The sequence below is a fragment of the Peromyscus eremicus genome, chromosome 15 (assembly GCF_949786415.1).
Source record: "Peromyscus eremicus chromosome 15, PerEre_H2_v1, whole genome shotgun sequence".
NCBI lineage: Eukaryota > Metazoa > Chordata > Mammalia > Rodentia > Cricetidae > Peromyscus > Peromyscus eremicus.
The window spans coordinates 3,414,686-3,471,633 of record NC_081431.1 but is presented as its reverse complement, the minus strand read 5'-3'; the positions used below and the strand labels follow the sequence as shown (position 1 = coordinate 3,471,633).

Here is a 56,948-nt window from a genome sequence, read left to right as displayed (position 1 = left end):
CTGACTCCTGCAGTCGCCCCCACCAACGCTTGCCCGTTCTGTGCTCCCTCTTTGCAGTTCCCCTGGAAGGAGGGCTTTGCCCTTATTCTCCCTCTTTGGTTTCATGGTCTTCTCGCTGGCTGCCTTCCTTTCAGACTGCCATCTCCCGTTTTCCCGATTCTACATGATGGGAGCCCCTCAAAGTATTTACTTCAGAAGAGACTGTGGGGCTGAGGTGGAGAGCCACAGAGGGAATGTGTTCTGGCTGGCCAAACCCACAGTGAAGGGACTCTCACGCTGCTTCCTGGCCTTCCTGTTTGCCCCTGCCAAGTGTTGGCTCTCTGTAGGGAGGAGGAAGGCAAGGATCAGATGGATGATTCTTGAGCCCCAGGGAGAAATCTTCCGAAGACACACAAGGACCGAGGAGACACAAATGTTCTTCCTGGGCTTCCTGGGAAGGAGAAGGCCAATGTGAAAGCACAGTGTGTCCATCACCCTGAAGAAAGGGACACGGAGCAGGGGGAGATGTGACTCTGTGATTACACACAGTGACATAACCAGACATGCATTTCAGAGCAATCACCAGGGCAGGTGGGGCATGGAAAGCCTCACACAGCCATGCTGTGGTCTCAGTGCGTTTCTCTGAGTTCTCTGCCTCTGTAAGCCTTAGGCTGGCTCCTTGCATATTAGCATGAACCTTGAGAAAAAGCAGGCGTTGCCTTTCACAGATGGGGAAATTGAGGCTCAGAGGTGAACAGAGCTGGGACTGAGCTCATGATTGACTGGGACAAGAGTAAGGCAGGGAGTTGCCGGCAGGTGGGATGCTCAGCCAGTCGCGTCATGTTCCCGCAGGTTCCGACAGCTGCTAGCTGAGCGGGAGCCCGAGGTGCAGGAGGTGGCGCGGCTCTTCCGCTCGGTGCTGCAGGAGGCCCTGGAGAAGACGAAGCAGGAGGAGGAAGCCCATAAGCTGACGCGTCAGTGGAGCTTGAGGCCCCGAGGCAGCCTGTCCGCCTTCAAGAGCCGAGCACGCATTGCTCCTTTCGCCAGTGACATCCGGACCATCTCGGAGGACGTGGAGCGTGATGCGCCACCCCCACCACGCACCTGGAGCATGCCGGAGTTCAGGGCGCCCCAGGCCGACTGACCTCCCTGGGCGGTCACCTGCAGGAGGGAATGACAGGCCGGTGACCGGGTTGCCGGTGCTGGAACCTCCCCACCTACCCGGAACAGGAGACCCACCAAACAGCACAGCTGAACCACCTGAGCCACCTACCCAAGTGTGCACACCTGCTTGGCTACAGGGAGGAGTCAGGACTGGAGCCCTGTTCCTCCCCAACGAGTCTCCGCTTCCCAGCCTGACGCATACACAAGGCCTGGTGTTGGAGCAGGCGCGCCTTCCCATCTCTTACCACTGTCTGGAACAAGGAACAAGTGTCTGCCTCTTTGGCAAGGCCTGCATTCTCATCCCAATTTCCAGGATGCCCCATTCACCCTACCCATTTGGGGCACCTTTTCTGGTGACCAGATGGCACTCACTGCAGGGGAGCCACAGCCTCGGGGCCCAGGACAGCTGGTGGGGACCACAGAGATGAAAAATGGAGTCTCCCAAGGATCTCACTGCTTTTGCCTTAACTCTGATCCCTCCAATGTGGAACTGTTACTGCCTTTGAGTCCTTGGGCTATGATGGGACAGGATCAATGGCCGCTTGTCCACCCATTGTAGTCTTATCTATCCCTTATACCACATGGGTCGGGGTGGGGCCAAGGCTGCTCCCCCAAAAAAGTAGCTAGGGATAGTTAGGATGACCATAACCCACAGGATGTCATCCGTGGAGTGTGGCCAGTCCCAAGTCAGGGCTTGGAAGCCTTCCGACCCGCTGCTGGAGCCAAGGCATCTAAGTCCAGGCCTTCTGTTCACACCAGATCTCCAGCTTTCCTAGGAAGTAAGGTCACTTCTGGTGCCTGAGAAAACCAGTCCCAAGTAGCGTCCTATAGTTTCATGCTCTAACTGATGGTGCATGTGTGGGTCACCTGTGAAAAATCTGGAAGGCCAGGTGCCACCACACTCTGGGGCAGAAGTGGGGTTCAGGGTAGTGGGTGAGCAAAGTGTCTGTCTCTAGCTCCCAGTGCATGCCCAGAAAACACAAGTGAACTTTATAATAGTCCAAATAAAATGCCAGGGGAGGGAAATCACCCAGTAATGCATGGGAAGGAAATCACCGGGTAATGCATGTAGTCCCTGGCTCAGTGGGAAGTCTGTGTGGTGTGTGTGTGTGTGTGTGTGTGTCTCCTCCCCTTCCCTTCCCTCTCTTCTCCCTTCCCCTCCCCTCCTCTCTCTCCTCTTCCCTCTCCTCTCCTCTGTCTTCCCTCTCCTTTCTCTTCTCTCCTCTCTCCTTCCCCCTTCCCTCCTCCTCCCTCTCTTCTTCCTTGTCCTTCAAGACAGGGTCTGACTATTCTGGCCAGCTGGTCATGTGATTCTCCTGCTTCAGCCTCTTGAGTGCTGAAGCTACAGAATAGATACTCTTTCTAAGTGATCTGGTTTGGGGTTACTTCACTGGAATCTGGATAGAGAATGACAGGATGGCACACACTTCTTGTCCACCATTGTCAAGAAGAAGGAGCTGATTGGCTCTTTAATATAATCACTTCTAAATAAAAACACCTTAAGCATGTCTTTTACTGGAAGATATTGAAAAGTTCACGGAGTTGCCAAACTTTGAATGGAGGGCCAAAGTGACCTGTGTTGTGTGATGGGGGTTCCATCGATTCGCCGGGTTTGTGGATGCTTCAGCTGTGACACTAAGAACTGAGAAGACTTTGAACCAAACAAGTCTACAGTTGGGAGGAATGTTGAGGGAGCTGGAGTGTGCCAGGCACCCTGGCCGAGGCCCTCACTGGCCGCAGTGTGAGCAGAGGGAGGTTCAGAAGAGTCCTCAGAGGACGACTGATTTCTCCTTCCGGGTCTCATCAAAGGAAAGGAAAACCGGAGGTGGCGAACTTGCTCTTGGATGACACCAGCTGAGGCCGAGGTCCTGCCAGCCTCCTGAGTACTGTCCGGCTTTGTCCCATCTCATCTGTGACACTAAAGCCTGCAAGGGCCCCAGAGCTGGGCCTCTGCACCCAGGCTGTTAGAGGGACCAATGGCACTTGCTGTCATTCCTACTTAAAAAACACCCAAGAACAGCAAACAAAAGTGTCTGATGAGTGGCTGGTGGTGGCAGGAGTGGGAGGGCTGGATGCCCAGGACAAAGATGGATTCCCTCTGCATGTAGCTCAGAGCCTCTGCCTGCTAAGCTGGGGCTGGAGCTGCGTTACTAATGACTGCATTTTATTTGTGGCACTATTTATTTGTTATGAAAACTTCCAAGTACTAGGAAGTAAAGGGAGCTTTACTAGTTATTAATATTTATTTAATAATATTAACAACTAATATTTCACGTTTTAATATCTCAATCTGAAATTTGGGCAGATACTTTAATAAGAATCTCAGATATGATTCTTCACTCCTGAACACTTCAGTGTGCTCTGCAAAAGAAAACAACTCAGAAGCTGGGGTAAAAAAAGATGGCTGGGCACGGTGGCACACGCCTTTAGTCCCAGCACTCAGGAGGCAGAGGCAGGCAGATGTCTGAGTTCCAGGCCAGCCTGGTCTACAAAGCAAGTTTCAGGACTGTCAGGACTACACAGGGAAACCCTCTCTTGAAAAACATATCTAAATATAAAGCATTGCTGTTCTATTATCTAATAACTAGTCCACACTGAAATTACCTCAACTTTCTCCAACATATGACTCGCGCAGTTCGTTTCTGAGGATGAGGGTCTCGTCAAATCCTTCATATTGACAAGAAAATTATGATTTGCCTATACTCAGTCACACAGTGTTCTGAAGCCCTACAACGGAATACTGTTCATGGAGTTCCATGTTGATAGGCAGTTAATAAAGGATAGTGACCCTGAGAGTCAGCCAAAGATGGTTTCTGCCCAGATTCTCATTGTAACCATTTGGTAAAAATTCCTCAACACAACCAAGTCTCTCTAATTCTCTGAAAGTTATGTCCACAATGGTACTGAAACACACAGCGGTTTGGATGTGGGAGCTTTTGTAAGGGTCTGATTGAGGGCACGGTTGGCAGCTAGTGGTGTGACCAGGAATGACAATCCTAAGGCACCTCCCTCCATCAGTAGCCTCGTCTGTTGATGGAGCCATCACTAATGGCATGATGGGGAGGTGAGAAGGCCTGGCTGGGGCAAGTGGGTCACTGGGCTATGCCGTTAAGGGCATATCTTGTCCCTGGCCTCTTCAGCTGGCCCTCCCTCCACTTTTCCAGATCCACTATGCCCTTCCACTATCATGCTCTGCCTCACCACAGGCCCAAGTCAGTGAAGCAGAGTCAGCGTGAAGCTTCTGAAGCTGTGGGCTGACCAGTCCTTCCTCCTCTAATGTTTCTGGGGTAATACGTCCTGGAAGAGCAAGCACCGCACCTAATTCAGTTTTCATCCAATGCAGCTTCTTGCCACACCCATTTGTTGTGTGTTTCTGAGATGTGCTTGCATATAACAACCTAAAAAACATTTCTTCTTCCTTCTCATTTAGACAGGACACTAAAATCCACCAGAGTAATTCAGGGAAAATATCCATAACCATAAAGGCAGGTAATGAAAAAAAGTATTTTAATGTGGGGTCAGGGAGAAAAAACAAGGCCTCCCCCACGGTAGGCAAGCATTTCACTGCTGATCTTCACTCTGGCCGGGGTCTATGTCAGATGCCCTCATTCTAAATTCCACCACATTAGCTAGTGTTCATCCAGTACCCAGCAAAGCATGCTACTTCAAAGTTTATTCAACAAACTAACTTTTAGACAATCATCTGTGTGTATCTGGTGTATGTGTACATGTTTCTAGGTACAAGTGCACATGTGTCTGGAAATCAGCTCCTGGAGTTTCTGGATAGTAATGTGTATTTTATTAAATCAATGTTGTGAGATCTAAAAGTGCTTACCTAGAAATAGAAGCACTTGCTGAAAGTTTTCTTTGCCACAGTTAAAAGAAAACAAACAAACTTTTTATATGTTTCTGAATATTCCTGAGTTTTCCTATTCCTGCGAAAAGTGTTCACAAGCCCACAGAGGCTGCATTTTCTAGCATGTTCTTCATCATGGTGTCCAGCTCAAGCCCAGTCATGGTTCTGCTGCTGAAACACCTGAACTCCCTAAGCCTGCTTTCCTGTCCTGGGTGGAATTTGGCTGGGGAGGTAAGGGTCTGGACTCGGTGGACTGGAAGGAGAAAGACTTTTCAGGAGCCAGCTCTTTCTCTAGTTCTGAGCTGAGACCTATGCCTGCTGGGGCCAGGCACATCTGCTGGACTGTCACCAAATGTCCAGGCTTCAGATAAGGACCAAAGCCATTACAAGCAGAAGGAAACAGACCTGGCCAATAAAGCTGCAAAAGGAGTTGGGGAAATTCATTTCTCCAAGGAAGCCAGCTGTGACCCTGCCAAGGACAGAGAGTTGTCTGTCATAGAGAAGTTCCCGTAAGAAGTTCTGACTGGTCCTTACAGTTCACACAGCACCTCAGTGTCATCACGGGAACTGACAGGTGCTGTGCTTCATCTCAGGTTACAGGTCAGCAGGCCTGAGTTTGGGGATCAGCACCCAGGCCAGAGCTCCTCCATCTGCTGCACCCCGGTCTGCAGTCTACTCCCTCAGAATAGCCCAAGCATCCTTGTGTAAATGCACTTACCCCGCCTGCTCTCACCACCCTTCTGCCTCCAGTGTGTGTGACAGTCTTAGGTGCAGGAATTTTCATGCCCATGTTTCTTTCAGACACACAGTAAACACTTTGCCAATACAGGATGAGCATATGGATCTCAACATGGAGTTTTCACAGAGGCAGAGGGAGGAGCATGAGGCATTTTTGATGTATCTGTACTGCTCGTTAGATTGTTAGTTCTCTGAGGCAAGGGTCCATGTCTGATTTCAGTTTACATCTCCCAAGTTATGGCTGGCACACAGTAGGTGGTCAACACACCTTTATTTCACTTACTGTGCTGGCTAGTTTTGTGTCAACTTGACACAAGCTAGAGTTATCTGAAAGGAGGAAGCCTCAATTGAAAAATGCCTCCGTAAGATCAGGCTGCAGCATATTTTCTTAGTAATAGATGGGGGAGGTCCCAGTCCACTGTGGGTGGGGTCATCCCTGGGATGGTTGCCCTGAGTTCTATAAGAAAGCAGGCTGAACAAGCCAGGGGGAGCAAGCCAGTAAGCAGCACTCCTCCACGGCCTCTGCATCAGCTTCTGCCTCCAGGTTCCTGCCTTGTTCGAGTTCCTGTTCTGACTTCCTTTGATGAGGAACAGTGATATGAAAGTGTAAATTGAAAGAAATCCTTTTCCTCACCAAGTTGATTTTGTCATGATGTTTTGTCATAGCAACAGTAACCCAAACTGAGACGCTCATCAAACATTTATTGAGCACTTCTGTCTACAGTATCCACCTGGGAGCGGGGTCAGTGATGGGACTCCCTGAGTCATTCTGCCAGATGAGGTAAGTGTTTGATTGTCTGAATTGCTCTGGGAGGAGACGGGATTTCCGAGAACAAAATGACAGGGAGGGAGATGGGCGTGTGTGTGTGTGTGTGTGTGTGTGTGTGTGTGTGTCTGTGAGTCTGGGTTGCTCCACCCCTCATTTTGGCAGGCCTTTCCTTGCCCACTGTAGCACTTGATTGACATGTGGCCCTTTGGAGAAAGGCAGAGGCACCTGCACTACAGTTCTGCATCGTAGCGATCAGTCAACGATTGACTGTGTACACCGCAGGGGAAACATTCCTAGGGCTGTATTTCATCACACTCCAAAACGTCTAGGCACAATGCATTGCTCATATGTGAAGCGGCATTGGGGCTGAAAAAACCTCCCCTGTGAAGTGCAGAGATGCGGCAGTGCTATTGGCAAAGTGACCGACAGACGGACTGCGTGTGTGCTGTGCTGTGCTTCTGTTGTGACGTCAGAAAACACTATTATTATAAAAAGCTAACAGCTGCAGGCAGGCCCCCAGCAAGAACCCCAGAGGAGAGCCTGGTTAGCTTAGCAGCCCTGTGTGTACTCTCACCCCTGAAGCTCTTTCAGTGGGGCAGGATGTGGAGGTGGCCATAGTGGTTACAATTCTGACTCAGACTGGTAGGTGACACTCTCTAAAGGACAGAGTCAGGCCAATGTGTATGTTTATGTCTTAGTTTTCAATGAAAGTTAAAAAAAATTAAATGCAAAAAAGCTTGTTGAAGAGGTTATAAAGAAATACTTTGGGAGCTCCAAGATGGCTCAGTGGTTAAGAGTCCAGGCTACTCTTCTAGAGGACTTGAGTTAAATTTCCCCGAACCTACATGGTGGCTCACAACCACCTGGAACTCCAGTTCCAGGAGATCTAATGCCCCGTGGCCTCTGTGGGCACTACGAGTGCATACGGTGCATATACACTACATTACACAGGCAAACCCCCCATACACAGAAAATAAAAATAAACCTTTTGAAAAAAATCCCCACATATCTGGGAGGTGAACGTCTGGGAACGTCTCAGAATGCAGTTCTGTTCTCACAGTAATCCGCGTTTTCGGATTGGTTTCCACAGGCATTCATTTCAAACTCTTCTCCTGTCTTCAGTAGTTCTGCTCTACACCAGGCGCACGCGGTCGGCAGACACTTCTGTGGCCCGCAGCCCCGCCGGTGACCGCCACTTCCTGGACACTCACGGCAGACAGCAGAGGCGGAGGAAGCAGGAGGCCCGCGGCCGGAGTCCCACGGCCGACCGAGCGGGGCTGGGCGGGACTTCCGGGAGCGCCTGCGCCCGCCCCGCGGCAGGAGCCCGCCCCGCTGCCACGCTCTGGGCGACTTCCGGTTACAGGTTTCGGGTTCGCTTTCAGGTGCTTCGCCCCCTTGGAGAGCCTTTCCACGCGTGGCGAACAGCGTCAGGCCTTAGGACTAACATTTGTAGTCGATCGTGACCAAGATTTGAGACTCTGTGTTTTTGCAGGTTAATTTCCCCAGGTTTGATGACCACTTCCGGCTAGCATGGTAGCTCTCTTGTCTTCCTTTACTTTCTTGGGGGAAAACGATTTTTCTTCTCTATTTGGAGTATTTCTTAGGTTTGGCTCTGGCAGCTTTTGTTGTCATACTTTACCACAGTGTGGTGTTTGGTGGTTGATCTTCCTGGTTTCTTTGTATTTTTTTCTTTGTAATTTGATGTATAGGTAAGGATCTATTTATAGGTAACAAATTGACTTTTCCCAGGAGCCTAGTATCTCACAGGATAGTACCCCTAATGGCATCTATTTCAAGGTGGCATCTTCTGTTTCTCCAGATTTCTGGTAGGCGGCTTTTTAAAAATTACAATATTCATTTCCTCATCTGTGAGTCATTTTTAATATATTTTTTTTTTTTAATTAGAAATGACTAAGGGCTCCCAAATATTTTCGGTACCAGTCTTGGAGGTGATCATTATCTGTTTTCTCCATTGTTTAAAATAGTAGGTTTTCCAGCAGTGAGTCCCCAAGTACAGTAAATGAATATGAATCACAGCGCCATGCCCATGGAGTTCCCAGAAATGTGACAGAAGCAGGTGATGCAGAAGTGGCCACAGATGCGGCAAGGGCGGGACACACGGGCCAGCTCTGCTAGGCCTGGAGTAGAGGCAGGAGCCTGTGGCCTATCACCAGCGACTTTTTAATAACAGATGGGGCTCTCCTCAGACCTCCCCAGCCTAACCCTATGAGCCCCCAACAGCATGTGCTCCCAAATCAGGCCCAGCCCCAACACCCACAAGGGGAGCACACCCCTAATTCTTTCTCCAATCAATGTGTTTTCCACAGCCTGCCCTTCCAGTCCTCACTCCACCCTTCCCTGAAGATGCAGACTCAAATATTCACACTATGTTCCCCTACAGACCAGTTCTTAACATCCTGGACTGCTCATTGCCCAGACAACAACCCCATGGAAGAAGGCATTTTGGCAGCCCAGCCCAGAATCCGGTGTTCCTCAGTTTGCTGGCAGTGCAGGCATGGCAGACCTCCACAGTGCAGTGCATGGAACTGTACCAGTAAAGATGAGCTCAGACCTCCACAGTGCAGTGCATGGAACTGTACCAGTAAAGATGAGCTCAGACCTCCCAGAGTGTGCTAGACATACACTCCAGAAACCTTATAGTATTTTGGGAGCAAAAAATTTTGTTTTCTCTTAAGACTTTGTAAACAAGCTGGGTGGTGGTAGCACACACCTTAATCCTAGCACTCAGGAGGCAGAGCCAGGCGGATTTCTGTAAGTGTGAGGCTAACCTGGTCTACAGAGTGAGTTCCAGGACAGCCAGGGCTACACAGAAAGACCCTGCCTCGAAAAACAAGATTTGTAAACAACTTTTGAACATCTCTTAGCCTAAAAGACAACTTTCTATGGAACATGTAAGAACTGTGCAGTAGCTGTGGCTTAAGGTAAGCTTGCAGCTGAGCCTGAGAGAACGGACTATAAAGAATGTGATTATTTTTTTTTAATGGTTGGTTACTGCAACCTTTTTTTCTCCTTGTGTGTGATTCAAGTGTTCACCAGGAGGCCCCTGAGGTACGAAGTCAAGCATGTGCTCCTGCCCTGCACTGCCAATAGTTTTTATTATTTCAAATTAATGAAACTATATAATATTAATAGCTACTATTTACTGGTACAAATGGTTGAGACTTTTCTCTATTTTCCTCATGTATGGAACAATTAAAAAAAAAATCTAAAGCCATGCTGGGCTGTGGTGGCACCTTTAATCCCAACACTTGGGAGGCAGAGGCAGGCAAATCTGAGTTTGAAGCCAGTCTGGTCTACAAAGTGAGTTCCAGGACAGCCAGGGCTACATAGAGAAACCCTGCCTCAAAAAAAATGAAACAATAACAACAACAAAAACTAAAGTCATAGAACAAGAGATTAATGCTGTGGGATGTCTTTCTGTATGCTGTGAATATGTGTTGCTCTGATTGGTTGATAAATAAAGCTGCTTTGGTCTATGGCAAGGCAGCTTAGAGGCAGGTGGGAAATCCAAGAGAGATAGTGAAAGGAGAAAAGAGGTGGGAGACACTATCCAGCTGTCCAGGGAGCAGCACGTAATGGCAGCAGGTAAAGCCATGAAACACGTGATGATACATGGATTAATAGAATGGGTTAATTTAAGATGAAAGAGCTAGCTAGCAAGAGGTCTGCCATAGGCCATTGCAGGGCAGCTACCCACCAAACCCGCAGTTCCCCAGAATTTTCTTGAGTGAGAGTAGCAGGAAATATTAGATAGAAGGATTTAGATTGTGGAGATAAACAAACAGAAAATACAGGATAGCCTTGAGAGGGCCTGGAACCTATTCCAATGAGCCCTGACTGTCTCTGACCTAAGGTATTTATAGAAACGTCAAGGGCTGGTGCAAAAGACCTCCCCTCAGCACAGCCAAGTGCAGACCATTTCAGACACCTGCATTCAGGCCTGTGGTCCTAATCATCCTCTCTATGCAGACCTGCTGGGTAAAGCCACGAGGAACCTGAAAACCTCCCACAGGCCATACAGCTGGTAATTAATATGAGCCTCTGAGTGATTATTTTGTAATCGACTGTGGGACCGTGGGGCCGGGTGGGACCAGATAAACTTTTGGCTACAGATTAATGTTTAAAATTATGTGGGGCTGGAGAGATGGCTCAGAGATTAAAAGCACTGACTGCTCTTCCAGAGGTCCTGAGTTCAATTCTCAGCAACCACATGGTGGCTCACAACCATCTGTAATGAGATCTGGTGCCGCCTTCTGGCCTGCAGGCATACATGCAAGCAGAACACTGTATCCATGATAAATAAATTTTAAAAATTTAAATTATGTATATAGCCATTCCTCCCCACCCCCCCCCCGCCAAGTAGAAAGATGTTCATCCTTTTAAAAATAACTCATCCCTCTTTTCTCCGCCCAAGACTTTTGTGCTCCTGAAAATTTCTATTCCATAAATCTGATCATAAAATTTCAAGTATTAAGACTATCTTAATTAGAGTTTCCTCTTGGCTTGCTCAGCCTGCTTTCTTCTAGAACCCGGGACCAGGCATGATGCCCAGGCATGGCACCATCCACAGTGAGCTGGGCTCTCCCTTATAGTCATTAATAAAGAACATGCCCTACCAGCTAGCCTACAGGCAGATCATATGGGGGCATTTCCTCACTAAGATTCCTTCCTCCCAGATGACACTTGCTTGTATCAAGTTGACATAAAAAGTAGCCAGGACAAAGATAATTTGTACATGTGGAGAAAAAAAAAAAAAAAAAAAAACACCTTTTCAAAATATACAAGGCAACTGCCAAGTTGGTGTATTATTATATGTTGTGATTTCTGTTTCTTCAAAAATTTTCCATTACTTTTACATTTAACAAAGGAATAAAGAGGGTAAGAAACAATTCTGCTGGAATGATTTCTTTAAATTAAACATTTTTACTTATTTTTATGTGTATGAGTGTTTCGGTTGAATGTCTGTACACCATGTGGGTGCCCAGGAGTCATCTCTCCAGCCCCTTGCTGGGATGATTTTAACACACGCAGTGCCCTGGGATTTCTCTTCTTGCTTTTCTCTTACTCTGCCCTCCCACATCATGTACACCTGTAACATTTGAAAGTAAATATCCTCAACTGTTGAAAATCATGCATTGAAGTTGATTACTTATAAATATGAACTTTAGATCACCATGTAGGCTGTTAAGTTTTATGTTAGTCATTGTTAAACTGTGTAAGGCAGACAAAAAACTGCGGCAAATGTTACACTATTGTCTGGTGTTCTTAGTATTTTTTAATATTATACTCCTCTTCCATTTTTGTGTATTTTTAAATCATACTCACCAAGCCAGCTTTTGACTCTTATTGATAAACTATTTTAAATGCTATTTCTCTTTCATTAGTAAATACCTTAGGTAGTTGCTTGCTATTTCTTGGGGTTTGTTATTTTTATAGAATCTTGAATTGGTAGATTTCTTGAAAATTTCCTTAAATGTTTGCTGTGAGGCCAGGTATGCCAACAAACACCTGCAATCTTAGCATTTGGGAAGTGAGAGCGGGAAGATCCAGAGTTCAAGATCAGCATGAGCTTGTTTGCTAGCTGAAGTCCTTGCTACAGGAGGACCTGTCTCAGAACAAGCAGAGAAGTTTGGTATGAAACACTACAAACATAAAGTCACAAAGCAATACCCAGCACCTCCCACCTTCCACACTGCCTCACACTGGCCTCGGGTTCAGTGACCCTTGTCTCTTAGCTCTGAGCCATCCCTCCCCAGATGCTGGGCAGGCTCCTCTCCTCCACCCATGACACTATTCTTGGGTGACTTCACCACTGGGGCACCTCCCGGGCTTCCATTCACAGAGGTGAAGAAATTTCCAAGGATTTGGTACTTACCTGAGGAACTGCTCCAAATGCAGCATGCTGCTGTAGTTACATCACCCATACTTCACTGGGACGGCCTGCCTGTCCAAAAAGATGGCTACCACAGGCCTAGGGTCAGGTGGGGAAGCAGTAAGGCAACAGGAAAACCAAGGCATTTCAACTGGGAATTCTTTTTTTTTTTTCTTTCCTTTTTTTTTTGGCAGGGGGATGTTTCGAGGCAGGGTTTCTCTGTGTAGTTTTGGTGCCTGTCCTGGATCTTGCTCTGGAGACCAGGCTGGCCTCGAACTCACAGAGATCCACCTGGCTCTGCCTCCCGTGTTGGGATTAAAGGTGTGTGCCACCACCACTTTCCTTTTTTTTTTAGGTTTTTCGATACAGGGTTTCTCTGTGTAGTCCTGGCTGTCCTGGAACTCACTCTGTAGACAGGCTGGCCTCAAACTCAGAGATCCACCTGCCTCTGCCTCCTGAGTGCTGGGATTAAAAGTGTGCGTGGTGTGCGTGGTGTGTGTGTGTGTGTGTGTGTGTGTGTGTGTGTGTGTGTGTGTGTGTGCACCGCCACTGCCAGTTTGTCAACTGGGAATTCTGCCTCTGAGCACTCAATCACATTCAGTACTAGACCCCCCGTGGCACTTCCCTAACATCAGTGAGAGAGAGAGAGAAGCCTCAGGCCTTACTGTCAAGATCATTATAATTTTCAGAAAATATAAAAATATAAATAACAGCAATAGTCTAAGAGTTTTAAGTTTCACACTGGGGCGGGATCCAGGAGAAAAAGATAACACTCAGACCTTAAAGGCAAAAGGCCAACACCAAAAGCACGTTCAGTCTAGAGGTCTGGGCTTCAACGATGTTGTCTGCCCCCTGTGCTTCTTTTCGGTTAACATTACAGATCCTCCAAGTCAGTTAAATCCACGGCCACTTTCAAGAACAGGGTGTCGTCTTTGATGTAGGTGTTCTTGGAATTCTCCAGAGTGGAGTGTGACACAAAGCGGGGACAGCCCGAGGCGATGTTCATCTCGCCGTCAGGCCTTCGGAAGCTGCTACTGTTGGGGTCAGCTCTGAAGGTCTCCACAATGTGGTTCTTCTTGCCACTCTGGTCCAAAAGCATCAGGGTCACCCTCTGCCTGAACGGCCACTGTAACAGTGAGTCAAACTCACCCCTCATCACCACAAAGTACAGGGACAGGTGAGTCCCCTTCCCAGACCCATCGCCGTTCAGGTACGCTCTGGCGCAGAGCCGGTAGCCGCAGCGGCTGGTATAGAAGGGCTGGCTGAAGACGGACACTGTGTGTCCCTCCATGGCCTCCCTCTTCTTCACCTTGTAATCTGTCACCTTCCAGATGAGCTTGCCACTGTAGCAGGCGCCCTCCAGCAGCTTAAATCGTTCTTCATTCTTATTCAGCTGTGCCTTGTGGATATTAATGTGTGCGTCATGCTTGCTGGTCTCCCCCTCCAGAACAACTGAAAGGAAACACAGAACAGGAAGCTGCAGCACAGGCTTGCTAGCCAAACAGTGCCGGTGAAATGCTGGCAAAGTCAAGCTAAGCATAGCATCTACACGTGTACCGCACGCACGTGTACCACATTCAGGGGTACCACATGCAGGGGTACTACATGCAGGGGTACCACACACATACTAACACTAACTCAGTGGATGCCACGCCTTGGTAAGCTGACACCAAGCACACAGAGATGTGTCCTCTTACCCTGAAGCTTGCCTAAGTATAAGATACACTGGGCATTCACCTCAAGTGAATTCTCATGCTCAGCCTTATGCTTCTTTAACTAGTGTGTGTGTGTGTGTGTGTGTGTGTGTGTGTGTGTGTGTGTGTGTGATGTAAGTGTCTATGCATTCTTGCATGTGTGTGTGCATGTGTGTGCATATAGAGGCCAGAGTTGATGTTGAGTGTCTTCCTCAACTGTCCTTTAGCCTTTGGGGCAGGTCTCTCGCTGAACCAATCCCTGCTGTCTCAGCGAGCTTGTCCTGGGGGTCCTGTCTCAGCCTCCAGGGTGCTAGGATTACAGGAGCTCTCAAGCTTACTCGGCATTCACAAGGCTCTCAGGATTCAAACTCCAGTCCATGTTTATGCAGAAAGAAATGCTTTATCCATTGAGTGGTCTCCCCTGTCCCTATAATGCATTTTACATAAAAAGCTTTATTATTATTATTATTATTATTATTATTATTATTATTATTATTTTGTGTGTGTGTGTGTGTGTGTGTGTGTGTGTGTGTGTGTGTGCAGGCACATTTGTGCCACAGCATACACGTGGAGGTCACAGGATAACTTTCAGTGGTTGGCTCTTTCCCTCTACTCTGTGGGCTCCAGAAGTCAAACTCTGGGTCTTGTGGTTTGAATGAGTTGTGCCCTTGGTCTCCAGTTGGTGGCTGTTTGGGGAGGATTAGAAGGCGTGGCCTTGTTGGAGGAGGTGTGTCACTGGGCTTGAGGTTAGCGCCCTCTGCTTGCTGTTTGTGGATAGAGACGTGAGCTCTCAGCTGCTGCTCCAGCGCATGCCTGCCTGCCTGCCTGCCTGCCTGCTGCCACGCTCCCTGTGTGCTGGTGATGGACTCTTACTGTCTGTCAGCTGCCTCGGCCATGGTATTTCATCACAGCAACAGGAAAGTAACTAACACACTGGTCATCTTGACTGCACAGCAGATCACCCGCTGTGCCATCTCACTGGCCCTTGTGTGCCTTTTAGTAGCCAAGCCCTCTCCTAGTTTTCTACACCCAAGACACCCAGGCATCCATTACCTCCCCCTTAGCTTATTATTATCCCCCTGCTCTTGACAGTCACGGCCCCTGCTCTTGGGACTGCTGGGGCTGTCTCAGGGCCTTGTCTGACTCCCCCACATCAGGGTCAACCTCGATTTGGCCTAGGCAGCTTCACAAACAGGATTCAGCCAGTTTATCCCTGAGCTGGGCTGTGACATGTTGGAGGTGTTAGCTGCTCTCACAGACGCATGCAGGGAAGTCATGAGAGGAGTGGACTGCCACACACCTAATCTCTGGTCACTGGTTTCCAGCAGGCTAATCTTCTGCTTCACGCTGTCGATGGCTTCCACCAGAGACCGCAGGTCAGACCTGCTTTGCTGCTGGTTGACTGTTTGTAGCAGCTGCCGCACCTGTGCCTCCAGCCAGGCCGACTTGTCGATGTGACTGGTCAGAGTCTGGCAGTGCAAGAAGAGCATCAGATTTGGAAATTAGACAATAAATTCATAATTTGTTGAGACTGAATTTTAATGCAGATATTTCACATATTATCCACCAATGAAAAGAAAGCGACACAGTCCAGAGAGAAAATTCACCAGCCCCTGCCTTTCCCATCCCCCTCTCCCATCTGAACGCTTCTGGTGAATCTTTGAGCTTTTCTTAATGTGTCTGAAGTCCCCCTCCACTTACATACGTGTTCTTTGGCTGTCATCCTCTGGCCTTAGCATGTCCTTCCCTGAGAAGCCATTCTCCCAGCCCCGCCTCTGTAAGGAAGCTGAGACAGACCAGGCCCCTGTTCTGGCCCAGGCAGAGCAGGACATGGTCTGGAAGAGGCCTACATGCGCCATGGTTCTCTCAGATGGAGGGCATTAATCTGTTTGCCTTGCCCATACAGTCTTAATTCCACCCTGCTGGTCTCTGTTTAGAAACATGCCAGGAATAATAGTATGATAGGCTTCTTTTTTCTGGACGTGTTCACACATGTATATATGCACACACATCTGAACATACATGCACAGCACATGTAGAACATGTGCATATATGTATGCATATATGTATATGATGTACTGGATAAGTAGAGTTTATGTGGCCCAGATTTTCCGGAACAAAACAAATTTCAAATACATTGCCCACATTATATAATCTTAAAATTTTCCACTGCAAATCTCATAATGAGAACTTTTATCTATTAGGAATCTGCTTGTGATTATCTAACATTTGTGATCCATCAAGTGATTTTTTTTTTATACTCTATTTTAGTGAGGTTTAACACATGCTCTTCCAAGGGTAATTAATGATTTTGCTTTCTTGTCTTCAAAATGCAGAACTATGTTCTCGATGTGTCTCAATCAGGGAAATTAGCCCATGAATTAAAACCCTGGTTTTCATACATACTATGAAAGTATGGTATAAATGTTACAGTACCAACATTGGTAAATACACTGGGTCATGAAAGCAGTTGTGTTACTATCAGAGGCAGGCCACGGCACATGCATATTCTTTCTGGTGGTGCATGCCGCACAGCCAGAGGAGCTCAGAGTGCCAGAAACAGTGACTGGGACAAGGAGTTGCCGGGGACGGGGGCTGTGCAGGTGCTGCTGGCACCCCCTGACTCTGGCACCCCCTGCCCCTGGCATCCCCTGACTCTGGTGCCCCCTGCCCCTGGCATCCCCTGACTCTGGTGCCCCCTGCCTCTGGCACCCCCTGACTTTGGCGCCCCCTGACTCTGGTGCCCCCTGACTCTGGCACCCCCTGACTCTGGTATCCTCTGACTCTGGCACCCCCTGACTCTGGAGCCCCCTGACTCTGGCACCCCCTGACTGACTCTGGCGCCCCCTGACTCTGGCAGCTCTCCTATGCATTTGAAATGGTTTCCATTTTAAAGGTTAAGAGGAAAACCCCCAGTGAGGGGCTTCAGCCAGCAGTGCTGACTGAAGGCAGGTCACAGCTTTGAATGGAAAAGCCAGGTCTCACCTGGATGGTTTTCTTTGCTTTAAAGGATTTATATTAGTTTATTTTATGTGTGAGTGTTTTGCCTGCATGTATGTCTGTGCATGCTGTAGTTGCTTGGTGCCTGCAGAGGTCAGAATTGGGTATTGGATGCCCTGGAACTGGAATCATGGATGGTTGTAAACTACCACCATGTGGGTGCTGGGAATTGAACCCAGGTCCACTGCAAGAGCAGCAAGTGCTCTTACCTGCTGAGCCATGTCTCTAGCCCTTCTTTTCTTAAAAAAAAAATTATTTTATGCATATGTGTGTGTGCCCGAGTATATCTGTATGCACCGCGTGTATGCAGGAGCCTGTGAGACCAGAAGAGAGTATCACTTCCCCTGGAACTGGAGTTATAGGTGGCTGTGAGCCTCTGAGTCAGCACTCTCAACCCCTGGCTGTCTGTCCATTCCTTACCTGGACGTTTGAGAGGAAACTTCCATTTCTGCCAAACATCTGTGTAAACTGCTTAAACTCCTTTTCAAACTTCTTCACGGTGTCCGCCAGCTGCTGGATCTTGCTTTCTTTCTGTTCGAGACTCTGATATAATTCAGAGATCTAGTAACAGGCATGTGAACAAGGAGAGACGAGTCATTAATTGCACCCACACAGGCTCATGGGGTAACATTTTCTAGAGGGAAACGGTACATGTGCATTTCCAGGGCAGTGTTGATGGGCAGAGTCCCATGTAATTCAAGAAAGTATTTGCAGGTAGTCTCTAAAACCAGACCCATAGACTGTTCCATCCCTGACCCGCGGTGACGGCCAGCCAGTCGGGGTGTCACGTGGCTGGACTCGATACACTGCCTTGGTGCACTCTTTCATTGCTCGCCGTCAGACAGACACCTGTCAGCGCCTCACCGAATTCCTGCCAGCTCTGTCTCTGCCCTTCATCCCCAAAGAGGCCCCTCGGGTAACTGTCAGCTCACAAGCAAGTGTAGCCAAACTAGGTGAGCACTGCTAAACTTAGTCACCACAATCCATCCGTGTGTGCACACACGCACGTCTGCAGCTTCCTCTGCTGCTCTGGACCTGCCCCTTGAGACGGTCTCTCACCGAGCCTGGACTTGGGCCACTGGCCCTCCACTCAGGTCCTCATGCTTGCGCAGCAAGTGCTCTTACTCACTCAGCCACCCTGCCAGCCCAGAGTTTGTAATCTATGTGAGGGGAACAACCAGAAACCTAAGAGTGATCCCATTCAGTCTGAATGCTGGCCAACTTCCACTCACAACATTACACAGAGAAAAGCTCTTACAGCCAGTTCTCACTCCGTCTCATTTGTGTGTTTGCTTGGTTTCTGGTTTTTGAGAGTCTGTGGCCCAGGCTGACCTGGAAGTAGCTACATAGCTCAGGTGACCTAGCCTTCTTGCCTCCACTTTCCAAGTGCTAGAATTTCAGGTGTACCACACACATACACATGCACACATACAGACAGACACCCCCCACAGATGATACAACACACACACACACACACATCACACACGTCCTATCTGTTTAGCAATCACAGTTTTTATCAATTCTTTCCTAGGCTGTGATGCTTCACACCTGATCCCACCCTGAGACCTTCTCCCCTCACACAGGAGTGTTCCCTTCATGGAAGCTGAGATCATCCTGGATCTCACAGCAGCTGTATGGAGCCTGGTACCAGTTGGTGCTGGAAAAGTATCTCCAGTTCATATTCCATATCACAACCAGCAACACCAAGAGACAAATCTGGTCTTCTATTTTTCCTGTTTCAACGTCTCCAGTGGCTTTTTTTTTTTTCAAAGGAAACTGGGGGCTCTGTATCTTCTGATACCCTTGTGGCTTCACACTCATTTCTAACCCATGTGCATCCTGTCCAACAAGACTGCACAGCACCTAGCTAACCCATGTGCATCCGGCAAGACTGTTCAGTACCTGCGTCTACCAGGGGACTTCCTCATCCAGAAATTACCTTTTCAGTGCAGCCGCTCAAAGGCACCGCCTCTGGGAATATTTCCTTACCCACATCACCCACCCAGGCCCTCCTAGTCTCACTGATACCCACCCGTAGCTCCTTCATGCCCCTCACAACTTGCTTTTAGTGTTTTTTTCTTCTTTTCTTCCACTAGAGTGCTTGCTGAGACTCACTCCTTTATTCTCTGAACCCAGCGCAATCCCTTAGATGGAAGACACTGGATGTGTGTTTGATGAATGACAGACAAATGGCCATGAAGCCCACTTGGCAGTCCCCCCCCCCCCCGCTTCTAACCAGCTCCTGTTCTCGTGGTGCCCATCTCAGATACCATTCCCAGATTCTCTGCCTCCTGAGCATGCCACTTCAGCCTCAGAATGCCTCCATGTTATCTGCAGTCCACTGGTGCAGGGATGGCTCCCACCAACATCATTTCCAGCATCTCCGTTCCCCTCAATACTGAAATGCTTCTTGTGTACCAGGCACTATCCTGAGAGTGCAAACGCATTCCCCCGCTCCCATCTACCACATCCCATTTACAAATGAGGAAACGGTGGGGGGGGGCAGAGAAGTGAAGTAGATGGGTGTGTAGCCTGCAGGCTCAGGCCTTCTGGCTCCAGCACCCTCACTACCAGCCATAAAGATAATAGGTAATTGTACCTATTTTAATGGAAATGCCACTCTATTACATTTTTAATAAGCCAAACACTGAAACACATTAGTTCTAACTTTTGATCCTTAAATCTCTTTTGAAACAAGGCAGAATATGCATAAGTAAAGCAATACCTGAACACACAGTGTCAGGTTTACACAGAAGGTCACTGCTGTCTAGATCCCACACCTCAGTCTCCAGACATTCCTGTGTCACACTCGGGAGTTCAGGCACTCTACTACTCCATTTCTTTAAACTGCAGTACCCTTTATGCCAGCCTGTCTGGGCACACGCCCTCCTCCTGCACACACTGTTTCCCTTCAGTGTCAGCCTGGGGAACTGGAGAGACGGCTCAGTAGTTAAGAACACATACTGCTCTTACAGAGGAGCTGAGTTCAGTTTCTAGAACCCATGTTGGGCAGCTCACAGCTGCCTATACTCCAGATCTGATACACTCTCTATGGTGGTATTTTATTTTTACTGAAATGTGATTTTATTTGTATGTTAATAAATAAAGTTGCCTGGGGGTCAGAGCTAATAGCAAGCCATAGCAGAGCTGGGCGTTTGTGGCGCACGCCTTTAATCCTAGAATTTGGTAGGCAGAGCTAGGTAGATCTCTGTGTGTTCAAGTATACAGCCAGCATTGGAGATACAAGCCTTTAATCTTAATACCATAGAAGACCTGGAGGGCTGTACAACAGACAGTGATGAGGCAGTCATGTGGTTGGTTTTACAACCAATGAGAAGGCAGAACAGAAAGTCTATATAAAGACAAACAGACAGGAAGTAGCTCTCTTTCGGAGAGGTCTCTTGGCTGAAGAGGCTAGCTGCAGCAGGTGGGTAAGGCTCTTAGCTCTGATCTCTTGGCTTTCTTCTTTGCACTGGTTCTGTGTTTCTTATTTAATAAGACGGTTGGTTACATCTACAACTCCCCATACACATAATTAAAAATAAAGCAAACAAAGGTACAGCTTGGGTAGCCTACCCTGAGAAGCCTTCCACGGTTTTCCCAGAGTACCTTGCTGCAGCCTCCATATCCCACACAGCATTATTGTGTTCCAGAAGGCATAGCCACTTATCTGTTCATATTTCCATGATTCTTCATGGAGAGGCTATGTCTTCTGTGACTCAGTGTCCCTAACAATGAACCCTATACCTTGCATATACTGTCTGTTCAATCAGTGGGTGCATGCATAGGGAGAATATAAAGAACCCGCAGTTCCCAGGCAGCAGGCCTGTGACCAGTTACTGCTGAGTCTGGATTTCTAATTTTCTCCTGGCTGTGACCCCGAAAAGCACACACCCACTGTGACATGGAATTGGACATCACAAAATAATCTGCACTGGTAAACTTCTTCTCTGACATCAGGCCTGTAAAGTCTTCCAAAATGGTCCTGCGACATAATTAACTTCCTAATAACTGCTCTTGGATGCTGTGAACATTTCAGGAACCATGACAGGCTTGACAGCCAGGGTCAGTGAGTACGTATGAAGTTAATATGTGTTTATCGGGTTACAAAGCTTCTCCAAGGCAGCTTAGCTCTACATCAAAGTTCATGAAGCCCATAGTACTTAGAACAAACCTTCGACTACTGTAATGCTCTGACTGATCTAACTTTAAAATATCAAACAGTTAGTAGGTGCTCAGTAAGGACAAAGGGTATGTGCAAAGGCTGTGGAGTGGACGGTAAGCCACTGATAGTGCTGGCTTGAGATCCAGTTTGCCACTTACAGGTTACAAACTTCAGGCTTCTTTGATCTTAGTTCATCTGCAGGAGGTGATAAACCCAAAGAACTCAAAGGCACCTTCCAGCTCAAAGGTTCTATAACATCAAGGGCATAACTGGCCACTAGTAGAAAAGCATGTGCCTTTAATCAGCTTACATGGAACCAGAAAGAGTATGAAAAAAACATAGTAGCTAAGTGTCAGCGACTGCCCTGCCCCTTCCCACGTGGTCCCACGACTCACCTGCTGTTCTAGTCGGAAGTTCTTCTCTAAAACCAGAAGCATGTGGTCCCGCAGGGCTGCCTGCTCATGCTCCTGCAAGTTCCCCCTCTTGCCCTTCAATACAAAGCAAAAGTGAAGTCCAGTTATTGAGAAGCTCCCCAAACGAAGCAGGTGACAAGTACACGGTTAACACAGAACCTCAGCAACTTTACCAACTTAGTTTCCCTATGCAATTTTTTTTCTAGAGAGATGCAGGAAAAATGACTCCCCTGGGTCCTTTCTCAGCTTTAGAATTCTCCAGCAGCCAGGACCAAACGAGCTCACAAGACAATGAACCAGGCTGCTACCAAAACTCCACTGCTGACTTTCTTCCTGCCTTGGTGCAGGCATAGCCACCACTCAGCTATGCCCATGCATGGTCTCCACCACTCAGCCATGCCCATGCATGGTCTCCACCACTCAGCCATGCCCATGCATGGTCTCCACCACTCAGCTATGCCCATGCATGGTCTCTCCACCATTCAGCTATGCCCATGCATGGTCTCCACCACTCAGCTATGCCCATGCATGGTCTCCACCACTCAGCTATGCCCATTCATGGTCTCCACCACTCAGCCATGCCCATGCATGGTCTCCACCACTCAGCTATGCCCATGCATGGTCTCCACCATTCAGCCATGCCCATGCATGGTCTCTCCACCATTCAGCTATCCCCATACCTGGTCTCCACCACTCAGCCATGCCCATGCATGGTCTTCACCACTCAGCTGTCCCCATGCATGGTCTCCACCACTCAGCCATGCCCATTCATGGTCTCCACCACTCAGCCATGCCCATGCATTGGTCTCCACCACTCAGCTATCCCCATGCATGGTCTCCACCACTCAGCCATCCCCATGCATTGGTCTCCACCACTCAGCCATCCCCATACATGGTCTCCACCACTCAGCCATGCCCATGCATGGTCTTCACCACTCAGCCATGCCCATGCATGGTCTCCACCACTCAGCTATGCCCATGCATGGTCTCCACCACTCAGCTATGCCCATGAATGGTCTCTGCAGACTGGTTTTAAGCCTGGCCCAGCTCCCTCTTCTCCAGAGCACATTTCTATATGCCCTGCTGCAGGGGACAGTGAGCCTGCAGCCTGCTTTTAATTTTTGCCTGTGCAAATTTGTTGCACTCAAGAGTCACACATTTGAGAGAAGGAATGGCTACATCTCCCCTGATAGTTACACTGCTTAATGGCTGACAGTCTACTGCTAATAAAAGCAAAGATCCATATTCCCCTATGTTTCTACGCAAACATACGTCCTCAGCTTCCCTTCAGTGGAGGGCTGGCCCCTTGGTAGCCAGATGCTCCAAGGAAGGTTCCAGAGAACAACTCCCCTACCAACCCTCAGCTCTTGACACTGAGGTTAGCACTAGAACACAGCTCAGCTGGAGGTGGAGCCTGACTGTAAAGTCTTTTCAGCACTAGATGTAATGCTGCCACACCACCCTGAGAGGTAACCCTGACCCTTCTGCAGCTAACATAACCACGGGTTCTCACAATCTATTTCAAGGCTCCTATTGATAGACATGGTGCTAGGGATTAACCAGCAAGCTCCTAATGTGCTCTACCACTGACTAGTCAAATTTTAATTTATTTTTTTTAAACTAAAAAATGTACTTATGTTAAAAATATAATTGGGGTAATTAGACTCATAGAATACTCAGCATGATGTTTCAGCTTCTATTCTGAACAAATGGAATCTGCCAAAAGGCCTGAAGTAGAGGTCAAACTTTGTTCTCTCTAGTTTATTTTATACAACTTGCTGAGTAATTATTTTAAAGCTGTTTTAACATATTGAAAATGATTTTAAAGCATGATTTCAAATCACTTTATTTCAGCAATTTCTTTCCCCAGTGCTAGGAATCCAACTCAATGCCTCCCTCACATCTGCCAGGCAGGTACTCTACTATGGAGCTATGCCCACAGCCTCAGATCTCTTTGTTTCAAAACATTTAGTGATATACAGTGGTACCATAAACCCAGGAATCACGAGAAGGATGACTCTGAAGAGTTCCTAACCCTGGTAGACACAACAGAGCAGAATCAGAATTACTGCCATGGTTGGATTTATGTGACAACCTGGTTAGGCTGTGTTCAATGACAACTAGTCTAGGTATAGACATGATTACAACTGGTCAACCTTAAGTAAAGATGATCCAACTATAATGTGGGTGGGCCTTGTCTAGTCAGCTGAAGGCCTAGGTGCAGACTTCTCATGACCTCAACACAGAAACTCCAGCCCGAGAGTTCAGTCTGCTGATTTGCAGATGTGGGGCACATGAATCTCACAACAGCAGAATGAGTCTCCCTACACATCTGTGTGAACAGATACATGAACATAACATATACATGTGCAAATATGTATGCATGTAGGAGTTCTGTTTCTCTGGAAAGCCGTAACTCCATTGTAGTCCTAAAGTTCTGGTGTCCTTCTGCCCTTCTGTATCCTGAATAGAGTTAAAAAAGAAAATGAACTCACAGTGAATTACAGAGGCAGAGATGAAGATGACCCACACCTTACCTTGACAGTACAGCCGTAGTGCTTAAAGGGACAGTCTTGCTCCGCCTCAGGACACACAGTGAGGTGTTCGTTCACCTACAAAATGGGACAGCCTAAGCTGTGGGAACACACGGATTCTTCAACTGTTTGCTATAATCAGGGAACCAAGGGCCACTTGAGAGGAAGTGAGGAACAGCAGGAGAAACTCTGGTGAAAACAGAAGGGCGTGCAAGGGCCGGCCCCAGAAGACAGGCGGAGTCATCACAGGGTTATGGAATCCTCAGGCCTTTGTCTACGGTTCTCATGAAACCCACACCGCAAGGATTGCTAAATGTTTCCCCTATACTCTCCAAGGAGGACTGTTCACTCACCTCGGTTCTTGGAATAGTCCTCAGACACTTGTTAGGACAAGACACCGGGTACGCAGGACACACGTTTTCCTCATGATCCTGAAACAGAGTGTGTGGGAAACAAAGCCAAGATCTCTTGCCTCAAGGTGTTCATATATATGTCTCTGGAGAGACACATCATGTGGCTTGCTCTTCATAGGCAATTATCGCCCAGTTTCAAAAAAAGATTAGAGGTGCTTGCTTTCTTGATGTAAATTAATTCAACTAAAAAATTAAAATTTCTGAGTGTCTGAAAGATCAGAAGGCTTGGGGCACAAAAAAGTCAGCTTGGGGATGGACTAGCGAGGCCCCTCTGTACATGTAAGAGTGCCCGTGGTCTCCATGTTGATATCCTGCTCCTCCAGCCAGGTAACAGAATCCAGAGAGCAGCCATTATCATCGCCTCCACGTGACCCAGGCCTTGCATCTCATTTCCCATATTTGCAGCAGGGGCCCAATGCTACTGTCATCAACAGTAAATGTAGAGTCCCACCAAGGAAAAGGCTTAAGAGTTCTTTGCAGAATCTCAAACTTCTCCCCCCTCTCCCCGCTATTTGAGAACTACCTATTTATACAGCCAAGGATGAACCATCCTTGAACTTCAGATCTCCTGCCTCCACTTTTCAAGCTCTGAGAGGACAGGTATGTATCACCTGGTTTGTGTGGTGGGGTTAAACTTATAGCCTTGTGAATGTTAGGTGAGCATGTTACCAGCTGAGCTCCAGCTCCAGCCCCAGATGATACAAAACCACATCCGTTTAGAGACAGGGTCTTGTGTAGCCCAGACTGGCCTAATGCGAAGAAGCCGAGGATGAGCTGTTCATCCTCCTGCCTCCAAGTGCTGGGATGAGAGGTGTGAGCCACCATGCCTGGTTTATGCCATGCTAGAGATCAAATCCAGGGCTTTCTGCATGCTAGTTAAACACCCTATCAACCGAGCGACATCCCCAGCCAGGTAAATCCTCTCCTTAGTCCAAATTCAGTACAAATAAGAAAAGAATGCACTTCTGAGTCCCATCTGAGCTGCATGCATGGCCACCCACGGGTGCCTGCTCTCACCTGCAAGTTGGTGACCACCACGTCCCTTTTGCAGTAAAAGCACTTCTCCTCTCGGAACTGGCAGTACGCGCTCAGATGCTCCTTCACGTCTTTCCGGAGCATGGCTTCCCGGCAGCTCTCGTTAGGGCAGGGCATGGTTTGGAAGGAGCAGTGCTGAAGATGGTCCTGCATCAGGTGACAGCAGCCCCAGGGGCGGGGCCAGTGTGGGGCACAGCTGGGCAGAGAGCCAAGGGCCAGCCGGGCCGGCCTCTCCCCAGCTGTCATGGAGACCCACTGCCTCTTCTGAGGACAAGGGCAGAGAGGCTGCTGGGGCTGGCACTGTGAAAGCTGGTCTGGCTTGTCAGGAATTAGGAGATTGTGTGGGGTAAGGTCTGGGAGGGTTTAGGGGGCAACAACATGAAGTTTGTTTAGAGAATCCAGTGCCTGCTCCTGTATGAAGTGCCAGGTCATGGGCATTCTCTCCAGCCTTTCCAGTGAGTGTGGCAGGTCTCTGTGGGATTTCTGTTTGTGTTTTTTCCCATCCCCATCCCAGCATCTTCTATTAATCTCTGCACAGCAGAGGTAGGACAATCAGAAGGAAGGAAGGGAGCAGCTGACTCCCCAGAAGTGGGGTACAGACTAACGATGGGGGAGACACAAGGAGAGAAGGCAGGTTCCCGGGCAGGAGGAGGACGGTCAGGCTTTGTTCAGTTAGATAACCTGGAATGTTCTTAATCAGGGCACGAGTGAACTGAAGGTATTTATTCAGGGCTTGACACACCAGACACTGAAAACACCTCATGACTCCAAGTTACTACAACCCTGCTGAGGCACAAGAACCTGTCTCTCCACAGGACACCTTCACACAGCTGGCCCAGATGTGGCCCACGCTCATTTATCTCCGTGACCACCTCTCTTTCTGAGCTGGTTCACTCACATACTGCTATGGCTGGTTTGCTCTGAAGGGTGCGGGGAGAAATGGGAGCCATGCAGAGCCTGCATACTGTCTAAGTACCAGGTGTGGTGGTGCACACCCTTAACCTTAGCACTACGTGAGCAAAGGCAGATGGACCTCTGAGTTCCAGGAGCCTGGTTTCTATAGTGAGTTCCAGGTCATTCAGAGGTACATAGTGAGACCCCCATATATATTTTAATAAGTAAAATAAAATAAAAAATTTTGTTACATGTATTTGTGAAGGGCGGGGGTGCAGGTGGCATGGTGGTGTGTTTGTGGAGGTCAGAAGACAACTTGTACAAGTTTAGTTTCCTTCTGTCGTGTGGGTTCCAGGAATCAAACTCAGGTCATTCGGCTTGGAGGCGGCACTTTTTCCTGACGGGCCATTTCGCCTACCCTACTGTCAGGCTCTTAATGGAGGGGTGGGCTGAGGACCAGGGGAGATGTAAAGCCCAAGTCATTTTACTACTGACCCTTTCTAAAATTTTATTTATTTAATGTGTCTGGGTATTTTGTCTGTGTACCACATGGGTGCCTGATGCCCAAGGAGACCAGAAGAGGGCATTGGATCCCCTGGAACTGGAGTTAGAGATGGCTGTGAGCCACCATGTGGGTGCTGGGAACTGGAACGAGGGTCCTCTGGAAGAGCTGATGCTCTTAACTGCTCAGCCACCTCTCCAGCCCTACTATTAGCTCTTAACAGAAACACTTTGCTGCCTGTTCTCAAGGGAAACCGAGGAGTAGGTTTTCTTTCTCAGCATGAGGTTAAAGTTATTTCCTTTTGCCTTTTGAAAACCCAGACTAACTTCCTGATAGTCTCCTTGACTCACCTGAACTGCTGACATTCACTCAGACCTGTGAGCTCCCCCACCTCACCACACAAGCCGCTGGAGACATGAGTGAGAGCGCTTGGCAAACAGCTGCAGAAAGCAGATCCTGCTCCCCACAGCCTGTGTGTGCTCCCCACAGCTTGTGTCTGCTCCCCACAGCCTGTGTGTGCTCCCCACAGCTTTCCGTGGCGTTCCAAGCCCGTTTGTTTATCTGGCTTGGAGGCAACACAGCTGGACAAAAAGCCTCGCCTAGAATCTGTCACTCAAATGAGCGGCAACAGACTGTTGCACAGAAAACAATGGAGTCCTGTGAGCTCCCCCAGGGCGACAGGGAAATCATCTACACATTTATCATCCCAGTGCCCAGGGTGGTGTGTGTGTGTGTGTGTGTGTGTGTGTGTGTGTTTCCTGGAGGCTTGATGAAGGGCTGAGTCATCTGCCATGCATGTTCCAAACAGTGTGGGTGTGAGGGGAAAATTTCAGCAGCTGCCAAGCAATTCCCTGGAAGCTAGAGGTGGCTGAGTCACTTGTGTGAGATTGAGCCTGATAAGGCTGTGCCTTCCTCAGCCCAATAGGATGAGCTGTCTCTTCCAGGACTCCACCTCCCTCACCTGCACTTCCCTGACACCTCTGTTCACATCTCCACCAGTGCCTGGCTCGCAGGGCACATCCTGTGTGGCCTGGCTCAGTCTCTGTCACGGGTCACAACATAGACCAGAACACACAGTCCCCAGCACCAAGAGACAAAGCAAAGGCTTGGAGGGAAGGCCTGACCCTCCCAGCTCTGCTCTGTGCCAGTCAGCCTGCCTCCCACCCTGGGGTCCCACAATTATGCATCCCTGCTGGATGGTTTTTTTCCTTTTGTTTTGTTTTGAGACAGGGTCTCTCTCTGTGTAACCCTGCCTGTCCTGGAACTCACTCTGTAGACCAGACTGGCCTCAAACTCACAGAGTTCTGCCTGCCTCTGCCTCCCGAATGCTGGGGTACTGGGAATGTTCTTTTTGCCTGCTAAGCCCTGCACCCTCTTCTTGACTCAACATTCCCATAATTACATCCTAGTATACAGATGGTGCTTTCTCCATGCTCCTACAGAACAAGCCCTTTGGTTACACCTTCGCCCTTGGTGCCCATGGTACTGCCAGATTGGGGACAGTCTGAGAGAAACCCAGGGAACCCTTTACGTGGCTCATCCAGGGCCCATCACAGAACGGTTAAGTGGGTGCCACCAGAAGGATGGCATGGGCAACACTGGTCCTAAGTGATACCAACCTGGAATCGTCCCAGAATGATCCTGGCGTTGCATCCGGGGGCGTTTTTGCAGTAGACGTATAAATTGAGGACCTCTCTTTTGCAGCAGTTGTCTTTGAACACCTAAAATACAGACACGATCAGTCACATACCCTCCAGCGCACTGTGGTGGTGCAAAGGAAGCTATGGTGAGATTGGTCTTCAGGTCTATCTCAGCGGATGGAAACTTCCAGGCAGTGGCTGAAACGGAAATGTCACAAGACCACGTTGAGAGTAAAGACTGCCTCAGACACACACTTCTAGGAAGTCACATCAACTCAACGCTCAACATAGCAGGCTGCAGCTAGGGGAAGCACAGGGTGAGCTTGACCCCAGACAGTCAAAAGTCAAGAGGAGGCTGAGGCCAAGGTTGAGGGTTGTTTCCCACTCGGGTGTAAGTGTCAGAGCCCCTGGAAAGCGCTGGTTGGTTATTTCAGCACAAATTGTGTATTGGTTTGCTTCCTCTATAAGGAGTCAGAGAGTAAATACTGTTAGCTCAGCAGGTCACAAGGCAACCATCCCTGAACTCGCTCTGTAAAGCAGGCTGGCCTGGAACTCACAGATTCACCTGCCTCTGCCTCAACTCTGATATCTAAAAGACTTACACAAGTAGGCACAGCTGTGCTCCAATAAAACACTTATGGACACGGGAAGTTGAATAGTGTATAGTTTTCACGTGCCACAAAACATTATTCTTTGATTTTGAATTTTTAGATGACTTATTTGTGTAAGTGTATGTGCCTGCATGAGTTTACAAGCACCATGTGCATGAAGTTACCTCTAGAGGCCAGAAGAGGGTGTTAGAGCCCCTGGAACCGGAGTTACAGACAGTTGTGACCTGCCGTGCGGGTGCTGGGAACTGAACCCAGGTCATCTGCAAGAGCAGAACGTGTTCTTAACAGCTGAGCTGTCACTCCAGCCCCCTTGGTTTTTAAAATAAATTATTTTAAAGTAGCTTAAGACTCACAAGAGGCTGCAAAAATAGCATATTTTTTGTGACTTTTTTTTCATGAATGTTTGTGAATGTGAAAGCCATTCTCTTAGTTTAGAGACAAAATTGATAGAACTTGCCCAAGGTTGTAGCATGCCTGTCCCTGACAAACACACTGAGAACCACTTGGCCCTCTGGAAGGCAACTACTGGGAAGGGGCTGGTGAGTCAGATCGGCTGCTCAGGGAAAGAAAGCTTCAGGGGGAGGCAGAGATTGAGCTCCTGAAACACAAGGAGAAAAAGAAAACTGAGCTGAAGAGACATTTTCAGGAGAAAAATCTCCATGACCCTGAGTTAGACAGCGGTTTCTTAGGCACAACAAAAGGACAAGAAACAAACAAAACCAAAAGAACAATAAACAACAACTGTATGGGGTAGTTTTCTCTACTTGACACAAAGTAGCGTCACCCAGAAAGAAGGGATCTTAACTGGAGAATTGCTGAGGTCAGAAAGGCTGTGGTCACGTCTGTGAGGCATTTTCTTAACTGCCAGTTGATGTGGGGAGGCCCAGCCCACTGTGGGCGGTGCTATCCCTACCCAGCTGGGCCTGGACTGTCTAAGAAAGGTAGCTGAGCAAGCCAGAAGCAGCCAGTAAGTGGGTCCATGGGATTGAGGGCAGTTGTGGCTTGGCTCGGTGTGGCAGAACTGAAGCCCTTGGAGAGAGGCCAGGAGGCCATTGGCAAATGTGCAGCCTCGGTGCAGGGGAGACACCAGCACATTGGAGATTTCAGGACCCTGAGAAGACTACCAAGGACAATGGCAGGTTCCTGAACCTATTGGACAAGCTGTATGTTGTGGCTGGCAGAGCCAAAGAAGTGTGCCTGACCAAGCCATCCAGAACATAGTGAGTCCCAGATGTCAGCCGCTGAACTTTTTTACTGTTGAAATTTGGTTATGCTTTGATCCAACTATAACTGTTTCTTGGTTCTTCCCTCTTGGAATAAGAAATATTTAACTTTTTTTTTTTTTTAAACAGGAGCCCACAGGTTTTGTTTTTGTTTTATTTTGTCTTTCAAGACAGGGTTTCTCTGTGTAGCCCTTACTCTGTAGGCCAGGCTGGCCTTGAACTCAGAGATTGGCCTGCCTCTGCCTCCCAAGTGCTGGGATTAAAGGTGTGTGTCACCACTGCCTGGCGAGGCACCCACAGTTAAGAGACTGGGTATTTTTTTGTTTGTTTGTTTTTGTTTTTTTTATTTTGTTTTTCGAGACAGGGTTTCTCTGTGTAGCTTTGCGCCTTTCCTGGGACTCACTTGGTAGTCCAGGCTGGCCTCGAACTCACAGAGATCCGCCTGGCTCTGCCTCCCGAGTGCTGGGATTAAAGGCGTGCGCCACCACCGCCCGGCCGAGACTGGGTATTTTTAAAGAGATGTTGAACTTGTTAAGTGTTTGAGTGTTTTAAAGATGGTGGGACTTGTAAAGTTTTAATTTGTTTGATATTAGTATTAACATAATCTTGGGGGCAAAAAAAGAAGGGAACTGTTATGGTTTAATAGTGATGTATCTGTGTGTCAAGCTGACAAGGGGTCAGTTGGGCTGGTTAGGGTTTTTTCTGTCAACTTGACATGAACTAGGGTCACCTAGAAGAGGGGGCCTCAACTAAAGAGCTGCCTCCATCAGATTTGTCTGTAGGCAAGTGTGTGGGTCATTTTCTTGACTGATGATTGATGTGGGAGGGCCCAGCCCACTGCGGGCTGTGTCACCCCTGGGAAGCGATTCTGAGTTGTATAGAAAAGCAGTCTAAGCAAGCCAGGGGAGCAAGCCAGAAAGTAGCTCTGCTCTCTGGCCTCTGCTTCAGGTCCTGCCTTGAGCTCCTGCCTCGACTTCTCTAGATGATGGTTTGTAGCCTGGAAGTGTAGGGTGAAGTAAACATTTTCCTCAAGTTGGTTTTCATCATGATGTTTATCACAGCAACAGAGAAGCAAACTAAGACAACAGCAAAACCCACAAATAAGGAAAAACAGATAAATTAAATTTCAACAAATTGAAAACTATCTGCTTCAAAAGACACCACCAACAAAATGAGAATAAATCATGTAATAAGAGAAAATATTGGCAAATCTGATAATAAAAAACCTAGTATCTAGAATATAACAAAGGACTTGTAATAATTCAGCAATTAGAGACAAAAATCCAGTTAAAATGGGCAAAGGTGGGGCTGGAGAGATGGCTCAGTGGTTAAGAACACTTGTTGCTCTTGCAGAGGAACCAAGTTCAGTTCCAGCACTCACATCTGGTGGCTCACAACCACCTTTAACTCCAGCTTCAGGGGATCTGATGCCTTCTTCTTGCCTCCATGGGTACTGCACTGACATCAGACAGACTTACAGACACACAGACACAGACACACACACACACAGACAGAGAGACAGAGACAGAGACAGAGAGAGAGACAGACAGACAGATACACACCACAGAGTCAGTTAGACAGACAGACAGACAGAGAGAATCTTACGAGGCATTCCAACAGAGAAGACCCACAGTGGGGCAGCTCAGCTGACCGTGTCACTAGCTATCAACGAAAGTGACTCAAACCTGGACAAATCAGGCTTCGCATCCATAGGAAGGTGCATCAAAATGAGAACGCATTTTGATGAGGATTTGCTACCTAGAACCAGCGTGTGCTGTGGTAGGACGGTACAAAAGGGCAACTGTTTTACAAAACAGACTAGCAGTTGTTGAAATGTTAACCCAGGTGGGCAGTGGTGGCGCACGCCTTTAATCCCAGCACTCAGGAGGCAGAGGCAGCCAGATCATTAAGTTCAAGGCCAACCTGGTCTACACAGTGAGTTCCAGGACAGTCAGGGCTACACAGAGAAACCCTGTCTCAAAAAACCAAAAAAAAAAAAAAAAAGAAAAAGAAACCTCCCCCCAAAATCAATTAATTATAAAAAAGAAATGTTAAACCCAGTGCTGCCACATTACTCGGGAGTTCCACTCTCAGGTACATGTAGGATTGATCATCTGGGTTGCAAATGTTCTGAAGCCAGCATGCAAGAGCAATGTTAGCTTCTTAACATGGATATAATCATCTATATGAATTATATCTTTTCCCACATAAACCACACCCTCAGCTCCTAATATGAGATACCAACTTTTCTTGGAGTGCTGGGGTAGATATATTTACATGTATACATCTCGTGTGTGTGTGTGTGTGTGTGTGTGTGTGTGTGTGTGTGTATGTCTGTGCACCATGTACATGCAGTGCCTGTGGAGGCCAGAAGAGGGCATTGGGTCCCCTGGGACTGAAGTTACAGTTGTTTGTGAGCCACTATGTGGTGGATGCTGGGACTGAACTCACTGCTCTGGAAGAGCAGCCAGTGCTCTAACCATTGAGCCATCCATTTCCCCAGCCCCATATTTCAAAAATTTAAGCTTTGTATGTGAGTATTCATAACAGCATTATTCATAGTAGTCTAAAAAGTAGATACAACACAAATGTCTACTAACTGCTGATTGAGAAACCAAATGTGGTATATCTATACAACAGAATAGTATACAGCAATAAAAAGGAGTTGGAGTACTAACACAGTCAACCCCATGGATGAACCCTGAAAACCTGTTGAGTGGAGGAAAAGGCAGGATTCCATTTATGTGAAACATCCAACATTGCAGCTAAATCAAGGCAGAAACTAGACTGGTTTTCCTGGGCTAGAGAGGTGTGAGAAGGTGAGAGCCAATGGGCAAGGGATTTCTTCTTGGGGGTCATTATACATCACAATAGCTACGTGATTCTGAAAACAGCCCCATAGAACCAGACATTTGAAAAGGAAACTTTATAGTCTATGAACTATAGCAATAAAGTTGTTACTAAACAGAACAATATGTCTTAGGGATTAGCCAGAAGGGAAGGTGAACCCCAAGAAATGGGTGTTCTACCTTTTCCAGGAGCTTGATGTGTCTGGAGCTAGTGTAGGAAAGTGGTGAGACCTGGGTGTGGTGTGGTTGGTAAAACCCACACATGCTCCAATCAGACAGAAGAAGGGTCTGATCTGACCCACAGGAGAGGACTACAGGCCCCAGACACTGTCCTGTTCCAACCTGGATGTCAACTCTGAATGTTGGCGCTTTCTCCAACACCCAAGCCAAATCAGTGACCTGCTCACCTCCTGGGGTTTGATGACCTCCTTGTCTACGGGGCAGATCGGCACTGCGTTCAGTTCTCTGGAGAGGAAAGTAAAGATGAGGCTGAAGTCGAGCGTTTAATCTCAACATTCCTTCCAAGAGCATCCAGGCACCCAGCCACACATTAGCCCTGAGTGCCCAGTCTGTGTATTGGCACAAGCTGTGTGTGCTACTCAGGCGGCAGCCTTGAGCCAGCCTCAGCAAACTTCATAGTCTTACAGCCTTCCTGGAAAATGCCTACCTACCCACCAGCATGCCATCAAACACAAGTCCCCCAGATGGTGTCGATGGTCCCACCCCTGTCCAACATGCTTTACTACAGCCTGCCTCCTTAGATGGGGACATGCTAGAGAGCAGACATCAGACCCCTGTGGTTCTTCACCTTCAGAACCTGGAGCTTAGTCGAGCAAACCAGCCGGAACAGAGGTGTTGAAAGTGCAGACATGTGGAATGAGTGGGAATGGGCTTTGCAGCCCCTTTCAAAGCCTGGCAGCCACATCTGTAGAAGCCCCCAAAGCCTGCTTCCATGCCTCTCCGGGTCTCCCACAAGTGGCATGACCCCAATTGCTATGATTTTGATGTGAAGTATCTCCCCAGTCCCATCTGTTAAAACAGGTCCCCAGGGTGGTGCTGGTGGGATGCCTTAGCCCTGGAATCAACTAAGACCTGCATCTGGGCGGATTCTTTCCAGGAAGGATTCCCTGGGGCCAGGGGAGGGGGTGCTTCTCTTGGAAAGGGCAGCACCGTCCTGCCCGGATATAAAGTCTTCCCAGGGAAAAGCTGCACCACCTGCTGCTGTCACTTCCTCCTGTGAGTGCATCTACTCTGACCTTCACCTGCTTCAGCGCCCAGCTTCTTCAAACTTCAGCTGTGTGCTGGAGACCAGTGGCTCTCCAGGAATCCCCCAGGCCTTCCGAGCCTGTCTGGGGGCTGCTGTGGCATCCAGCCTGGCAGACTAAGCAACTGCCAGGTTCTCAGCCTTTCCACATGCAAGCAGACACTCCAGTAACCCCCCTTTCAATGTACATTCATTCTACGGGTTCTGTTCCCCCAGAGAACCTAACGTGTGGCGGAGTCCTGGAGAGGTGGAGCCTAGTGGGGCTCATAAGAGTGTGCCCATGAAAGGGACCGAGGGGCCAGGCCCCTTCCTTTCCCTCCCTTTTCCTTCCTGGATGATGGAGTACTGTTTGGCTCCAGAATGTCGTCCCACCCTGGCATGCCTGCTCCGTTACAGTTCCAAAGCAATGGACCTGTCAATCACGAACTGGCACCCCCAAAACTATGAGCCAAAGTGTACCCTGAGCTAATGACCTTGAACATTTTGACGGAGTGACGTTACTGCATGGACAGCCCCATGGCAGTCAGGTCCCTTAAAGACAGCCTGCTACCTCAAACATGTAATCACCAGGGCAGCCACAATACAGACCCCAAGAGCCCTCTCCAATAGACAGCTATGGTGATAGACTGTGTCTGCGGGACAGGTGTAGTGTGAATTTTAAGGCAGGGTGACTGTCTGTGAAGGAGTCGCAAGCAAAGAGGATTACACTTCCGTTCTCCACCAGGAGCCCGGGACAACTCCCCCTAACCTCAACTACAGCCTCGTGGCCACAGCAGGCTCAGACTCCAGAATATCACCTCCAGCTGTCTGGTCAGCTGCGGTTAGAGCCGCAGGTCCTGCCGACTCACCTCAGAGACAGGATGCAGTGCTGGCAGAAACGGTGCCCACAGCCTGTCTGGTGGGGGTTGTGAAGCACTGAGTGGCAGAAGGCACATCTGTAGCGGTCTTCCAGCTGCTCTACGAATTGGTACTCTGTGTCAGGCTCGAAGTCCAAGGAAATGGAGTTGCCGGAATTCTGTCGGATGAAGGAACAGGGGACACCCCCTTTTTCCTCTGATTGTGCCATTCTGGGGAGTCAAAGAGATGGAACACTTCACTGGAAAATACCCAAACAGCAGCAGCCACCATGTGTGGGTCATAATTAGCAATCACTACATTACGTCAGGATTCGAACAACTTCTTGCCACAGGGGGGCGCCTGCGAGGGTGCAGATGGCTTCTAGCATGGCTGTGTGATGGTCCCTCCTGGCTGGATTTATAATCCCCTTGAAGGCATTTCCAAGGGGATTAACTGAGAGAGGACTCACCCTGAATGTGGGCAACACCATCACATAGACTGGGGTCCTGGGCCAAATAAAAAGGAGAAAGCCAGCTGAGCATGGATTTCCCCTTTCTCTGCTTCCAAATCCATGGAGATGTGAGCAAACAGCCTCAGGCTCCCACCACCATGGCCATGCCTTCCCTCAGCTGGGCCTCACCTGCCATGATTTGCTCTATCCCCTCTCTTAGTTAGGCTTTTTTCTATTGCTGTGAAGAGACACCATGACCACGCCAACTCTTATAAAGAAAACATTGAGGGTGGCTTGCTCACAGTTTCAGGGGTTCAGTCCATTATGATCATGAAGGGGAGCATGGCAGCGTGCAGGCAGACATGGTGCTGGACCTGAGAGTGCTACATCTTGCAGGCAACAGGAAGTCGACTGAATGTCACACCGAGGGAAGGTTGACCAAGAGACCTCAAAGCCCACCCCCATGGTGACACACTTCCTCCAACAAGGCCACACCTCCTAATAGTGCCACTCCCTGTGAGATTATGGGGGCCAAATACATTCAAAGTACACATCCTCAAACCGTGGCCCACGGAAAGTCTTTCTCACTTGGGTTGCTTCTTCAGGTATTTGGCCACAGCAATGAAGAGTATTACAAATACACTTTACAAGAATAGCTCTTCGGGCTGGAGAGATGGCTCAGAGGTTAAGAGCACTGGCTGTTCTCCCAGAGGTCCTGAGTTCAATTCCCAGCAACCACATGGTGGCTCACTACCATCTGTAATGAGATCTGGTGCCCTCTTCTGGCCTGCAGGGATGTGTGCAGGCAGAACATTGTATACGTAATAAATAAATAAGTCTTTAAAAAAAAAAAAAAAAAAAAAAAAAAAAGAATAGCTCTTCACCTATCAGCTTCTTACAGGACACCAAATAGTTTGGTCAGCTGGGCCAGAAGCTGGACAGAACACACCCAGGTGCTAACAGCATGATAAACAAGCAGTTAAACTGTGTTTCCAAGACCGAGAGAATCAAAACAGAGGCTAAGACCTCTCAGGAGAGTCTTGCACTGTACAGTTCTTGCCACCGATCCCAACCTCTCACTTCCCACCTCTCTCTATCCACCATTGCAGTCAGGTAGATGTGTATGTCTCCACAGGAGTCCTCTCTGTGAAACTCATCTCCAAGGTGATGGGGTCTGGAGATGGGGATTGTCAAGGATGAAGTCCCCGTATATGAGGTCAGTGCCCTCATCAAAAGGGTCCAGAAACCCCCTCCCTCCTTCTTCCTGCAACAATGCAAGGGGAGCCTCACCAGAGTCTGAGCAAGCTGGACAGTGCTTGCACTCTGTCCAGAAGCCCAGTCCCCGGACTGCCGGGAAACAGATGTTGCTTAACAGTCACCTGTTATTCACAGCACCAGGACAGCACCAAGTCAAACCATGCCCCACCCAAACTAAGATCCCATTAACTGCTTTCTCCTCCAATCCATTGTCCAAGCTGTACACCAGGATGGTATTTTCAGAGCTGCTATGATTCAGCTACCATGATTCAGTTGTGGCTTCTCTTAGCTGTGATAAAAAGCCTACAATGGAAGCTGGGCAGTGGTGGCACGTGCCTTTAATCCCAGCATGCTGGAGGCAAAGGCAGGAGGATCTCTATGAGTTCAAGGCTAGCCTGGTCTACAAAGGGAGTTCCAGGACAGCCAGGACTACACAATAAAACCCTGTCTAAAAAAAAAAAAAAAGGAAGAGGAATAAGAAGGAGGAGGAGGAGGAGGAGGAGGAGGAGAAGGAAAGAAAAGGTCTGTAATGTTAAACAGTCTACAGGACAACCCACCTGCCACCCCCAGCAACTACCCAGGACCTCTCTTTCCTTTGTCTACACTTCAGCCACACAGAATTCTTCTAGTTCTTCAAACTCACAAGCTTGCCTCCACCACAGGGCTTGTGCAGAGCTGCTCTCTGCCTGGGGTGTGTCCCTGATGTGGAGTATTGCCCTCTAGGAACCCCATGGCTATTGCTACAAGAGCCGTTAGCTACAAGAGACTCTCCCAAGACTGGGGTCACTGACATTCCCTCAATTCGAGGAGGGCTCACTAGGTGAGGAGGCTGATCTGAAGGGCCAGGAGTGGCTCAGGAGGTGGTGCACGAGGCCCCGCCCTTTCCTGAGGCTGTGTAAGTGTGGAGGAGGAGCCTCTGGTTACCTATCAGCCCACAGGGTGCCCACGCTCCTGCTCCTTCGGTAACACCTCGCCCACACCCTTGTAAGTAACCCCGGTGAAACTCACTGGTTCACCAGCCTAGACTGGTCTGTCATTGGTCCTACCTGGGATCATACTTCCCTTCCAGGCTTCTCTCCTTAGGAAGAGCACACTTGGGCTTCGCCTGGCCTGGGAGGCCGGGTGCCTTCAGGACAGCTTTCGCGGTTCCTCCTAGTCTTACAGCAGAAGGCAGACTGAACCCTCTGTCAAACATGCACACAGCCTTTAGAGGGTGAATGCGGGTGGGTAAAAGTTAGTCCATCACTGTACAATCCTCCTCCATTTTTGAGTGAGTGCAGTGAGTGCATCACCAAATCTAAACTCCTACAACTAAACCAGAGCGTCACATCAATGCAATCACCAGGCTCCTTCCCCGAGCAAGCCCTAGCCGGAGATTAAATGCACTTCTGTAGGATTACATGACTGATGTCTGTGTCCCTCAGGGATATGGTTCACATCTGGTCTTGCTCATCTCCACATCCCACCCCTTGTACTGCACCTGCTGTGGGGACTAGGTCAGTGTCGACACTGTGATTTTGAATGGATTTTTAAGAGGTAGCTGTGTGAGGGCTAGCCTCAGTACAGTGGTTTTAAACCTTTTTGTGTGTGTGCCTTATTTCTACTTTTGAAGATGTAGTAAAAACTGTCTACCCACTCCATGAGTGCACACACATTCAGGGCCTTCTGAATGTGCCTGGCCCTCAGGTAAGGAGCAGTGGCCTCCCCCACATGAGTGTGGTGACTCAAGCCACGCTGTAGCAGTGGTTTTCAGAGTCTTAACAAATGGTTAAACACGGGAGCCTCCTGGGTGGTCCCTGGGGATGTCAGGGAGGCGTGGCCTGCAGACTCTGGTGGGTCCTCCAGGCCGGCAGCAGCTGTGTGGCCTGACAAGCAGGGTATGAGAGGTGAACGGCCTCTGCTGCAGTCATCTGCTGGCCTTGCTTTCTCGTGTGTTCTTTCCACTGCAGCCCTGACTCAGTTTTCTGTGAACCTAACGTTTCTCCAAAAAAGAGTCTGTTTTTAGTAAAAGGAGGATGCCTAAGACTTCCTGTCTGTGAGGTTCTCTCTCTTTTGACTTCTGCTATATTTGAGATTAAAATAGAAGAATTTAAAAACATTCCATTAATTAAAAATTTTTATTTCATGTGCACTGGTGTTTTGCCTGTATGTATGTCTGTGTGAGAGTGTTGGATCCTCTGGAACTGGAGTTACAGACAGTTGTGAGCTGCCATGAGGGTGCTGGGAATTGAACCTGGGTCCTCTAGAAGAGCAACCAGTGCTCTTACTGCTGAGCCATCTCTCCAGCCCCTCATTCATTCATTTTAACATAAGCCAATTATATGTTAGCATTAGTAATTTTTTAATGAAAAAATCAACAAAAAGTCACACTGTTTCACCATTTTTGTCCATCTTCAAATCCTGCTCAACAGGCTACAGCTGAATCCTCACCTGGGCACTACAGCATCCCGCCTCAGGAAACTTCTGGAAAACACCCCTGTGCGTTTGTGAAGGGGGAGCAGAAGCGGCCAACGGTGTGGTTTATTTGCAGGTGCAGATCCTCTAACCGGGAATCAGACAGCCCAAGACAGAGCCACACCAGTATTCTCTTATCGTGGTCACTGCCACTGGCTAAAGCCAGAAGCCACAGGACTCTTCTTACCTAGTTCGCCAGAAGCCGGCAAGTGCCAGCAATGCTTTGCCAGTAGAGGCTGTTTGGGCACCACGGGTCCCTGAAGCTCATTTTTGGAAACACGTTTGGTTTGGCTGCTGGGCCTATGGCTTGCAGGGCTAGTGGTTCTTACTGTCACGGACACTCTCTTGCTCCTGGTGAACAGAGAGCAGGTCATCAGGACTGAATGCCTTTCTTTGCTGTCATTTGCTTGTGTACTTCCTAGACCTATTCCAATGCCTCTGCCTGTGCCTGTGAGCACTGAACACTCCTGAGTCGACTGGGGTCCAACCGTGACTTTGATCTCATCACATGTTTAAAATTCAGCATGTATGGTCAGCTGTTGGGTAGGGATTTCTGATCTTCAGGACAGAGTTACTATACAGGAAAGGAAATGGGGTGTGTCCTAAGGTGGGGTACTGCTCCTTCCTCCCAGGCTTCCTCAAGCCTCCACCCACTTGGCTCATCCACAGGAAAGCCCAACAGAACCACAATAGGCTGATACCTTTTCACCTAACATACTAATTAACTAGATGCTTCCAGTTGGTAATGGGGAATACATAAGCATGTTAAAACCTTCCCCTCAGAGTTACAAGAGCCATGTAACAGGACCAGCAAAAAGGGAGAAACCAGCAATCACCATGGAGTATGAGAGCCTCTGTACTCCCGACAGACGCTATTCTGTAAGCAGAGGAGTGCACAGATTGCCAGGGAGTTACTAGTTCAAGCCAAGAAAGAACAGAAATTGCATCCATCTGCTTTCTAAAACTCAGAGTCCTTTTAAACCTCATTTTTTCTATTTCATAAACAAATGTATCTTTTCTAGAATTCAAGAATTCCAAAGGATAGCAATGAGTACCACACTTTAAGTACTTAAAAGATTTTAGAGTGTATATGTGTGTGTGCATGCATGTCAAGATCCCCTGGAGCTGGGGCCATGGGAGGCTATGAGCTGCCAGATGTGGGGAATGGGAACTGAGCTCCAGCCCAGGAGTGGCATCCTCTCCGTAACCTCTGAGCCATCTCTCTAGCTCCCAACAATTTAAGTTCTTGACTCACCTTATGTTATTTTTTACTAATTCATTTTTAGGAGCACATAAATACTCTCAAATGTGGAAGCTGTGAACATTTAGCTTTCTGCAAAATGTTACTTGTCTTAGTCTCAGGTTTAACAAAGTAAGATAGTCCTTGCTTGTCTGTCCACCCACCTCCAATGTCCCAATACTCTGTTTGGATTCATAAGTATTTGGAAAATTTGGGAATGTTTTCAGACATTGTGTTACAGTTTCTAAGAAGCCCAGGTGGGTTCCAAGCTCTGGTTCCTGGGGGAGATTCAGGACCTTGAAGCAAAACTCAGAAACATGTTCAAGACCAGCAACTGGACACTGTCTGCCCCACGTCTCACCAGCTATGAAGCCCTGAGTAAGACCTGCCCAATCTCCACCGTGGCAGACTGCCCATCCACTGATTGCCACACAGGCACAGGTCCGGAGATGGCACAGGCCTGTGATAGTCAACTGTCCTTGAGGCCCTACAAGGGCAGGATTCTGACAGAAAATGATGTTACAATACCGCAGTGGCAAGTGCCACCAAAAGAGACTTTGATGAAGGATTATTGGAGTCTGGAAGAGGCCTAGCAAAAGTCTGCTGAACTGGCTCTGTTGAGCTCACAAAGAAAGCAGCTCAGCTGGACTGAAGGAGGCATTTTATGGATGAAAAACATAAAGGAATTTCCCAGAGGGTATCGTACAAGTTCTAGATTGGTTAATAATAAACTATATCCAGTGTGACTTGAAAGCGATGGCCAGTTGTTTGCTGCTTGCTGGGGTCTGCACCCTGAGCTGGGGTGATCCATCCTGTACTCACTATGCTGGGGTCTGCACCCTGAGCTGGGGTGGTCCATCCTGTTCTCACTATGCTGGAGTATGTACCCTGAGGTAAGGTGATCCATCCTGTACTCACTATGCTGGGGTCTGCACCCTGAGCTGGGGTAGTCCATCCTGTACTCACTATGCTGGGGTCTGCACCCTGAGCTGGGGTGGTCCATCCTGTACTCACTATGCTGGAGTATGTACCCTGAGGTAGGGTGATCCATCCTGTACTCACTATGCTGGGGTCTGCACCCTGAGCTGGGGTAGTCCATCCTGTACTCACTATGCTGGGGTCTGCACCCTGAGGTGGGGTAGTCCATCCTGTACTCACTATGCTGGGGTCTGCACCCTGAGCTGGGGTGGTCCATCCTGTAATCACTATGCTGGGGTCTGCACCCTGAGGTGGGGTGATCCATCCTGTACCCACTATGCTGGAGTATGTACCCTGAGGTGAGGTGATCCATCCTGTACTCACTATGCTGGGGTCTGTACCCTGAGCTGGGGTGATCCATCCTGTACTCACTATTCTGGGGTCTGCACCCTGAGCTGGGGTGATCCATCCTGTACCCACTATGCTGGAGTATGTACCCTGAGGTGGGGTGGTCCATCCTGTACCCACTATGCTGGAGTATGTACCCTGAGGTGGGGTGATCCATCCTGTACTCACTATGCTGGGTTCTGCACATGAGGTGGGGTGATCCATCCTGTACTCACTATGCTGGGGTCTGCACCCTGAGGTGGGGTGGTCCATCCTGTACCCACTATGCTGGAGTATGTACCCTGAGGTGGGGTGATCTATCCTATACTCACTATGCTGGGGTCTGTACCCTGAGCTGGGGTGATCCATCTCTACTCTTGTTAGGTTAGGGTCTGAACCAGAAGGTGGGGTGAGGGTTGGCACCGAAGACTCTTTCTTGGAAGGAGAATGAAGTGAGAACATGATGGGGCAGCACTCTACACCTTGTCTCTGGTGTTGACCTTGTTAGGCCCGATGTATGTGGAGGATGGCCAGCTGGGAATTATGGGAAGACGCACACAGCAGTGCAGGACAGCCCTGCTGAGCCAAGGCAGAGCCCTCCCTCACTTGGGAAGCATTTCTGAGGTTACAGAGGGGATGGGACAGGCCAGTGTTGGGGAGGAAGAAGGAAGAGCCAGGAGGGCGGGGCTTCAGTTCCTCAGAGAAGTGTGATTTCTCTCTGACTGCCAAGTCTACTTCCTCATTTCCAGCAGCTTAGCAGACAGCAACAAGATGTGGGTGCAGGGCTGAAGGGCATCTCTGGAGCCACTGACCCACACATTTCCCGAGGTACTGCTGCCCCTAGTTGGGAGGGAAGCCTTTGGGGAACACAGTCTCCCCCCAAGTCAGCTAGTGCCAACCAGGGATATTTTTAAGTCTCCAGGAAAAGCCACAGCAAAGCTTCCCCTCAAAGGCCTGCTTGGCTCCAAAGCTCTGCACCTCCTCCACAGCTGCCACTCTGTGTGGTCCCCACTTTCTACAAATGTCCCAGGGGACAGGCATTCCTCATTACTCTCCTGAGGAGCCAGCAGCGCCTGGTTGAGAGCACTCAATCAACATTTGGTAAATAAGAACACAGGGGCCCAACATAAGGTCACGTGCAGAGGGGCACTAGATTCAGGGCCATGAAGACAGTCCAGGACAGGTCCAGTTGAAGGGCCTGGCTTGAATCCCAGCACCCATGTGGTGGCTCACAACCATCCATAACTTCACTTCCAGGAGATCTAATGCCCTCTTCTGACCTCTGCAGGCACAGACATACATTTGAGCAAAACACTCATACACATTAAATAAATAAATCTTTAAAAAATGAAAAAAAAAACCCAATAAAAAAAAAAACAGAACAGGATATATGGTCCAGCTGTGGTGGGGTGGGTGGGGATACAGGAGTGAAGGAAGTTGGCAATTACAGAATATGATAAGCTCTTTGAAGAAAATAAGGAGGAGCTTTGAGAGCCAGTGCTGGCGGGGGAGGGGTACACCCTGTCAGAGAAACAGAAGGGAGGCCATGCTGCCCGAGTGCCATCCGTGGAGGATGGTGGGTGGGGGGCGAGGGCAGGAGCCAGAGCTGCTGAGCCGGGTGGACCAGGGAGGCGTTCTGGCTTGTTCTGCCGGCAGAGTGCAGAGACCCTGCATGGGCTGCTCTGGTTCTAAAAAGACCTTTCCAGATGCTGAACAGAGGGTGGCTGAGGGTCAGCAGTGTCAAACATCAGCCTCCTGACTCCACCCAGGGGGGAGGGAGACAGGGCAGGCCCATGTGATGTGGGGCTTGAGGGTCCCCAGAGAAACCAAGGCTGGCTTTGGGGATTTAAGGCCCCACACCTGGGCAGAGGTGCTGGCATCCAAGGAAATGGGGAAAGAAGAGTGAAAGGAGAGATGTCAGGAGCTGTCTGGGGCCCTAGGAAGATGGCCTAGCTCCTTTTCCCGAAGACACTGCTCAAGTCTCAGCACAATGTGCCATGCCTCCCACCTCCTCATGCCTCACTTCCTCACCATCTGTCTGCCCCCGAAGCATGTTGTCTTGCTGTGTCTTCTCCCCTTGCACCCAGAGAGAATGTGATGGCGGGTGTGGCTCCATCACAGTCAAATTCCCAAGCCTGGAATTCTGTGGAGGCTGGGGCCACAGCTGTAGTTCTGGGAGGCATAGCTCCCTGCTGGCTAGTGCACACTTGGAAGTGGTACATGTGCAATTCTAGGGTTTCTCTAGATCCTGGCATACGTGTGAGCTTTTCATCAGGTACCTGCTGCTTCCCCACACGAGCCCAAGGGCTGCTCTCCACATCTGGCGTCTTTCAGTAAGTTGTTCTCCTACCCAGAGCTGTGTGTATGTGTGTGTGTGTGTGTGTGTGTGTGTGTGTGTGTGTGTGTGTGTGTGGCAGGGGGGAGGTGTGCAGGTGTGCAGGTGTGCCCGGCCCTCAGGCTGTCCTCACCCTACCCCCCACCACAGCCACACAGCCCACCCTTTTCCACTCCCCAGCTCCAGGTACACCTGTACCACATGTGTGCATGCCTGTGCAGTCCAGAAGTCACCCTCAGGTGTCATTCCTCAGGAGCTGTCCCTTGCTTTCTGAGACAGGGTCTCTCATTGGTCTGGAGTTCACGAACTAGGCCAGCAAGCAAGTCACCAGCTGAGCCCTCCTCCCACCCAGTTGTTGCCAGTTTTCATTTCTGTTTTATCTTCTCAGAACATTTTCCTGGCCCCTTACTCAGTGCGCTGTTCAGAACTCAGTGATATCGGGCCATCCCACCACGCAGTCGGTCAGGCAGCTACCATGTGCAAACCACCCCATCTCTACAGATAGACTGGGGAACAAAAAGCGCTGCTGAGTCAGCCCCAATTCCCATTCCTTGGGCCCCGTCCGAAGGCTACCCTCCCCCCAGGAGCATCTCCCAGCCAAGTTTTCTAGACTCCATCTCATCTCTGGAGCTCCAGGGCATCATCTGACAGAACCACACCTTCCCAGCAGATCTGTGTCCCTTAACAAATACCCCAGCACCTTTCTGAGGTCTTCCCTAACCTCCTGAGTGCATCTGTATGCTGCTCTTGAATAAACTGGGGTGTGGGGCTGAGTCATCTGGGGGTGAGGGGTGAGTCTGTCACAGCCCTCCTGCCCTTTGAATCGGTGGTCTGTGGCATATCCCGCTTCAATCCTCCTGGCCTTGGGGACACTAAATTCTTAGGTTCTCCTCCAAGGCTGACCACATCTTTAGAGGTTCCTCCTCCTGCTCAGCACCCCACTTCCTGCAGGGCTCCCCAGACAGGGCTGGTTCTCTACCCTTGGTCTTAGCCACAACTCCCAGTTCTCATTAGAAAGGCTCCCTCCTCTGAAGCCAGACTACTTCTGAAGGCAGGTAGGCACCCTGCTCCATCAAGCAGGTGCCTAACAGCACAGATTTACAGTTCTTTTCCCTCTCTCTCTTTCTGGCCATCCCAGTTGTTCACACAGACAGATACATGGGGCACACACACATGGAATGTGACATTCCAGTGACCATGTGGACACGGAACTATACACACTCAACAACAAATATGCTAGATTTAGCTTAGAAATCTGAAGCATTTTCAAGTGAGGATTGGGCCCCTGGTCCACCTTCCATGGTCTGGAGGTGTTCTGAAGGAAGCGGAGACAGAAATCACCCTAGTCAGGCTCCAGAACACGCACGGCAGTGAGTACAGTGGCTGTGGCTTCTGTTACCTGAGATCAATGTCTCAAATTATTAAGGGGAAAGTTCCAGAAATAAATAATTCCTGAGTTTTAAGCTGCACACATCATTTCTTGGTGGTGTGTTAAAATCTTATGCCTTCCTACCCTATCTTACTTGTGATATGGACCTTATCTTTTTTTTTTGGGGGTGGGGTGGGTTTCCAAGACAGGGTTTCTCTGGATGTCCTAGAACTTGCTCTGTAGACCAAGCTGGCCTCGAACTCATAGAGATCTGCCTGCTTCTGCCTCCCGAGTGCTGGGACTAAAGGCGTGTGCCACCACCGCCAGGTGGACCTTCTCTTTCTCCGGAGTATCTAGGCTGTATACACTACCCACCCATTAGTCATCTGGAAGTTGTCTTGTTATCAGATCAACTTCTATGATTTCTCAGAGCTTCATTATTCATTATCACACACAAATAAGTAATGATACTGGCAGTTTATTATAGCATATTGTTCTAGTTTGTTTATTATTAGTTGCTCATCTCTTACTGTGATTAATTTATAAATTAAACTCAGTTATATAAGTAGGAAAAACATAGTAAACATAGGTTCAGTATTATCCAAGGTATGAGGTAGACACTGGGTATTTGGAAGGCGTCCTTTGATACTTAGAAGCCTTGGTTTGACAACTGGTGGTTTTTAGCTAACCAAGGTCATGTTCCAGCTCCACCTTTTCACTGATGCCTCAGTCCAAGCTCAGTAATACATCTCCATCTCAAAGCTGGAAACTGGCCACAGACATGAGCTGAAACATGGGTCCATATTTTATGAGTGGCAGATAGGGAGACCCCTTCTAACTGGCAGGGAAGCCAACAGTGACTGAAGCCCATGGAGAAAACAGATGGACCAAAGGTGGTACTCACAGCCCAATCTCACGGAGCAGGGCAGATGCTTGTGAGGTCTACTACCCAGGCACACCCCAGATGCCTAGCCCATATGGTGGGCATTCCAGGGTCGGCTCCGACACCGTATCCCTTAGATACTCAGTGTTGACCACTATCAGGATGGATCAGAACGACAGGAGAGGGGAGTAGCAGGGATCCCGGTGAGGCAATGTAAGAAAAGCAGGCAGAATGAATTTGGGGTAACTTTTTCCTCCCTCAGTGGAACCAGTCATCTCTGGAAAGACTCATGAGATGAGCTAGCCACCGACTTCACAAATAAATATCAGGCAAAAGTATCAATAGAGTGGCCAAGGGTGACGGCACATACCAGCACCTTGGAGACTGAGGCCAACTGGGCTATATATTAAATAACGTAATAAAGAAAAAAAAAGAGACAGAAACTGTATCCAGAGGGACTGTCCTGACTGAAGCAGTACCCGTGAAGGTAATTCTATGGGACCTATAGCTTGATTATTTTTTTTTAATTATTTATTTTTATTTTATGTGAATGGTGTTTTGCCTGCATGTATGTCTGTGCTCAACAGGCATGCAATGCCCATAGAGGCCAGGAGAGGGCGTCCAGTCCCCCGGAATTGGAATTTCAGCCAGTGATTAGCCTTCATGTGGGTGGTAGGATGCACACTGGGGTCCTCTGGAAGAGCAGCCAGTGCTCCTTTAACTATCGACCAGCTTTCCACCCCCAGAGCCTGATTCTTCAGCTGTTACAGCTTGTGCTTTCACATGCAGTCTCCTACTTAGGGCTTCTACCGTGTAACAAAATAACCAGCCTCGAATCATACAGCTGCAAGCGGGCAAGGTTTATTTGTTTTTTAAGAGATTGTTTTTATGTGTATGAGTGTTTTGTCTGCACGTGTGTAAATACACTGTGTGTGCAGTGCCTGCAGAGTCCAGAAGAGGGTGCTGGGCACCCTGGAACTAGAATTATGTACAGCTATATCTCTCCATGTGGGTGCTGGGAAGTGAACCTCAGTCCTCTGCAAGAACAGCAAGTGTGTCTCCCACTGAGCCATCTCTCCAGTCCCCGAAGAAGAGATTTAAACACAGATTGCTCATACTTGATCCAAAACGTGGGGATGATAGTGCTTTTGGATTTTGAACTTTATTTTTAAAATTTTGAAGTTTTGAAACATTTGTATATACATAACAAAATAACTTGGAAATGGGATCCAAGTTTACATTTAAAAACTCACTTAGGTTTCATAACACCTTATACACAGCCTGGAGCTAAGTGAAAGAATGTGTGTGCACACTCGCATGTGATTGAACCTAAGACCTCACATATGCTAAGTGCTCTATCATGGAGTCCTGACCTCCCCACCCTACCCTTTGTTTTTTTACATTTTGAGATGGTGTCTCACTAAGTTGCCGAGGTTAGCCTTGAACTTCCTCTGGAGCCCAGGCACACTTGAATTTGCCATCTTCCTGCCTCAGCCTCTACTTGTTCTGATCCTGTCTGCAGCTTGAGCCCCTCCCTCGGACCCCAGCCTCACTTCAGTTCCCCAGTGCACTCCTTCCCATTGGCAAGTGCCACACCTGACACCCGGGGCCCACTCCAACCTGCTCCTAGTCAAACATTGCCACCTCCACCCCCCACCCCCCACCCTGTGGCTTGGCCTCCAACTTGGGCCTTATCCTTGGCTCCTCGCTGTCTCGCAACACCAAATCCTGTTGCTCTTCTGTCCCTAGCCGGCCCCCACAGAACCACTTTCAGTGGACCCACCCTCACCCACGCCGCAGCCAGCCCTCCACTGGTGAAATTGGTCTCAAGGCTGGCCTCTGAAGCGGCTTTACTCCTTTACAGCCCTGTAGTCATAACGGCCCTTTTAAAGACTGGAAGTCGGTGGAGCCCAGTCCCAGCGGATACATCTACGGAACACTCGCGCAGCTAAGGCTCAGGGAACGCCACTGCGGAAGAGGAGACAGGAAGGCTGTAAGAGCCAGAGGTCAGGGAGTTTGCTGGGAGATTGTATCCCCTCGTAATGTCAGAAACCACGCCCACAAAGTTTCGCCAGCATGACTACCCAGATGTGAGTAGAACAAAGATAACAACTATAGACATGCCACAGTGGACAGGGGACGTCCATGAGGACTGAACCCTCCACAGAGGAAACTATAGGAAACTATCGATTGCTGTGAGTGGGAGCTGGGCAGGTTACATTTAGGAATATACATGTCTATACATATACATATATGCATGTAAAACAATTAACGAAAAAAGAGGCCAAGAGTTTGAAAGAGAGCAAGGAGGGATATATAGGAGGGTTTGGAGGGATAAAAGGGAAGTGAGAAATGAAGTATTATAATCTAAAAAAAAAAGACAGAAGTTAGCCCTGTCGCTGTTCAGCTCCCAGGGTCCTCGACACTCAGGGTGGGAGGTGCTGTCCTTAGTAGTCCAGGCTGCCCTGCTGTGACCCTCACTCCGTGTTCTTATTTCCTCCCCCTCCCCCACCCCCTCCAGCCACAACAGCCTTCTGTGTGCTTTGACAGCAGAACAGCCTTCTGCTCGCTGCTGTTCCGCCCTGCACTCCTGCTCCTTTGCTTCAAGCCTACCTCAGCAGCCCACACAGAAGCCCAGCACCCCGTCCTGCTGCACCCCGTCATCCTGCTGCACCCCATCATCCTGCTGCACCCCGTCATCCTGCTGCACCCTGTCCTCCTGCTGCACCCCGTCATCCTGCTGCACCCTGTCCTCCTGCTGCACCCCGTCATCCTGCTGCACCCTGTCCTCCTGCTGCACCCCGTCATCCTGCTGCACCCCGTCATCCTGCTGCACCCCGTCATCCTGCTGCACCCCGTCCTCCTGCTGCACCCCATCATCCTGCTGCACCCTGTCCTCCTGCTGCACCCTGTCCTCCTGCTGCACCCCATCATCCTGCTGCACCCCGTCATCCTGCTGCACCCCGTCCTGCTGTACCCTATCCTGCTGCACCCTGTCATCCTGCTGCACCCCGTCCTGCTGCACCCCATCATCCTGCTGCACCCTGTCATCCTGCTGCACCCTGTCATCCTGCTGCACCCCATTTCTCCACAGCACAGGTTGCCTTCTGTCAGATGTTCATGCCTCTGCTCTCTGACTTCCCTACGCGAGCACCATGGGGGCAGGTGGGCGGGGTGTTTCTTCTGCTTACTGAGCTCCAGGCCTTGGAGCCTCAGGCACCATAGGTGCTCAGTAAGTACTGACTGAGACGAACAATTCACAGCCAGCAGGAGCCTCAGTGCCACTGAGCACACCGCTCAGGGAACTAACACTTTTTATGCCAGCTATCTGTAAGCCTTGAAATCCTCTGGGTAGAGCAAGGCTGGCCTGGGGTGGGCTGCCGGTGGAGAATGAAGTCTGGACAATGTTCCCCACTCACAGGGAAGAGCCCTAGAGGAGGCTCCAGCCTCAGAGCACTAGGTGCCTGGGTAAAGACGAAAGGGCTGGGAAGGATGTACACAGACAGGCAACAGTCCAGATCACCTGATGTCCACGGGGCATCTAGGTCCCGCAACCTGAGGCACCACTACACCAAGTGCTAGGTCTAAAATCCCACGGACCAGGGTCCCTTTCATGAAATTTCACTGTGACAATGGTATGAGGCCAGCCTTTTGATTTCAGCCCTTCATGTTTTCAAATATCTATTTCAAACTTCTCTACAAACCTTGACCACTCCCTCCAGCCTCCCCGGGAAACTTCACTTCCTACTGCACAGAAAACACAGAAGTCATCAGACCAGAACTGCCTCTACTTCCTGCCACCACACCTGTGCCTCCCTGCACGGGGGCCACGATCTGCCCTGGCTCTCTCATAGTGGCTGCAGAGGTAACCTCGGAATTCAGCCAAGCTCCCCAGCTGGCAAACGCCTGCCCTGGACTCCTGGGCAGCGTCTGTGGTTGCTCATGCATGCTCACCTGCTCTACATTAACGCTCCACATCAGCCAGCTCCATCCTTCAGTATTCATGGGACTGAGCAGAGCCAAAGCTCTGGACTCTCAGACGTCCCTGGAATCCCTGTGCCTTGTCCCCACTAGCCCACATCTCCTCATTCCACACAACCTCAGCTTCCCGAGAAGGCCGTACACTCTTACCACCCCCAAACTTCTCTTTTCCGGCCCCTTGTGACTGATTTCACTAGTGCCACTGGTCATCTGGTCTTCCCTTATCTGTCCTTGAGGCTGCTTGTGACACAGTTAACCCCCGACTGTTCAGACTTAACACAGGTACTTTAAAATACCGAGGAGCTTCCTTGAAACCAACTGAGCTGGTATGGAAGATGGTGTACCATGATGTGAGGTCCACGCCTCTCCTCTCAACCCAGACATCCTCCCTGAGAGACCCACCTGCACGACTGCAGACCTCAGACACTCCGAAGTCAGTGCATCCCAAAAGGAGCAGACGGCCCTGCCCTGGTTGCTTTCTCCAGAGTTACTTCTAGGAAGATATTCATCCCCTTCTCTAGCAATGAAGCCAGCTCAACACACCTCGCCTATGGATTCTGCCCATGTCCCTCAAACCCCGTCTGGTTTTGTAGTTATGCCATTTTGTTCTGCTTCTTTTACAAAATACTTACTCTCATGTGTGTGTGTGTTTTACCTGCATGCATGTGTGTGCACCACATACACACAGTGCCTGCAGAGTCCAGAAGAGGGCACCAGATCCTTTGGAACCAGAGTTACAGACCATTGTGAGCTGCCATGTGGGTGCTGGGAACTGAACCCAGCTCCTCTACAAAAGCACTCAGTCTTTCTGTATGCTGCGAATATGTGTTGCTCTGATTGGTTGATAAATAAAGCTGTTTGGCCTATGGCAAGGCAGCTTAGAGGCAGGCAGGAAATTCAAAGGGAGAGACAGGAAGAAGGCCGAGGGAGATGCCAGCGAGCTGCCCAAGGAGCAACATGTAATGGGACTCAAAAAAAAAAGCCACGGAACATGTGGTGACACATAGATTAATAGTTATGGGCTAATTTAAGATATAAGAGCTAGCTAGCAAAAGACTTGAGCCATGACCATGCAGTTATACTTAATACAAACTTCTGAGTGATGATTTTATAAATGGCTGCGAGGTCCATGGGGCTGGGCAGGACTGGAGAAAACTTCAACTACAAGTGCTCTTAGCTGCCACCTCCCCAGCACGGCTCTGTTTCTTTTGTCTTTGATTTATGCTGACTTGGGAGATAGGACAAATGTTCCTAGGCTGTACCCAAGCTGTGTTCCCAGCGTCTTCCTCAGAAGGCAGAAGACCCTCTGCAGTATCTGCTTAGCCTGGTCCCATTCACCAACCCTCCTCCTCCAGTTCTAAGCCACCCAGGGGGAAGCCCTGGCTGGTGACTACAAGTCAGCCCCACCACTGCCTGCTCCTGGTGACCTGGAGTCTCTGGTTCGCTTCTCTGGTCTGCTTTAGTTCCCTCTGCTGGGTCCCTGTGTTGACCTTCTACCAAACGCTATTCTTCCTTAAAGTGGCAGTCTGCTTTGGGTCTTCCAAGGAGCTAGAATCCTAGCCCCCAAGCCTCTGCCTCTGAAGCTGCCTGGAACTCATTCTAGCTAATCCCCACTGTGTCTTGTCCCAACCCACTCACCCTGCCCCTGAGGTCTCTGGCCTAGACTAAGAAGGGATAGCATAGGATGACAATTTCTGGTCTACGCTGGCACATGGAAGTTCGTCTGCTAGCCTGTATCTGCTTTAGGTCAGGCATGCCTTCCCCAGATCCAGAGATCTCACAACTCTAGTGCTGTTAACATACAGCCTTCCTGAGCTCTCATACACCGGGCTTGGTATGGATATTGGCTCATCTTACCCGTCCAGAGCCCCAGAGGTGGGAGACATCACCACCTCTTCAAGCCAGTGGGACTAAGATACTTATGAGACTTGGGCAACTTGCCTTGATCACATGACCACACCCAGTAGGTCAAAACTCCAGATTTGACTGCTTCTTGTGCTGAGACACCAAATACCCACAATCCCAGCATTTGGGAGGCTGAGGCAGGAAGGCTGCTGCCAAGTTCCAGGCCAGTCTGGGCTACACAGTGAGTTCAAGGGAAGCATGAGCTATGCAGTGACATTTTATCTCAAAAATAAAAGAAAGCAATCCAGATTCGAATCCCAGCCTGCCAGATTATGCAACCCACACTCTTCCACTCTGACATACCGAAAGCAATGTGTGTAAACCAGTAAGGCTTACAGAGACAATCTGCAGTATGGTGGAAAGAAAAACAGAATACAGACAAACCTGGGGACTGAAGAGAGTAAATGTATACTTCAGGCCACCCAGGAAAGCGGTTCCGAGCCTGGTCGGGGACCCGACTAGAACAGGGAGACAGCAGTGGACCTTGAAACAGTTGGAGAACTGGGAGGAAGAAGCAGCTTGAGAGGAGTGTCTAGGGAGCTCTGGAAACACCACATTGAATCAAGGTGACTGATACTACAGAAATCAAGTGTCTTTCCTTAAGCCTGGAGGTTTAAGCCTCAGAGTGAGAAAGAACTCCAAGAGAGGAGCCTAGGGACAGAAAACTGATTTCCAGATATAGCCACATTGGCACCTCCAAAGCAGGAGGAGGATGGGAGGAATAAGGCCAAATTAGGGAACCCCAGTGGGGACACAGCCAGCTCCAAGGAGCCGGCTGACAGCCAGGCTGGCAGACAGCCAGGCTCCTGCTGGCGACAGAGGATTAGCAGACCTCAGGAGCCTTCATGAGGCCTCTGAACAGCACAGCAGGTGCAGGGAACCCAGGGAGGCTGATTCCAAAAGTGCAGACACCTCTTTCCATAGGCTTCCAGTGAACTTAGGAGAAGAGAAACTGGAAACACAGATCCTTCAGATCAACAGCATAGTGTAGAAGGCTTGGACCAGGAGCAGGGGAGGAGGGGAGGGAGCAGCAGAGGGAGCCTGGCTCAGGAAGGAGACAGGCAGTTGGTTCTTCGTGGAGGTGGAGGTTTCTGGCTGGGTTGGGAGGAGTGCCGCTTGGCCTTGAGGGAAGAAAAGGCTGTGGGGAGATTCCAGAGGTGTTTTGATTCGGTGAGGAGGAGAACTGACTTGGCACAGGCTGCCGAAATGAGCGGTGCCCTCTGGGCTGTCATGGATGCACACATCTGAGTGTGCTGCAGAGGGCACAGCGGGCACAGCGGGCACATCACAGCCAGCTGCCTGCGACATTAACATGCAAACGTGCCTGGGACTAGAGTCCCTGTCAGGACTAACGAGCGTTTTCACTTTTATCTCGAGGTTTGCCGTTCCATTTCTTCCTGAGACAGGGCTTGCCAGAGGCCATGCATAGGAATCCCTCAAGCACTGTTTTCTTAGCAAAGCAACACAGAAGTGCTGGCCCAGGCCTGGTAGTGGTGGTGGCGGCAGGTGCCCCAGCCCTTGGGATTCCTTGTCTGTCCCATAGAATGACTCATCTCTCCCTGCCCCTAACGGTGCTGTAGGCATCCCACCTGCCACCCCTCCCACAGCTCTGCAGGGGCACCAGCTCCTGCCCAGAAGAATCAGAAAAGCTACAACCAGGGCCAGGAAAGCACTTAGAGACTGTATCTGTCCCTGCGTTCCAGTCATCTGTTTGGTAAGTCTTTAAAACTGCAGTTGTGGGGGCTAACATCTGGCTGGTTCTCCCATCCACCCGTCTAGAGAATCTTGGCTTCTTCTAGTCGACATATAATGGCAAGAACATAGGAGTTGGGTCCTGCCCACTCCTATTGCTGTGAGATTTTCTTATCACTTCTGAGTTCCAGCTTGCAATCAGGTGGAGTGGGAGGAAAAGCACCTGCCTCTCCCTTCTCTCTGGGAGAGAGAAGCTAGTCTGACGTGAAAGACTATTAATAACCCGAAATCTTAGTCTGATTCCCGGGGTCTAATCAAGGTCTCACTAACACCTGTCCTCAGTAGCTGGGAGACACACCCCAAATAAACTGGGTGCAACTCAGCCAACGTCTTTTAGGCTAACCAATGCCAGATTCCAGGCTAGACAAAATCAGCCCCAGGTCCTGCCCCAGGCACTTGGCTGCCTGAGTGGATGGAGTAGGTTTGTTCACACAGCAGGAGCAGTCTCCAGCAGAATGATGCCCACATTGCTGGGAGCAGATGCTCCAGGTACTTATGGGAATCTGGGTCCTCTTGCTGACCCCTCAGACTAAAGAGGAGGTAGGCAGATGTGGTTCTCTGAGAAAGCCGAAGCAGAAACCTCTGAGTCCCACGCCTGGCCCAGCGGCAGAGCTCAGGGGTTGTTGACACACGGTGCTTCCCCCTCACCATCTGGGGGATGTGGAAAGCTGCCCTGACTCATAGGGTGTCATGGGGGACCAAGGAGGACAAGTGACAGGAGTGATGAGCAAATAGGTTTGAAAGGGACAGTTTTCTCCCAGGCAGCTCTCCTTTTCTTCAAGGTCCCCTCAGTAAGGCGGAGGTTCTAACTACGTAAGGCATGTTTCTCCCACTAGTCTAACGGGACTGACTCAGAGGCCTCGGCTCCCCCACCTTGTAAGTCACCCCCAAGACACCCAGGACATGAAAGCTCCTACCCACAGTGGCTAGGCCCCCATGTCATCCACCCACATCCAACGGGTTCTCTGCTGACGTTGGCCATGCTTCTCCCACACCACAGGCCTCAGCCAGGGACCCTGAGAAAGTCACCCTTCTCTCTCACAGCCTCTCTCCACAAGCTGGCCCTTCAAGAGACCCAGGGAAACTACAGTCCAGGACCTGGGGCTGACCCATTTCCTGAACTCACCACATGAACAGAACCTAGGCTTTTCCGACCATCACCTTCTTCCATTCATCTTTCATTCAGCTTTCCTGCCGTCCTTTTTGCCTTTTATGTTCAAATCAGTTGTCCAAGGTGGCAGGTTTTCACTCAGAACCTCAGTTGTGTTAACACTCCTGGCTTTGGGCTGTACGAAGCACGACAGTCAGATCTATTCTCAGAATGCTTTAACCAATTTCTTTGCATTTCAAGTCTTCCCGAACACTCTAAAAATGCGTACATTCCTAGAAAAAGGAACCATCCTCTCTGGCCCCAGTCCAGTTTTCACACCGCACCTATGCCCAATATTTACTACACTAAGCTGGTGGCTGGATGCTTTTCTCACAGGCTGTGGAGGGTTGGGGAGAAGGGAGCCTCTCCCCATTTCACCGACCTTAGCCCACACCCGAACTCCGACCAGCTCAGTGCCTGCCGCGGAGAGATACCGAGTTCTCAAGAAAGTAAATCTGAAATAGCCAAATATGGAAAGTCAGCAGGACGGAGTGGAGAGGCTGAGGAAGAAAGAAGCCAACCAGGGTGGCCCAGAGGGACCTGCAACAAGAGTCTTCAGAACTGTCAGACCCCACCGCTGGCTGGCAAGGAGGTCAAACCATTAATGGTGTGAAAACTGTCTCCGCCCACCTCGCTGGGTGCTCACCTCTAGGCGCGGGTGGGCTGAAATCTAGAACTCACCTTCGGGAAAGTCGGGTGCTGTCTCCAAACAATCACGCGCTATAGCACCAGTGCAAGTTTGCGTTCCTGGCATTAAGCTCACGTTAACGAATTCTGCTTGCAAAGTCTTTCATAGGGGCCGGGGACCGAGCGCGGGTGTCCCAGGTCGCCTCCGGCCCGCCGTCCTGAGCCGCTTTCGGTTTCAGAGTAGCTGGGACGGTCCGCTCACCCGGCCTTCGCCACCAGTGGGGCTCAAGGGGCACCGCTGGCGCCCTACGGCAGCAGGCACAGGGCTGCTCCGCCTCAGCTGCAGACGCCGTCCAGCCCTAGCGGCGGGCTCCGGGAGGGGCGGGGTCGAGAATGGAGGCGTGGCCAGGGCGCCCGGGCGAAGGGGCGTGGTCACGACGCCCAAGAGGCGGGGCGTGAGGCCCTGGGGGCGGGCCGGAACTCCCGCGAGCTGGGCGAAGTATCCCCTTGGAGGTTGAGAGTCACCCACACCCTAGAAGCCTAGCCTTCTTTCTCTAGGCCCATCAGTACCTCATGTGCCTTTGAACCATATGCATTTCGCTCTTCAATCAACCTCTCGCCGGCCTCCCAAACCTGTCCGTTCTGGAGCAGACGCGTTTGCTCAAGATCAGAGGTCTGGCTCAAAACACTTCTTCCCAGAGCTTCCTGCAGAGCAGTACAAATCCACCGCCAGCCCTCGTCCTGCTGTTAGCCTAACATTAGCTGT

At 49.5% G+C, this 56,948-nt stretch overlaps 2 protein-coding genes across 3 annotated transcripts in view; one reads left to right on the top strand and one right to left on the bottom strand.

Moving 5' to 3' along the window:
• Positions 1–1,495, top strand: part of Rd3 (RD3 regulator of GUCY2D) — a 2,609-nt gene extending 1,114 nt beyond the window's left edge. Inside the window, exon 2 of the mRNA XM_059281010.1 lies at positions 832–1,495. Within this exon, the coding sequence (XP_059136993.1) occupies positions 832–1,123 (292 nt within the window). The 3' untranslated portion in view covers positions 1,124–1,495. The remainder of the gene's footprint in view (positions 1–831) is intronic.
• An 11,565-nt stretch (positions 1,496–13,060) lies between these two features.
• Traf5 (TNF receptor associated factor 5) lies at positions 13,061–56,534 on the bottom strand. 2 transcript variants are annotated; one of them, XM_059280848.1, is made up of 11 exons: positions 56,237–56,534; positions 35,485–35,703; positions 33,780–33,837; positions 28,669–28,770; positions 25,636–25,800; positions 24,559–24,636; positions 24,209–24,283; positions 21,654–21,746; positions 17,514–17,654; positions 15,394–15,562; positions 13,061–13,851 (listed from the first exon to the last, which is right to left on the bottom strand). In XM_059280848.1, the coding sequence occupies exons 2-11, from the start codon at positions 35,700–35,702 to the stop codon at positions 13,274–13,276; spliced, it is 1,677 nt and encodes a 558-aa protein (XP_059136831.1). In that variant the 5' UTR covers position 35,703; positions 56,237–56,534; the 3' UTR covers positions 13,061–13,273. The 2 variants fall into 2 exon arrangements, with proteins under 2 accessions (XP_059136831.1, XP_059136832.1); XM_059280849.1 differs by lacking the exon at positions 56,237–56,534 and adding an exon at positions 55,532–55,958.
• Between the last annotated feature and the right edge of the window lie 414 nt (positions 56,535–56,948).

Excerpts from the sequence above, each read along its gene's own strand:
- Traf5 (XM_059280848.1), bottom strand. The coding sequence starts at position 35,702 with ATGGCACAATCAGAGGAAAAAGGGGGTGTCCCCTGTTCCTTCATCCGA. Across the intron at positions 33,838-35,484 it reads CACTGCATCCTGTCTCTGAG|AGAACTGAACGCAGTGCCGA; the intron begins GTGAGTCGGCAG and ends TTTCCTCTCCAG. Across the intron at positions 24,637-25,635 it reads TGGTGGTCACCAACTTGCAG|GATCATGAGGAAAACGTGTG; the intron begins GTGAGAGCAGGC and ends ACTCTGTTTCAG.